The sequence below is a fragment of the Dama dama genome, chromosome 11 (assembly GCF_033118175.1).
Source record: "Dama dama isolate Ldn47 chromosome 11, ASM3311817v1, whole genome shotgun sequence".
In the NCBI taxonomy this organism is placed as follows: Eukaryota; Metazoa; Chordata; class Mammalia; order Artiodactyla; family Cervidae; genus Dama; species Dama dama.
Window position 1 is genome coordinate 38,663,942 of NC_083691.1, and position 72,089 is coordinate 38,736,030.

Below are 72,089 nucleotides of genomic sequence, written 5' to 3' on the forward strand. Positions count from 1 at the left end.
CAACCAAGTCTTCAAAACATCTATTCCAAACCACTCTCCAGAAGCTCCCCAAGAATTCCTCTCACTCAAACCCCCCTTTGCAGTGACTTCCTCTCTTGCTTTAGAGAGATGTCAAGGGCAATCAGAATAACCTCTTCCCTCTTTCTTCCTCTCAACTTTTAAAGAAATCTATTTCTACATCTGTTTCTATTTCCTTGTTCACGTTAGTGGTATCACTCCTGCTTTCCATGAAAATGTACTGTCTGGCCCCATGATACAACCCTTCATCACCACCTCCAAAACCTTCCTTCCTCATTTCATCCTTTCTTATCGTCTCCAACATATTCCTACCCTCAGCCTACAATTTACAAAGATTCAGTGTTCCACTTAGAAAAAAAATCTTTCATTTGGTTTTAACCAATCCTTTGGACCCCAGTTCTACCTGGATGACTCAGAACAGGCCACTGTGAGCAAAACAAAACCCCTGATGCTAACATCCTACCACACCCCACGTCTGTACTTCCTCCAGCTCCTCATATCAGCAAATGCTCTACCATTGTCCGGTCACTCAGGTCAGAAACCTAGGAGTCATCCTTCATTTGTCTTTTCCCTTGTTTAGCAGATCCTAATTGATCATTCTACCACCAAAACATATCCTTATTCTGACTCTTTCTCTCCGTATTCAGAGCTACCATTCTGGATTAACCAACCCTACCCCTTGCCTGAATGAGTCAGCAACTTCTCACATTCCCAAGATTTAATTTTTTCCTTCCATAGTCTATTCTTGAGGAAGCCAATGAGAATTTGAAAGCTGTCAATCTGAACATGTCACTTCCTTAAAATCCATCAATGATGTCCTCTTGCACTGAGAATATAAGCCAAGTTTCTTCCTTGTCTCTCTGTTTGTCAAGCATCAGATACAATGGCCCTTATTTTGTTCCTTGTTCATGCAACACTCAATCCTGCCTCCAGATATATGCACTTTCTCTTTCCACAGACTAGTATGTGGAACTTCTTGCTTTGTTTTATTTTCATCAGTAGCACTTTTAGTATCTGAAGTTGTCTTGACTGTTTACGTACTCTTCCTCCACACTAGGAGAACTCCCTAATCCTGGGGATCTTACCTGCCTTACTCACCTAGCAGTGAACAAGCACTCATAGACTCTAATTAATGTGGGCTCATTGAACAAATAATGAATGAGTTACTGTGAGTTAGTATACTTCTGGAAGCTACAGCCCAACTCTCTTCCTTATAACGCAATGTAACAAAGTTCTAGAATGAATCATCTGCAACCACTGCTTCCCTTTTTTATTAATACTACCTACCCTATTTTCACTGTGTTGTGACTTTTCCCCTCACCATCCTTTTGAAACTTCACCACTGTGTGCTTTCATGACCACACCCAGCTGCCTTCTAGAGGCCTCAGCCTTCTTACCCACCAGGCACCCGCCATGTCTTTGCCACTGTTGACCACTTCCGTTTTCTTGCAGAATCATGCTTCTCCCAAGGCGTCTGAAAGCCTTCTTCTGTTAACCACATCTTGTCCAACCTCTTTGCTGGATGCTCTTCCTGCTCCTGAACTCCATCCATAGGTAGTCCCAGTTCTTCAACATAAAGCTGTGTTCATATCTTAATTCTATACATTCTCCTTGAGGAACCCATCTCCTAGGACTGCAACCCTTCTTTGCCTATAAGTCTAAGTAGACCCCTACATCTCCACTCTCCTTACAACAAATTTATGTCCCAAACCCACCCTCATGCTATGATTTTCCTTTTTCTGCTAAAGAGCTGCTCTTCTCAGAGGATCAAAACACTACAGTTCTCTCTAAGACCTCTCAACTCTCACCACCTTATTCAGTCTGTACTATCTGTGGATTCTTCCTCTGAAATGGTTATCTTCATCCTTATTTCTACTGCCTACACTCTTAATACCAGCAATTCAAATAAACAAAAGTTCACTACCTAATTTCCTAGTCTATGAGTCACCTTCTCCCAAGTTACTTCCATCCAGGACCCCTTGAACAAATGGCTACACATTGCCTCCAAAGAAAAAGGGAAAGCTCAAATTCCTTAGTTACTAATTCAGTATAAACAGAGCCACAAGCCAATTTTCTAGATTTTTCTTGATATGTCCGCTTTCTTACTTTTTATGATATTAAGTACAACTGTGGCCTCATCACAGGGATCATCTATACAATTCATTCATGTTAAGCTTTATAAACAGACGCTTTGCCCCAGAGGGCATGATTGGGTCTTGACTTTTGTGCCCCTGCGTGAGACCTAGCTCAGGAGTTGGTCAGTTAAAGTTGGTCCAGCCAATTTCTTTTGAAGCAGAAGCCTTCTGTGTCCATGTGCAAAACAGAAGAACCAGACAATACATAAATGTAAATGAATTAATTACAATCATTAATAAAGATTATTGAAATCTCTGCAAATTTAACAATATTAACAACTATGTGTACAATCAATTGAAATTTTTAAGTTATATTCTCTCACTGGCAAAAAATTTTTTCAAGTGTAGACTATATTCAACTTTTCAACTCCATAAAGCCTATCTCATCCTTAAAGAGTGTTCTCTTGTTTTCTATCCCATTTCTAATTATCAGCTGTTTATCTTTTTCTCTGCACTATCAAGAGTCTTGAAAGAAGAGTCTACACTCTTGTTTGTGATTAAAACACTGACACAGATTGATCTCACAGTTCTTCAGTTATGACACAGTGGGCACACAGTAAATGTCGAATATGTGAGTGAATGAATACATGGGCTCATGTTCTCCCTCATTACTACAGCTTCAAATGCCCCCAGACAAGTTCATGACTCCAAAACCTCAAACTCCATTTTGATTCTTCTTTGTTCCAGTCCTGTAGATTCCTAATTCCTACTGAGCAATCACTCCTAGATTCCTAACTAGGACTTTAAATTCAATATTCTTCCATTTAAATGCATTATCCTTTCCACTAACTGGGCTGCAGATTTTTGTATTTCTTACACTCATCAACAAAATGGTCATTGGAATTCCAGGTTGCTATGTCAGAAACTGGAAATCATCTTCGATTTCTTAATGAAAAGATTGAGTCTTTCTCCTAAAAGTATCTGTCAAATCTGTCTCCTACACTCTCTGCCTTGGTAAATCCTACCCATCTTTCAAGGTTTCACTCAGTTATCACCACCTCCAGGAAGTCTACCCTAAACAGCCCATTTTCCCTTCTTAATCTGCCCATCAGAACACTCAGCAGTCACAGGGTATTGAAATCATCAGCTTACAAGCTCTCTGAGGGCAGAAAGTAAGGTGTAGTTACTTCTCATTTTAGCAGATTCAGACATATGATGCACCTTCTATAGATATTTCTTCAACTGTTGACTGAAATGGACTCTCACCTGCCTCACCTTGACGGCTGTGATTCTGTTACCTCTCGCCTGGATTACAGTAATGAGCTTTACTGCCACTATTCTCCCAAATATGCTCTGTCAGCTCCAAATACCCACACTGTGGTCAGAATGAGCTTGTAAAATGCTAATGCAAACCATTCACAGAGAGGCCTAGAGAGCCAGAGGAACAGGAAGGAAGGCGTAACAGAAAGAGCAATTGTTTATCCAACTGGATCACTCACTGTGGCAGGAAACAAGTGACCAAACTGGGTCACTGAGTCTTCTGTTTTTATGTTGACTCATTTACTAATCCAAAGACGACTGGAAAGTTATCTTCCCATGTGTCAGGTTACTGCCAAAAAAGAAAAATCCACAGTGATGTTGGATCTGCTATTCTCCTTCTGAATGACTACTAAAACAAAATTCTTTTCAGAAGACAAAGAAAAGCCTTAAAGATTTTGATATCTTTGGTTGTTGGCCATAGAGACGTGGAGTCCGAAGAAGAAAAATAGACATTCATGGAGATTTGGGAGGATAGGAAATTCACTTCTTCTGCTTTTTCTCTTCCATGTTGAACCAATCAGAATAGCTATGTTATTAATGCTGCCGTAACAAACAACCCCAAACCCCAATGGTTTAAAACAGCAAACATTTATTTCTTGCTCACACGACACTTTCATTGTAGGTTGACTGTAGGATCTTCATATTTCTGATATCCTCACTTTGGAAACCCTCGAGACTGATATAGGAAACATACTATCCAATGAAAACATAATGCAGTTTTCTGACAGCAGAAATTAACACAACACTGTAAATCAACTATTCTTCAATAAAATAAATTTTTAAAAAAACATAAAGCAAGTCATATGTACATTTAAAATTTTCTGATAGTCATATTTTAAATAGTAAAAAGAAACAGATGAAATTAAGACTGTTTTCATTCAACCCACTGTATTCAAAATAGTATCTTTTAAACAAGTAATAAATGGAAGAATTATTAGTGAGATATTGACAAGCTCCGGGGAGTACTAAGTCCTTGAAATCTGATATGTCTTTTACACTTACATCTCAGTTTGGCCTCGCCACTTTCGAGTGCTCAGGGGCTCTATGTGACTACACAGAGGCTACAGGGTGGATCTGGACACTGATAAGAGAAAAGAGAACCCCAAAGGGCTCACACCACATCGAACCTGCCACATGACAACACCCAACCCTGAGGGGCTGAGAAGTGAGGTCCTTCCAGGTTTCCAGAAGAGAGAGAGCTGAGCTGATAGAGTGAGCAGCCTTCAGGACTGCCACATATGCCTTCCAGAAATAACGTCTTCCTGTCATAATCATAGCTACTGTAACCATTATGTTGGAAAGCTGGTCTCCTAGGAGGCAGTCATGATAAGCCCCACTCCCATAACCCATTTGAATCAGTTCTCTGGGACTACATCTTTCTCCACTCTTGATGGACGATCAGGCAGGTTCCATCATATTTTCAGTCTCCAGGGTAATGAAAAATCCTCCAGTTACTTCAAGTCACAAAACCATCTCAACTGGGTAATTAAAATGCAGTACATTACTCCGTACAGTACTTCAAAACTCATCTAGAGGTAAGGAGGCTGCCTTCACAGATCAGTCCTGGGGGACTTGAGAGCTCTGCAGGAGAAAGGGTGACGGTGGGTAAAGTCCTCTCCCTTTCCTTGCCCTGTAGCCCTGCCCCTGCTTCCTCCAGCTCCTCCAGAAGTAAAAGGCGTTGGGGGAAGTAGGAGGCAAGGGAAGGAAAGGTTTTGCCTTCTGGTTACCAATCTTATCTTGCATTACTCTCCTCTCAACTTGTACAAGTTCAAAGCTGCCTCTTCAGGGGGGTTTTGGTGGGCTCCCAAAGACACTGCCCTCACAGACACCTCCAGCAACATTAAGATGAGCTTCTCATGAGGCCTGCCATGTGTGTTCCCATGGCTGGCTGCCTACATTTCTCCTTTTGCCCATGAGAATCCGATGGTCTATTCTATTTGTTGAGGTCATGTTCCTTCCGTTCAGGCAGTCCCCTCTGGCAGAATTTTTTAAAGCCCCACGTGGCCTTCTGCCTGTGGCCCACACTGGGACACACTCATTCAAATAGCCATTGCCCTAGCGATCCAGGAGCAGAGCCCAATTCCAGTATAACCTTTGCTCCTTGCTCTTGCCACCAGGACACACCAGTCATAGCCTCTGGCCTTAGGCTATATTTCCAGGTGTGATCTGCCATCAACTTCTGGGCTACACAGATTCCACCAGATTCAGGTCAAGGTGAGAGTCTTCTTAAAGGCCTTCACGGTCTACTTGGGGTGAAGGGAAGTACCCTCATGGAGTGAAAAGGAAAAATTCCACTGCACTGCAAGTGCTTTCCCCAAAGAAACAGTCTTCCTGATTTCCAAATGATATTTCTAAATTCTTCCTATTTAGATCTCCTAGACAGGAGAAGAACAAAGAGTCCTACATCTGGCTTTTGTCTACCTTTTGCAAGTCTAGCGTTGTTCTGACGTGGGAGTACAGTACCAGGACATTTTAAGGGCATCACCCAAATAGAAAAAAAGGATCCCATTTTAACTGTTGCTAAACTACTGTATATTGACCATTCATGCCCACCTCAGTCATTTCACTTCCATGATTTTATTTAATTGTCATGTGAATGGTACAATGTCAATGTCAACCTCTCCACAATTCAGATGTACATCCAAGGCTCAGAGAGGTTAGGATTTGGTAAAGGAAGTCTGGCATTTGATCTGCCTACTCAGCTCAGTTCAGTTCAGTCGCCCAGTCATATCCAACTCTTTGCGACCCCATGAACCGCAGCATATCAGGCCTCCCTGTCCATTACCAACTCCTGGAGTCTACCCAAACCCATGTCCATTGAGTCAGTGATGCCATACAACCATCTCATCCTCTGTCATTCCCTTCTCCTCCTGCCCTCAACCTTTCCTAGCATCAGGGTCTTTTCAAATGAGTCAGCTCTTTGCATCAGGTGGCCAAAGTATTGGAGTTTCACCATCAAAATCAGTCCTTCCAATGAACACCCAGGACTGATCTCCTTTAGGATGGACTGATCTCCTGGCAGTCCAAGGGACTCTCAGGAGTCTTCTCCAACACCACAGTTCAAAAGCATCAATTCTTCAGCACTCAGTTTTCTTTATAGTCCAACTCTCACATCCATACATGATCACTGGAAAAACCATAGCCTTGACTAGATGGTCCGTTGTTGACAAAGTAATGTCTCTGCTTTTTAATATGCTGTCTAGTTTGGTCATAACTTTCCTTCCAAGGAGTAAGTGTCTGTTAATTCCATGGCTTCAATCACCATCTGCAGTGATTTTGGAGCCCCCAAAAATAAAGTCAGCCACTGCTTCCAATGTTTCCACATGTATTTGCCATGAAGTGATGGGACTGGATGCCATGATGTTAGTTTTCTGAATGTTGAGCTTTAAGCCAACTTTTTCATTCTCCTCTTTCACTTTCATCAAGAGGTTCTTTTGTTCTTCTTCACTTTCTGCCATAAGGGTGGTATCATCTGCATATCTGAGGTTATTGATATTTCTCCCAGCAATCTTGATTCCAGCTTGTGTTTCTTCCAGCCCAGCGTTTCTCATGATGTACTCTGCATAGAAGTTAAATAAGCAGGGTGACAATATACAGCCTTGATGTACTCCTTTTCCTATTTGGAACCAGTCTGTTGTTCCATGTCCATTTCTAACTGTTGCTTCCTGACCTGCATACAGATTTCTCAAGAGGCAAGTCAGGTGGTCTGGTATTCCCATCTCTTTCAGAATTTTCCACAGTTTACTGTGATCCACACAGTAAAGGCTTTGGCATAGTCACTAAAACAGAAATAGATGTTTTTCTGGAACTCTCTTGCTTTTTCGATGATCCAGCTGATGTTGGCAATTTGATCTCTTGTCCCTCTGCCTACTGACTATGGATAAAATCCCTTTTTGTAGTAGGGGTAGAAAAATTCACCATTATTTAAAATTATTCAACTTCAGTGGGTTGATCATTAGACGTGTGCTGCTGGGAGGAACTTCAGGCTTCCTTGTCTGATCATGAAGCCAAACACACTTCAATTTTAATGTGGGCTCACCAGCTAACTCAACATTTCTCTCTCATTCTGACCTTTCTTGGAAGTGTGTTCAGCTTCAAGATTTGTGCATATCAGACAATCTATTTCCTCTGAACCACCATTCAAAGGGAACTTGATTATTGAAATTACAGGAAACATTTGACTGAACAAAACCCAACTGACCAGAACTTCAAAATAACAGGAACTCTCTTTTATATTCCAGTCTAAAATAAAGCAGCAAGTCACAAGATAGCAGGTCAACGTGAGAGACTGGGTGCGAAGCAGGGGCATAGGGTATTTAAGAGAAAGTTTCCTAGTAGTTGCAGTGTGCGGGCTTTTCATTGCCGTGGCTCCTACTGGTGCAGAGCACAGGCTGTAAGTCCACAGGTTTCAATGGTTGTAGCTCGCGAGCTCAGAAGTAGTAGCTCATGGGCCCTAAAGTGTGCGGACTTCAGTAGTTGCATCACAAGGGCTCAGTAGTTGTGGCTCATGGGCTTAGTTGCTCCATAGCATGTGGCAAGTTCCCAGACCAGGGGTTGAGCCTGTGTCCCCTGCATTGGAAGGTGGGTTCCTAACCACTAGATCACCAGAGGAGTCCAGTAGGTACACTTTTTTGTCTGGCTTTTTTCACTCACCACAATTTATTTTGACATTCATCCCATGTTGAATGTCATGACTTCCCTCGTAGCTCAGTCAGTAAAGAATCTGCCTGCAATGCAGGAGACCCAGGTTCAATTCCTGGGCCAGGAAGATCCCCTGGAGAAGGAAATGGCAACCCACTCCAGCATTCTTGCCTGGAGAATCCCATGGACAGAGGAGTCTGGCAGGCTACACAGTCTTTGGGGTCATAAGAGTCAGACACGACTTAGCGACTAAACCAACACCACCATGTTGAATATTCATTTCTTTTTATTGCTGAGTAATATTCCCTGGTATAAGTATACATAATTTGTCTCTCTATTAACCTTTTATTGTGTATTTGGGTTGTTTCCAGTTTTCGATTACTACAAGTAAAGCTGTTTTGAACATTCATATATAAATTTTGTATAGTCATATGCTTTCATTTCTCTTGAAATATATCCAGGAGTGGACTGGCTGGTGTATGTTCAACTTTTTTTAGGAGCTCTCAAACTGTTGTCCAGAGTGGTTGTAATAATTTTACTTTCCCACCAGCAGCATACAAGAGTTTCAGTTCCTCTGCACTTAGCCCACACTTGGAGTGGTCAGTCTTTGTAATTCTAGACTTTCTACTAGAAATGCCTTAGCATCTCATTGCAGTTTTCATTTGCATTTCCCTCATGATGCTGAGCATCTTTTCATGTGCTTACTTGCCAACCATATGTCTTCAGCACAATGTCCCCCCTTTTATTATGTTTTGAAAGTTAAAGTCACTCACTTTCGTGTCCAACTCTTTCCGACCCCATGGACTATACAGTCCATGGAATTCTCTAGGCCAGAATGTTGGAGTCGTAGCCTTTCCCTTCTCCAGGGGATCTTCCCAACCCAGAGATCGAACCCAGGTCTCCCACACTGCGGATGGATTCTTTACCCGCTGAGCCACAAGGGAAGCCCAAGCCTATTCCTTCTTCAGTGGATCTTCCGGACCCAGGAATCAAACTGGGGCCTCCTGCACTGCAGGCGGATTCTTTACCAACTGAGTTATGTTTTAGTTTCTTATTATTGACAAAGCATGGCTTTTGAGCACATAGTAATTTTTCCTGTGCATCCACCCAGTGATCTCAGTAGTTAGGTTTAAAAAGTTTAAATACTCACATAAGCATACAAATAAATATATATACTGCATATGTGTCCATATATAGACACATACACAGTAGTCAACTCAGGAAATGTTTTGCCACATGTAACATTAAGAATACAATCCTCAAAAGCCTCAAAACCAGTATCAGGAGGGCAGAGCTATTTGCCTAGCTGTATCTAACCTTAGAGGTTTTCCTTACGAAAAGCCTAGAAGGTAGCCGTGGCCTGACAGGAAACGGCTGCAATTGACAGGGCAGGCGGGTGGGTGGAGTAAGCCAGGTGTTGCCTTAGCAACAAGATAAAGAGCAGAAAGGCAGTGAGAGCAAGATCTACCCACTACAGAACAGAACACTCAAGCCCGGGGATTCAGAAGCCAGGCTGATCTGTGTTTGAATCTCCTTGGGCGACCACCTTGGGGCCCTTCCCCAATATGACTAAACACATTTCCTTCATTTGCAAACTGGGGACACAACCCAATAAATAACCCATTTCCAATCATTCCTCCACTCTGTGCCACAGGGAACACTTCTAGACTGTGCAACTTCTCTCTTCTTTCCAATCAAAGTAAGGTCTTCCATTACTTGTAGATTGAGTATAAGGAAGCTAATTTTTTTTGAGGACTTATCAGATCAATTTGAAAAAGACGATGCAAAATAACATTCACTTAGAAAAAGGCAGACATGGAGTCACAGCATGGTTGGGTTAATTCAAAGTGTGGCCATTCTACTATAAACTGCTATTAACTATAGTGAAATGATGCAAGTTCAAATCAAAACCTGGACTCAAATATATCCAAATTTTAGAAAAAAGTGAATTGCACAAATCAAGTGGAAAACTCGTGTGGTATGTAGCCAAGTTCCTAGCATTCATAGTCAGCACTAATTAAACTCCAGCTCTTATGAAGGGGAAATTGAAAGTAGGGGTTAAAAGCATGAACTCTGGGGTCAGCCCGACCTGGCTAGAATTTCAACTTGGACAATTCCTAGCTGTGTGTCCTTGGACAAGTCTTATCACCATTTCAGGCACAATTTTCTCATCTATAAAATGGGAATAATATGAGATAAACCTCCTAGATTTATTATCAACATTAGCTGAGTTCATATCTGCAGAGTCTTTAGAACGGTGGTAGCAGAGAGGAAATGTTTGCTGTTACAGCTGCAGTGATCTCTCTAAGCTCAAGACAGTGTATCTGGAGCCTCCTGTTGTGACTAGTAACTAATTCGTTCACATTACTTACTAACAGCTATTTATAGTGCACCTGCTACACAAGTGTTAGGAAGGATTGAAAGAGTTGTAAGACACAGACACTTCTCTGACCCCAAAGAACACAAACCCTAAAACAGGAAGCAGAGTTGGTAACTTCAGCCAACACAGTAAGCAACTGTTCATAAATGCCTGATGCAAGAAGATAATGGAGAAGTTCAGAGGTGTAAGGTCGACCACAGCCGTGGAGAGAGGAATATGAGAGAAGGGTGAGGCGCTAAGGAATCCAGCTGGACCCTGAAGGATGAAGAAGAATGAGGGGGCCAAAGAGAAAAGGAGCAGAGAGTGTTCTGGGCCTCGGGGGTCCCTTGGTGGTGCTGGTCTCTCAGGATCAGAGAGAGGGCAGGTGTCCAGAGATGGGGGCAAATGAGCAGTTACTTAGGAAAGGTACAGGGGGCCAGCTCTTGAAAAGTCTTTAAAACTAAGTTTTAATGTCTACACTAGAAGTAGTGGGGATTCAAGCACTTTATTGGTAGTTTTTAACTTTAATGTTGATTAAAATTACCAATCTTGTTTTTGTTAAAAAGTAGATAGGCAAAACTTTAGATCCCACTGCACACTTAGGAAATCAGAATTCCTGATGTGGAGGCTCAGGGAAAGAATTCCACAGGCTGTTCTGATATAAACCAGAAGTTGAAATCCATTGCTACAAAGCCTTAAAAACTTGGATTACCACGACAACTTCCCTGGTAGAGGGGTCAGGAGGAAGAAAACTAGGATTTGCTGAGCTCCCACGCATGCCAGGGGACTCACACGTATTTTTCCATTGAGTCCTAACAACAGTCCAGTGAAGGGGTACTTTCTGATTCTCATTTCAGGGATAAAGAAGTCAATACTCAGATGTGTAAGTCACAGAAGTGAAGTGAAAGTCTCTCAATCGTGTCTGACTCTTTGCGAACCCATGAACTATACAGTCCATGGAGTTCTCCAGGCCAGAATACTGGGGTGGGTAGCTGTTCCCTTCTCCAGGGGATCTTCCCAACCCAGTGACGGAACCCAGGTTTCCCACATTGCAGGCAGATTCTTTACCAGCTGAGCCACAAGGGAAGCCTATAAATCACAGTGGGGGTTTTCAAAGCCAAGTCCCAGGAGTTAGAATGACTGTACTCTGTACTGTATCACCTGATTGCCCCAGAAACACCCGTACATCTTTCCCCTGTACCTTAGTGCAGTTCAAAGTCCAGTAGCAAAAGTGGCACCGGAAACACTCTCCCCCATCCCCATTTCTCTCTTCCAGTGAAATCTGAGTTTACCTTCCCTTTGCCCTGAAGCTGAGCCAAAATCACTGAGGGCCATCATTTCAAATGGAGTTTATTCTTATAATCAAGCTTATTCCAACTTCCTTTTCCTTCCACTCTTTTCTCTGTGACATCTCCTAATCTATTCTAAGCAGTTTTGTTTTGTAAAGTTTCTGGTGTACAGCGTTATAGTTCAACATCTATATACACTACAGAATAATCACCATGAATCTAGTTGCCATCCATTACCATCCAGCTGACTCTCCTCACCCGTTTTATCCAACCCATAACCCACTTCCCCTGTGGTGACCACTAATCTGATCTCTGTATGTAAGAGATTTTGTTGTATTTTGCTTTTTTAACTTTAGATTCTGCATATGAGTAAAATCAGACTGTATTTGTCTTTCTCTGACTTATTTCAAGCAGTGTAATACCCTTAATGTCTATCCATGTTATTGCAAATGACAAGATTTCACTCCTTTTTATGACAGAGTAGCATTTCATTATATATATACATCATATCCTCTTTATCTATTCATCAATTGGTGGGCACTGAGGTTGCTTTCAGATCTTGGTTTTTGTAAATAATACTGCAGTGTACATGGGGAAGAACCCTATGCAGTCATGAAACTTCTTATTCGGAGCAGGACATGAAATGGAACATGAAATCTTAAATAATTCTTTCTGTGGTTTTATTTTTACCCTGAGGGTAACATAGGTGGTAGCCGGGGATGGGAGGGGGTTTGTCTATAGGGGACTTCACCTGAAATCCACAGGAAATGATATGGATGCACTGTTTAGCTCTCTCACCAGCAAGCATTGGGAAACTGGTTGTTCTTTTAATCTAAGCCTGTTCTTCATTCTGGTTTTGAAAGACATCTCCCATTGGTAGGATTTTAGCCACTCTGTGTGTACCTATGTGTCTGCAAGAGACACCTAACATCTTTCCTTAAATTAGTCTTGGGATTTCCACCTGTAAGATTCTCACCTCACGAACTAAAATTCTCTCAGTTGTGTCAGACTCTTTGTGACCCCATGGACTGTAGCCTGCCAGGCTCCCCTGTCCATGGAATTCTCCAGGCAAGAATACTGGAGTGGGTAAGCTGTTCCCTTCTCCAGGGGACCTTCCCAACCCAGGGATTGAACCCAGGTATCCTGCATTGCTGGCAGAGTCTTCACCATCTGAGCCACCAGGGAAGTCCAAGAATACTGGAGTGGGTAGCCTATCCCTTCTCCAGGGAATCTTCCTGACCCAGGTTTTGAACCAGGGTCTCCTGAATTGCAGACAAATTCTTTACCAGCTGAGCCACTAGGGAAGCCCTCATCTTACAAGTCCTCCTTCCAGTTTTTGTTTTCCAGAAGGGTGTTAGATTTAGCAGAATTAATGCTTTATTTTTCTGACTTGCTGTCAGTTACATGATGTAAGAATCCATATTCCCCCTTTACATATATTCTTCTAATTATCTTATAAATTATTCTTTTCCAATTTTTTTCTCCCCACTCTAAATTGGAATCTTGGGTGAATGCTGAGCAGCCCTTTTCCCAGCTTCTTATGTTCTTCAAACGGAAAGACAGGTAGTACATTCCTTCACCCTCATCACTGAGGCCAATATTCATCACTCTGGGGCTCTGCCCTGTGTGGTTTGCTTATTTATGCACTGAAAGGCTGATTATTTACTAGTAGTAAAGAATATGACTGCCAATGCAAGAGATGCAAGAGACTCAGGTTGGATCCCTGGGTCTCTACTCTAGGGTTTGGGAAGATTCCCTGGAGTAGGAAATGGCAACTCTCTCCAGTATTCTTGTCTGGAAAGTTCTATGGACAGAGGAGCCTGACAGGCTACAGTTTATGGGATTGCAAAGAGTCAGACACAACTGAACCATTAAGCATGCTCACACAGATGATTTCTGAGCCAAAGCAATTCAGACATAATATCTATGCATGCTCAGTCACTCAGTTGTGTCTGACTCTTTGCAACTCCATGGGCTATAGCCCACCAGGCTCCTCTGTCCATGGGATTTCCCAGTCAAGGATACTGGAGTGGATTGCCATTTCCTACTCCGGGATAATATCTATACCTATACCCTACATATCTACTTTGGCAAGTGATAACCTTCATTCCAATTGCCCCCATTAGGAAGCCATAATGATGTTTTTAATTCTTTGCAGACCACAATATTCAAATGTGTAATGCAAATTGTGTAATGAAAATTCCAGGGGATGACAATCACTTAGACTACAGAGTGAATAAGGCCCCCTGAAGTTGAGCAGTGCACATCCTGCCCAACAATACTGAGCAGCCTTTCAGTGAGAAACTTCTTTCCCCCTAATGTAAATAGTTTTCAGCATTCTTAATAGGTAATGACTATGTATGGACCCTTTTGCTTGCCTAAACATTATAATCAAGTTCTCATAAGTTAAAAATTACTGGGACTTCACTAGTGGTCCTGTGGTTAAGAATATGCCTTGCAATGCAGGGGACATTTATTTGATCCCTGGTTGGGGAACTAAAATCCTACATGCTGAGCAGCAACTAAGGCCACAACTAGAGTCTGAGTGCTACAATGAAAGATCCTGTATGATGCAATGAAGATCCCACATGCCACAACTAAGACCCGATGCAGCCAAATAAATAAGAAAAGAAAAAAGTGTATAATGCAAGTAATTTATTTTTTTAATCACTGATAAAGGTTTAGGGACTAGAAAGATGTCCATATATCTTTCTAGTCCCTAAGCCTTATCTTTATTTTCCCTATCGTCTTGCTCCCTAGAATACACTGACTTTGTTTTTTAAACAATTTTAAATTCATAGGGATGACTTGATAGATGACAGACGGTGTGGAAATCAGTAAGGGAAAGTAGGTGGTAGAAAAGAAGAGTCACAACAGGCAAAACGTCAGAGTCATCACACCAAGATGACACTCAACATGATAAAATTTATTTCAAAACTTAAAATTGACTACACATTAATAAATACTTCTAACATGAATGTAGAAAAACTACTGTGCATGTTCTAATACAGTTTACTAAAGAATCACAGAAAAGGTAGTCTTTTACCTCTTGGCCAATGAGAAAACAATCCGAGGGTAAGAATAGCCTCAAGGATATTGTGTGGAATTGGGGGAGGGAAAAAGGAGCTGATAAAATCAAGAAGAACTTTCTACTCTTCTTTCCTCACTAGGGCCTTAAAATTAAAAATCTAAACAAACATATTTAATTTCTTTCTCAATTTTGGTTTAGAATCATTAGTTGGCAGACAGGATAAAAAAAACTGGAAACAGGTACACAATCTGAATCTAGATCAGATCCCTCTGAATGATGGTGGGCCCATGAGGCCCCTTGTTGGCCAAGCAGGAGATGGGACAGCTTGTGCTTAAAGCACATGCTTTAAGGCATGACCACAATCTCAACAACTTGAGAACTGAAGGCACAGTGTGATGTGACACCCGCCTCCATGTGCAAGCTAAGTCCTTCCAGAGCTGTCTTTGTATAAACTCATCATCCTGTCAGCTGGCCTGTGATCTAGACCCTCCACCTTCTGGAGCTGGAGTGGGGGTGAGGGTGGGGAGGGGTTGGGGGAGGGGACATTTCAATCAGGCAGCTGTCCAGCCCCCTCACTCAAGCAGAGACCCCACAGAGAAAACCCCTCTGGCCACTTTTTTCTGTAAACACTCAAATGAAGCAGAATCTCACAGTTTTGGAGTTCCTGCTCCTAATTAGAAATGCTCTCTGGAAAGAGGCAAAGATAGCTTCTTGTCTGACCAACCCCCAGTAGAGTGCAAACGCCTGCTCTGGGAGGCCTCAGGAAGAGGAGAGGACCCTCAGCTACCCCTGGCTTCCTCGGGTCTTTTTCTCAGAAGACAAAACTTTCCAGACTGAAGTCACAAGGCTTCAAGCTAAAAACCACCACTGCAGTGTGGGCTGTCAGGAAGTTTCCGGGTAAGGCAAAGAAGGAAGAAGAGGGTTCTCCTTGGTGTTGATACATGAACTTGTGCCAAGAGCAGGAGAAGGCAGCAAAAGGGAACAAAAGAGGCTTGTGCTACTGCTTAGTACAGATGAGCAATGGCTTTAAAGGGAACAGTTGTTTCAGGTTCTGAAGGCCAGGACTTGGTCATGGAGGGACTCCTGCTGCCCTGCCATGGGTATTAGTTTGGCAGGCTTTTGAAGCTAGGGAGGACAGGACTCCCCTAGTTCAACTCCTTCATTTTCCAGAGGAGGAACCTGAGGCCTGAGAGGGTAGGTAGCATCCCCAGGCTACACAGCTTGGCATGTCTGCCCAGGGGACACAGAGAGTGGCAGAGAGGCTTCAGCGAGTGGTGTGGTCAGTGTGGGCAAACATCACGCGGCATGTGGTTAGTTACATTCAGGACCCCCGAGGATGACAATATCCCACCCCTGGGCCTTCTGTTGCAGAAGTGGCCAGGCCCTGGACTGAGCTTATCCATGTGGTTCCCTCAGGAGGGAGTGTCTTCACTTCCCCGTCCGGGAGGCCACCTGGATGGCTTTGATCCACTCGATGCGCTCCTTGGGGGTGGCTGCTTGCAGGAAATAGTGAACTTCATCAGCCGTGATGATCTCAAAGAGGTTCTCTTCTTCACTCTTCTTGCCTGGTGAGAGAGAAAGTGATGACAGTGAGCATGGGTACCAGAAAGGCCACCGAGCTCACCCTCCTTCTGCAAGCAATGAAATCCCCATTTTCCAAGTGTTCTAAGGAAATTAAATGTGATTTTCAAACTTACCAATATTGTATGCTTATACATTTATATATGTATGATTTATATATATATATATATATAGTATAGACAGGTATGTAGTATGATTGTGTTTGTGTGTTTAAGAAGTAAGTATAACACTCAAGGAGAAACATTTTCTTTCATAAGCAAACTAAATTTCTCATTTGTGCACTCAGTGTATAATGAGTAACCTATAATAGTGTCCGTGAGTACCTTTCCTCCACTCACAATATAAACCAACAGCTGGACCTCAATATCAGCTTTCTTAAAAAATAAATTAAAAAAAAAAAAAAGATATGCCACCAGTACCATCAGTGTAGTCTAAACTAATTTTTTATCAAGCCCTAAGTGAGCATCTCTACTGAAAGATTAGAAGGCAGAAAACTGGCCAATACTGTAACAAGACTCAAAACACATCCATCTCAGATCAAAAAGGAGCACACTCCCCACCCTGACAGTGAAGGATGACTCTAAGGGGAGAGGGGAGGGAGCAGATCCAGGAATAGTTAAAATCTAGGCATTTGCAGCTGCAGCATTTCCAGTCCACCTCTATAGTATCACTAGCCCAAAATGACAAAGAGAAACCAGGCTCTGGGGGTCTGAACTGCATCTCCTGCTGACACTACTCACTCATTCCTACACCCGAGAAGACAGTCATTTCATCACCAAATCATAGACTTGTGATCAGCTGGTAGGACTCCATCATTCTCAGAGAAGGAGCCAAGACCCAGATTAGTTAGGCAACTCACTCAAAATTGTGCCCCTAACTAAGTAACCTAGACCTAACATAACCCCAGAGCACTTCCCGTTCCCCACACTGCCTCCCGGCACAAATGTTCCTCTTGTTGTGGGACATTTCCTGGTCTGTAAAGGTGCACTTTGAGGAAGGTTGGGCTCCATCACAGGCATCAGGAGGTAAAAAGTCTCCCCACCCAAGCCGGTTCTGAGGTGACGGGTTTTTCTCAGCATTGTGTTAGGATTTATTCAAGGCATCCACAAAACCACTACAGCTCCCCAAGACCCAGAGAGCCAGGGCAGCAGTTGAGAGAGAACAGCTTTGGTTCTCTCTGAAGTTTTCAGACAGTGAACTCATTCATGCCTGAGTAAGGGAGTGAGTGAGGGACTGGCTGCTGTTGGCTCAGGGTGCACAGGTGTGGGAAGGGAGCCCAGAGAGACACACCTGTCTCTCCCCAAAATTCATTCTTACCATCTGGGTTGCTCTCCACTGAGGTCACCACACAGCCTCTCAAGTGAATTGCTCCCAAGGGATCGTCCCCCTGAAGGAGAAAGAAGTCCTTCATTATGTTTCCAAAGTAAAATATAGGCTTATACTTGATCCTCTTGGTGCAAAAGCCACACAGGTTCACTGTGGTTTAGAGAAGAGTGGAAGGAGATTAAAGGGAACCCGTTCTGGATCCTCCACCCCTCTTCCCACTTCACACAGCGGGGAGGCGGGGAGGACGAGGAGACGCAAGTCAACCTGAGCTTCACGTCTGGAGGAAAGTGGCAGCCGGGGCAGGTAGGGAGGCAGAACCATCACACCCCCTGGGAGAATGGCCAGGTGTTTCCAGAGTCCTTTGGCCCCAAGCAACAGACATAGTAGTAGAACCCGCAGAGGAGGGAGTCAAGAAAGCCCTGCAGAAGCTGAGGACCCAACCCAGATAGACATGACTCAACTTATTAAGGAAAAAGCCCTCTTCTGAATAGTCAACAGCCTACACGATTGGGCTCAAAAGATGCTCTCATCGAAATAGGCCTCGAAGAGGAATCATCACTTTTTTGCACATTAAACCAAGAGCACAGTGTTGGGTTGGTTGAGTTCCTCTGAAAATATCAGCTTGGGATAAATAATAAAAAATTATGTTGTGTTGATCAAATAAATGACCATATAATGATATTTTCTTCCATCCCCTGAGATTCTACTGGCCTCAAAGCCTAAGGTCTCAGATCTTTGCAATAAGAAGGGGTTGGAAAAGGTAGAGGAGGGTGAAGACAGAGGGTGCAAAGCAGGAAGGGCCTGGGCAGCCCCGTGATTAGGAGCAGCGCAAGCTTTTCGTGGGAGGGTTTATGGAGCACCATTTCTCACCCCAGCAGGGTCGTAGTAGTGCAAATAGGCAGGGTCTTCTCTCAGGATGAACTTCCTCACTTTCCAGTTCTTCCGCCTATGGCCCTATATCCAGGGTCAACATAGGAAACAGAAGGATGAGTTTTTAGCCTCACTCAATACACATCCCACAGGATAAGTCTTGTTGAATTGAAAGAAGAAAAAAATAAAGACATTCTATCTCCAGGAAAATCCAGGCCACAACCCAGGCCTTGTCAGAGATAGCACTAGAACCTATGAACAATTTAGATGTTATTAAATTGTGGGTTAAATTATTTCTAAGATCATCTCACAGCTTTAGCATCATATAAGACAGCACCATGTATAACATGCTATGTTAGGTAATGTGGGGCTATCAAGAGATCTAAGACATGGCCCTGCTCTTCAAAGAGTTTATAATCTATGTGGAAATATAAAATAGCAAATGTCCAAATCAAATAATCTCTATAGATAAGAGTTTTTCAAAGGATTTTTCATTTTATTTTACGTATGATAATGTAAATGTCCATGGTACCCTCTGCATACATCTCACCCTCTCCTCCCCTCTCCTCATGTCCATAAGTCTATTCTCTATGTCTGTTTCTCCATTGCTGCCCTGCAAATAAATTCTTTGGTACCATTTGTTTAGATTCCATATATATGGATTCAAAGGATTTTTTCTTAATTTACTATTTATTTATTTGGAAACTTCATTTGTTTTTTTTTAAATTTTCATTGAAATATAGTTATTTGCAGTGTTGTGTTAGTTTCCGGTATACAGCAAAGTGATTCAGTTATACACACACATGTATATTATTCTTTTTTAGATACCTTTCCATTATAGCTTATTACAAGATATTGAGTATAGTTCCCTGTGCTGTTCAGGAGGTCCTAGTTTCAAAGGATTTAAATGAAGGATATATAATTGTGGGTTTGGCACATCAAAGAGAGCCTCATAAAAATCTTCACTTATCCATGTGGGACACATAGACAGGTGAGAAAGAGGTGGGTGGGAAGACTGTTGACAACAAAAAAAGCAGTGGTGGGAATATGGACGAGTAAGACCATCAGGCTAGAAGTCAGGGTTCATGAGGTATAGTAGAGGCAAGTTTGGAAAAGTGGAAGGAGACAGTAAAAATAAGACACAGGGTTTGTTGTCACTGATAGCTTTTGAGTTGGAAGCAAAAAGATTACTGTAACATTTTAGAAGATTAATATGGTGACAAAATATAGGATGGATCAGCTAGGGGTTAAAGATAAAGCCAGGGGAAATATAATAAGGTAGAAAGAAGACCATCAAGAAATGATTACAATAATTCCAACATAAAATTAGTAGAGACTAACAACAGGGAGCAGCAATGGAAATTGGAAGCAGTAGTTGTGACAGAAACAATGAGGAAGAACAGGACTTGGCCCTTCGCTAGAGAACCAATGACTCTTCCAATGTCAAACACTGACATTCTAAAATTCTTTTTATGTGTCCCTGCTCTTTGCCTTAATTGATGTTACCCATAGGCTAAGAACACTAAGGTTACGCCCCACACCATTTTTGCCAGATCTATAGGCACACAAATCATGTTCTCTTACACAATCACTGGGTGAGTATCAAGTACTCAGGAGTCAGTGGAAGAGGAAGGTACAGGAGGATGTGAAATCAGCCAACCCTGGCCAACTACCACATTGTCTTGAGGTCCTCACTGGCACACGGTGTGAGGCGCTGAAGAGTTATCTTTCATTGACTGAGTGTTACCTGAGGCACTTTAAGGAATACAAGCACAGCTGGGGTTTCCAAGAATTGTTGCTGCTCTATCAACATCTTTTATGTGCGACACAATTTTATATAAGGGACTTGAGCATCCACAGATTTCGGTATCCATGGCGGGTACTAGAACCAGTCCTCTGTGGGTACTGAGGAACGGGTGTACTTACATTCAACTTAGTTCACTCTAAAAATGTTTGCTGTCTATTACAGACTAAGGATGCTGAACTCAGCAGCAGATATAAGAAAAGTACGTGTAACACATTGTCCTTTCTCATCAAAGAATCTACATGTGGTTGAGAAATGAGGTATTTTATTCATCATAGTCACAGAATGAATTATATAAAAAGGATTATGTTTAATATAATCCAGTATCATTCATCTTCAAACTGGCTATGTCCCCCAAACAGAATTAATGCCTCTGGAACCAGTGAAGGGGGTAGAATGAGGGTAGGGACTGACCCCCAAGTGGATGCATCTCCTTCCCACCTATGAAGTATGGAGCACAGGTGCCCTTTTTTGAGATAAGGCTTCTACCAGATAACCCGGGCTAACTCACAACAGAAGACACAGGGTTAATTAGTTTTTTTGGTATTTAAAAAGATTTTCAAAAATCTCTCAGATGATCCTGCTATGAGCTAGGATCATAAACCACTGAGATAAGGGACAAGAAACATTAAAGGGGGACTAAGGCTCAGACAGTAAAGCGTCTGTCTGCAATGCTGGAGACCCAGGTTCGATCCCTGGGTCAGGAAGATCCCCTGGAGAAGGAAATGGCAACCCACTCCAGTACTCTTGCCTGGAAAATCCCATGGACAGAGGAGCCTGGTAGGCTACAGTCCATGGGGTCGCAAAGAGTTGGACACAACTGAGCAAATTTACTTATCAATTCAAGTAGAAGAGGTTTTTCTTCCCTCTCCCTCCCCTAAAAATTAGAGGCGGGGGGAATATTGAAAAAAAACAAAATTCCTGAATGAAAAAAAAATTGTTTTTTTCATGTTAAAAGGTGGTTTATGACTATTTAAACAGTGACATTTTGATAATAGGATAAACTAACTTTTAAGAAAATGGTGAACTCTATAATTTTTTATATTGGCCACACACCAGAATCTCTTGGGGACCTGTAACATACAGAGACACTGATTTAACTGGCCTGGGGTGCAATTTTAACAGATCCCTGAAGGATTCAAATGTACGCCACCTGAGCTATTGAAGGCTGACCTGTACCTATCAACGGCCACATAAAGAAGATGAAGAAAAATGGAAGAGTAAGCCTACATCTAGTCCCACTACTTTCAACACACACTCACACCACAACCCTCAGCTGACTTTTGACCATCCAGCATCTCCATTGCATCCTTTGCCCAGACCTCACTCCAGTCCAGGCTGGACTTCATCTATCCCTATTCAACCTTCATGTTCAGTTTTCTCAGGGTTCCACTCTAAATTAAGGCTTGTCAGATCAATTAATTCAAGAAAAGTCATCCATGGCTGATAATAACATAGAATTATAGAAGATATCATAAGGAAATAATGAAACTCCTTTCCAAGTGACTCCTGCCTTAACAGCCTATGATCAGAGCCATATACATACAAACATTCGCCAGAACCAGTGAGGAAGCAGGTGATGGGCAAACTCTGCCTATGGGCAACCTCTAGAACCTACCCTGTGTAAGGCTGACCCTGCTCCTTTGTTCATTCTTTAATCTAGTCAGTGGGCATACAAGTTATTAGAATAGTCTGGAATTTTTTCTAAGCTATGGCTTTTTTTATTTCTTAGGACCCTGTTCTCTCAAAATATAATGTGAAGGTAAGTTTTCCACATTAATGCTCTACTTCTAGTGAAACTCAAAAATCTCTATCTATACTTAGTCAACCCAAAGTTCTCCTTTTTAAATGTAAATAAATATATGCTCAACTTTGGTTCCTCCCTCTTCACCCAGAAGTTCAGGCTTCTATCATGAGATAGATCGAATCTCTCAGTCCCGTGAGATCTATAGACAATGCACAGAAATCGTGCAGCAGCCAGATTCTCTCTTTTATTAACATATACGGAGCGGTGCCTTTGAGACAGCTCATGGCACAATCACAAGGGGCAAGACCTTGGCCTCATAAAGCAGCTTAGGCTTTTATGATAACATATACTAGCATCAGTTGTTTCACTCTTAATATTCCTGTTTTTCAATTGCTTCTTGTCTACCAGGTGCTGACCCTGGCTTCCTCACTCAGCTCCAGCCATCGGGTTCTCCTTCCTCTTGGTGTCCCAGGCCTTTGCACTTGGTAACTGACCAGAGTTCTTCAGCTCACCCCAGCCCCTGTCTCCCAGACTGACAGTGGCCGGTATCTGTTGATACCTGATAATGACTGAGTCTATGCCCTCTGACCGGATTTGACCTTCATCTGTTGCTGCTCCTGCAGAGCTGGCCTGGGTATGGGCTCACCGTGACCTCCCCACAGTCTGTAATGGTACTTTTTGGTCTCAATTGTTTATGATGTTCCTCTTCTGGGTGCGGCTTCTCTCTATTTCCTGCTTACTTTGTAGGGCGGAAGGATAGACCAATGGAAGAACTTTCATTGTGAAACATCTGTCTTTTGGATGGCATCTCTTTGCCAACTGATATCCTCCAACTAATGAAAAGGTCAGTATTTTCCTGAAACATTGATAGAAACTTCCCTATTTTTAGGTGCTTCTGCCCTGCCTGCCTCAGTCCTCCTGACGTAATGCCACTTTGATCATCTACTTAACTATTTGTCTGTCTTTCACCAGGTCAGTTTCATTCTCTAGTTGACTATTCACCAAACAAATTACCATTTGATTCTATAGAATACAAAATACCGTTTGATCCTACAGAATACAAAGGGCCCGGTTAGGGAGAAAGCCTAGGGTAGAATATAGTGACCACTCACCTGCTTCAGTAAACATCCCTGCTTGATAATGACTCCTCTGAATTCTTCTTTCAAAATCACATCATCATCACTGGAATTCTCTTCACAGAAGAACCCACTGTCTGGCTGTTGGGGAACCAAAGAGCCAGTTTATTTTTCCAGTCTTAGGCATAGTGCTAATTATACCACCTTCATCTCCCCCTTCCCTCTAGCCACTCCTTCTCCCTGTGATTCACATCCCAACCTGAACGTTAAAGGCTATTCCTTGGTTAGCTTGTTTCCCCTCCCAACTTTTCTTGTTTCTAGATGCCTATTTCTTCTTTTTTTGTTTTGTTTTGTTTTGACTGCACCATGCGGCATGTGGGATCTTAGTTTCCCAACAAGGAATCAAACCAGAACCCCCTGAAGTGGAAGCACAGAGTCTTGACCACTGGACCACCAGGGAAGTCCCACCTAGATGCTTATTTCTTGTTGCTAGATGCTCCCTTGTCTCCGTGCAAGTATGATCTTGTCAATATACTTTCATTTCCTGGGTTCCCCAAGCTGTATTGGAAGTCTAGCTCAGCACATCTCTCCCTTCAAAGCCGTCCTTCTCTGGGGACCTCATGGCCACACTGCTGAAAGTGAGCTGGCTGGTTTATAAGACACTGTGCATACAACATAACCTCCACATGCCCCCTGCCACTTGGCTCCCCTACTTTAAGAGACCAACAGCCCAGGTCCAGCCACATCCTCTGAGTTCAGGCAGGAACTGGGCCTTGCTCAGCTACACGAGACCAATGAATCACACAAGCCACTGTGCTCGGTATTTTTAGACCTACATTTTTTTTAGAGTCCTACATTTAAATAGCTATAAACAACCAGGTTGAAATTCTGAAAAGAAAAAAAAATTCTGACAGAGGAACTTCCCCAAAGTGAAATGAAACTCTCTTTGGTGCATTCACTTCATTTTTATAAGTAGCTTCCTTACTTTTGTGCTCTGACCCCAAATAGAAATAAAATTGCCAGAATCCCCCTAGAAATCCACTGCTGCCAGATGGCTCATGTGACCCAAGATTAAGTCCATGTTGTACCGTACAGTGTTTCCCAGTCTGTGGGAAAGCATGCCACTGGAGGTATCCATGATGACAGGGGGAAGGAATAAGGATGAACATATTTTGTATTGAGTCATGTATTTCAATGTATATTTGGACTCCCAGGGGCCATAATTTTGCCAGTTACTTTTCCTTCTGCTACTGGATCTACTTTGACTAAGTGGGTGCCTGGCATGTGCTCAGTCCCTAAGTCACATCCAACTCTTCATGACCCCATGGACTGTAGCCTGCCAGGCTCTTCTGTCCTTGGGATTTCCCAGGCAAGAATACTGGAGTGGGTCGCCATTTCCTTCTCCAGGGTATCTTCTCGACCCAGGTATCGACCCCTCATCTCCTGCATTGGCAGGCAGATTCTTTACCACTGAGCCACCAGGGAAGGCTCACCTGGCATGTTCTAGGGCCTAATAAGCTTTTACAAAAGAAAGTCTTGCTTAAAATAAAAATAAATATAGCAAATTTTTAAACAAAAATAAAACTATTCAAGTAAACAGTATTTTCCTTTAGACTAATTCACTGGATGTGACAGGCATTTGGGAGAGGGACAGCTGTGAAGTCAAGGACATGGACCAAAACTGTAGGGCTAGGTACTTTCTTTCACATCAGCAGATATGAACTGAAATCAACCTAGAACCCACCCAGGCCAACCCCCATGCTCAGAGGAGTAGATGGGTAGCTCCCTCACTCACAAAGTAGTAGAAGGCATCAGGGTTGTCCAGGAAAGGGTTTTCAGCAGTTCCATCCACCGCGTTCTTGGAGAGGTCTCCAGCGGGCTGCAGGTAGCCTTCGTTGAGCAAGGAGGAGGCGATCACGAGGCCTTCCTGGCGGTTCCGAACAGACTTATTGGAAACCAGCCAGTCAATGACACAGTTACCTGGATGGGACCATCACAAAGAAGGTTAACGCTCTTAAAGAACAAGGCACTGACAGTTGCCCCTAGAGAGCTGCAGAGCACCCGGGTGTCTTACTTATTTCATCGTCCCTGTTACTCCAAAAAGGAAAAATGAAATTAGTGAGATGGATACCTGGAAACAAGAGGAACCATGTAACTGGTTTTAAAAAAAACATCTACATGCTCCTTAATGAGCAATGCATGCGTAAAGAAATCGTTTTTTACTAACCCACTCATTTCTTCCATTGATGACCCAGAACTTCTGCTGAGAGCTAAGTTCAGTAATGGCTATTGGGGAGGCTCCCCTGGGGGAGTCTAAAAGGGAGATCTGGGTAATGAGTAAGTGTTGTAACAAGTGCCTTGCCGTGGGGTCAGTGCAGTGGAGCTGCTGGGTCAAATCTGCAGGAAGGCATGGAGGGGTGGGTGGGGCAATAGGTACTGTTTCACAGAGGAAGTGACAATGTTTGTCAAGCATTTGCTTAGGCAGGGGCCAGAGGAACCAGCAGGAGCTGAGGGAGCAGCAGTGTGAACAGACTCAAACAGGCATGAGGGATCCCTGCTGGGGGATGGTGGGAGAGGGGCTGGTGGACAGAGGACAAAAGAAGACAAGAGAGAGAGGAAGACACAGGGTGGGTGGGGAGAGCTTTGATGGTACATTAAGAATTTGACAATGAGGAGCTGTTGCAAGTTTTTTTTTTTTTTTTTTTTTTTTTTTTTTTTTTCCAGTGGGTTTTGTCATACATTGATATGAATCAGCCATGGATTTACATGTATTCCCAATCCCGATCCCCCCTCCCACCTCCCTCTCCACCCGATTCCTCTGGGTCTTCCCAGTGCACCAGGCCCGAGCACTTGTCTCGTGCATCCCACCTGGGCTGGTGATCTGTTTCACCATAGATAGTATACATGCTGTTCTTTTGAAATATCCCACCCTCACATTCTCCCACAAAGTTCAAAAGTCTGTTCTGTATTTCTGTGTCTCTTTTTCTGTTCTGCATATAGGGTTATCGTTATCACCTTTCTAAATTCCATATACATGTGTCAGTATGCTGTAATGTTCTTTATCTTTCTGGCTTACTTCACTCTGTATAAGGGGCTGTTGCAAGTTTTTAAGCAGAAAACAACATGTGCTAATATGTGTATGTCCTAATTTAGAATTTGATGTCATCCCTTACTTCGAATGTCACACCTTTGCAGGGTCTAGCAGGGACCTTGAGAAGTCATTCAGTCAGCCTTCTGAATCAAGGGAGGACTGTGAGAAGAATAAAATGACATTGACCCACCAACTGGATTCTTAGCAGGCTACAATGAAGCTCTGTATTAAAAATATTTTGTACAACCAACAAGGACCTATTGTATAGTACAGGGAACTATACTCAGTATTTTGTAATAATGTATAAGGGAAAAGAATCTGAAAAAGAATATGTATGTGTGTGTGCACGTATAACTGAATCACTGTGCTGTACACCTAAAACTAACACAATATTGTAAAGTAACCATACTTCAATAAAAGTAAATAAATAAAACAAATTTCTTTCAAACATTTATATATACTATATATATATATATATATATAAATTTATGTTATTAAATATACTTATACATTATTACAAAATACTGAGTATAGTTCCCTGTGCTCTACTATATATACTGTACAAATATAGCCAACCAAAGAGCCAACTTAACAGGACCCAGGTCATCAAACCAGTAAGGTATATCATCTTTGAAACAAGAGTGCAAGCAGTTAGTTGATAAGTGCACCTTTCATGAATTTCATATACAAAAGGCTTTGCCCAGTTTTCTTTCTCCGGAAGGAAAAACTAATTAATAGTGCATTTCTGCTTTTAATCCTTGCAGTGACCCTGTAAAAGAGGTAGGGAGGTAATTACAGACCTCTTTTAAGAATGACTCAATGGACATGAATTTGAGTGAACTCTGGGAGATAGTGAAGGACAGGGGAGCCTGGCATGTTACAGTCCATGGGGTCACAGAGAGTCGGACACAGCTTAGCGACTGAACAATAAAACATTATGCAGCCTCAGACATCCCTAATATTGTCACTTAAATCTAACATTCAGTGTCTTGATTCTTATTTATCATCTTGCTCAACTCTGTGTCTATTTCAACATCCTGCCATTTTCTGGGGAAAAGTGACCCTTTGACTGATATAGCTGGAACTTCTAAGATTTTACCTTGAACCACAAAGTATAGGCCTACCTTTCTTTCTTTCCATGCTGGGGAAGTCCAATGATCAGGTCCACCGGTCTGTGTTCCATGACACCAAACCCCCCACCTCACTCCACATCCCCCCCCAACACACTCAAGGCTGAGCAAGACCTCCATATTTCCCACCCCAGAAGCCCCACATCAGACCCACAAGACCTTTTACCTGTGAAGCAGTGATTGAAAATCTTCTTGTCCTTCTCTAGGTTCAGTTCTTTTACTCCTTTTTCAGTGTCTTTCATGGACAAATACAAGGCACTGCACAGATGAAAACACGTGGATGAGCAGGAGCAGTTCAGTATAGCCCGTCCTCTTGGACTCGCCAGCTTGGAGGGGCTGGTCCTGAGCACAAGCTTCCCCTTTCCCAGGTGAAACCTGAGCCTAATCTCTCCACTGGATCATAAGTAGGTCATTAGAAGGCAGAGCTCATACTTGCATGAACTCTGTGGTCTGCACAGCATTCGGCAAAATGTACTGGGAAGGTATTTAATAGCTCTTAAATTCACTCAATTCTGTTGATTTAGCTTTTAGTATCTGAGATGGAGAGTTGTCCCCAGTTAGATGTCAAAGATTAAAGGTTCTCAGGCCTCAATATTCATGTCCCAGTTCTTTGTACCCTTTAAGAGACCAGCTAGTGTAGACATTTGACTCCAAGAAAGTGGATGTGTTTTGGTGGGGTGTAGGGGTGAGTGACTTCACTTTCACTTTTCACTTTCATGCATTGGAGAAGGAAATGGCAACCCATTCCTGTGTTCTTGCCTGGAGAATCCCAGGGACCGGGTGGGCTGCCGTCTATGGGGTCGCACAGAGTAGAACACGACTGAAGTGACTTAGCAGCAGCAGCAGCAAGGGGGAGTGACAAGGGGTTAAAGTTTCTTTTTTTTTTAATGTGGACCATTTTTAAAGTCTTTATTGAATTTGTTACAATATTGCTTCTTTTTTTAATGTTTTGGTTTTTTGGCTGCAAGTATATGGTATCTTGGCTCTACAACCAAGGATTGAACTCGCACTCCTGGCATTAGAAGAAGTCTTAACCACCAGACCATCAGGGAAGTCCCAAGAAAGTGAATGTTTTGACTAAACTTATCCTTTATCCTAAAATTTATAAGAGATAAAACAAAATAGTGAGATGTTCTCATTTTTGTCCTTGAATAATAAAGATAACCTTATCAGAAAAATTGCAAGCAACAATTTTGTGTGTCTTGTGGCTCCATGTAGCACAAACATCATTCCCACTTAGCTCTGACAGTTGTGGCCAGAAATGCAGTCACAGGGACCACCCACCCAGCAGCTACAGCTGGACTAGGCAACTCCTCTTGGGTCTTTACCAGAAAGCTTTCTTGGTGAGAAAAAGTGCTCATTCTCTCTAAGCTCAATGTGCAAACTTGATCAAACTCCTATGACCTGCCAAATCCTGCATTAGGTGTGCATGGGGCTTTTTCCATTCTCCTCCTAGGGACTCCTTGCATTTGGTAAACAGAATCCTGGATGGATGCTGTAAGTAGTCAATATGAAATTCTTCCTGGCAGAGCTCCTGTTACAGGGTACGTGCCACATAAAAGCAAAAACCAATAAAAAATAAAGACACTCCTAAAGAAAGGGACGTAAGTGATATCAATCTTTAGGCAACAACTATCACCTGTCAACTATCACCAGTCAACATCAGAGGTCACTAAGTTAGGTCGGGGCACAAATGATTTCTGCCTAGGAGAGAGATTCACGCCTGCTGAACATGTGAACTTGAACTTGAAAAACCTTACTTGCTTGGACACATAGCTCCTATCTTTTCCTACCTATGTATAGATCCTGAAGCTTTCTTTTAAGAGTAATTTACTATAGCTATTTTATAAATGTAATGATGTATTATCTCTTTCTCTCCTCCCTCCTTTTGCTCTATCTCTCCTTCTCCCTGTCCCTCCCTCTGCAAAGATTACACAGACATGAGGGAATTCCCATGCCTCCTCTCCTCAGCTTTTAGGCTTTGGAGACACCATGATCACTCCTTCAGAGCCAGGTAAACATCTTAGTACATCAAGTGCAAGTAGTAAGGACTGGTAAGGGTGTGCACAGCCTTTAAAGGTGCCCAAAGCAGACCTTGGAGTAGGGTCTGCTGTGAGATTGCCTCAAGGAGTGGGGTGGAAGGAAGGAAGGGTGAAGGAAAGTAAACATAGAAAGTCACCCTAAGTCAATCGTTTCCGGCAGTCGAATGGACCTCCTGGTGGATTTTCTCGCAAACTTCTGGCCTCCTTCAATGCATTTAGTGGCCTTCTTGATGTCCCGAACCCAGCCATCTCTCTCCTCCAGGAAGGCTGCCTGGAAGAAGTGGTCCTGCTGTTTGGTCGTAGTGATCTTAAACACAAACTGAAATCAAAACACATCCCATTAGGAATGACTCCTTTCAAGGGTGTGAGGGCGTTTATGAAGCACAGGAGTTGAGCAATCCCTGTTCTGGAAATGCTTAGCCAAGAAAGACCCAAATGCCCAGGGTGCAGGGTGAGTGGTGGGGAGAGGGACTGGCCCACGGAGCTCCATTCACATTAGTAGGCTATGCAAAGGTCAGCGCCTGACAAGGTGTTCATCACAGTTAACGACGTCAACTCACCATCCTTTTTCCAAAGTCCTGACAAGGGCTAGTCAGATTGCTTCCTTTCAAGGGAATCATTCCTTTGGGGCTGTTGTCACTCTTCTTCTTATAGAATTCAATTCCATCTTCTAACAATACAACCCACATGGCTTTCCAAGAGTTGAACATGCTCCCCTGTGATGCCAACAGAAAGATCCGGGTAAGGATGTTTTCTAAAGCTCTTCTGTAGATGCCACAGGGCTTGGTAAACAGCCTAACTTTGGCCAGTGTGGATGCAGGCGACCCACATTTGTGTGACCAGGGGAGAAGGGGAATGCCATTCTTCTGGAACTTCTTTAAAATTTTTAATATAAAATGTATACACATCTATCATTAGCCCATAAGCCTCTCCTGGGCCATTATCAAGGGAATATGGTATGGATCTCAACTCTCCTTCTCGTGCATTTCAGACTGACTTTCTGCAGCGTATTTTCTGCTCCTAACCCTGCCCATTGTTTTCAGTTCAACTTAAGGATGGCAAAAGAATCTACCTCAAGTGCCGACTCAGACTGCATAGCAGCTGGTGCTTGAAGCTGGACTTGAAGCTGGACTCACTGGAAAAGCGCCAGCATCAGTAGCATGTGCCATTAATGGCAGCATGGAAGCTCCACTTACTTCCATCCTTTGGTCTAATCAGATTTTATCTGGGTATGAATGTCAAGAAGAGACTCAGAGCACAGCCTTGTGTACAGGCATGGATAGGAGGGATGAAAATCACTTTCAGAATGGTCTCTGATGCCAGCATGATGCTATCATGTCAATCCTTACTTTAAAAGTTTTCCGTTTGGGTTGATGCCAACTGTGCCTTGAGTAATAGATAACCATTCTGACTAGGAAGTCTCTCTTTCTTGGCTGTATTTTAGGAGGACTTTGGAAAAAGAAGAGAATAGTGTTCTTCGCCTCTCATCTTTGAACTCCTGATTGTCACCCTGTCATGACTACCACAAAAATGGAATTATCAACCAGTTCCCAGAAGATCCTGCTGCTTATCTTAAAATAACAAGAGCCTCTATATAAAGGTCCAGTTGCCCAAAAGGAAGACTACTTATGCAAAGAAGATAAATACTCATGGAACTATCATTTTGCTGGTCCAAGTGTTTCCTTTGTTTTAGTTACTAAAAAAAAAGTTTCTAATTAAAACACACGCTCTCTTTTCTGTACAGGCAGAATAACTATTCATGCTAACACTGTATTATTTCCCTTTTTTTTAAAAATGGGCAAGGTCAGACACTATGCCAACACATGAAATAATTTCAATCAAATGTCTTTCTGTTTTACATCTACTGGAGAGAAACTCAGAATATAAAACACTCCTGCAAATCAATAAGAAAAAATACAAACTATCTATTTTTTAATGGGCAAAAAACTGGAAGAGGCATTTCATTAGAGATGGTATCCAAAAAGACTCTGAAAATATGTTCAATATCACAATCCATCAGGGAAACTCAGATTAAAACCACAATGAAATACCTCTGCACACACACTAGAGCAGATAAAATTCTGAAAGATTGAGAAAAGCAAGGTTTCACAAAGATGGTAACTGGAACTCCCATACATGGCTGGCAGGAGAGCAATATGGTACATTCAATTAGGAAAACTGTGGAGAATGTTCTAATTCTTAGAATATATATGTTGATACACTTAGGCACAAGGGAGCAAGATGTCTGAAACTTATTGCCAAATATCTCAGCAAAAAAAATATGTGTACATATTTATATAGGAATATGGAGTGATAAGGCAAATGTAGCCATGCATTAACAATTAATAAATCTAGGGAAAATAGCTATAGTATATAGCTAATTGCACTATTTTTTCCAGTTCTCTGTGACTTTGAAATTTTTCAAAATAATTGAGGAAAAGTAACAAATTAACAATATGACACTACTAATTATTAAAATTTGGGATGTGCTTTTAGGGAAATATATAGACAAGTCTAAAAAAATCAAGTATCTGAAACTAGTAAAAGACCTACTTACAGAGCTAGGAGTAGAAGTTGGACCAGATGACTGCTGAAATGCCTTTCAAGGCTCAAATTTTAGATTCTACTTCACACCTATCAAAGATTTATAAATGCCAGAGTCACTCAGGGCTTTTGACCTTGGAACTGGCATAAAATGAGAAGTCAGCCAACACTGCATTCCTTCTGTAGACAGTTTAAATAAAACTACTATGCAGCCAACTGTTCAAAATGAGTTTGTGCTCTCCTAATTCAAATGTAGCCTCAAGGTCTGTCTGCTCACTCGGAGGAGGGTGTCATTTGGGATTCAGGGCGGTTGTGCTCATTGAGGAGGCTGATATTGGTAAAAACAAGAGAAATCCGGAGAGCTTATAAAGTGGGGACTTTCTTCCAGGCTTGGCAGTGGTTAGTTAGGTTAGGATGATGGAACTCTGGGCCATCTCTCTCTGCATCTGCCAGCTTCTCCCTGGAGTAACCTGACAGCCCCTCCCCTCCACGATCCCTGTATTTCCCCTTCTCTATCCTTAACTCTCTTGGTGCTCACACAACAGCAAACCCAGAAGTGTGATCACAGAGTGTCCATGCTAGAAAGACATTTAGTATCATCTACCATCACCCTCATCACACAAGTAAGAAAGGTGAAGCTCGTTTAAGTAACTGAGCCTAGTATACTCGACCAGTTAACGTGAGACCAAAATAAGAATCCAGGTCTCATGATACCCAACTTTATCTTCTTTCCACTTCCTCTTAGATGCCATCTTCATTCTGGTTCTCACATAAATTTCAGTCATACTGGAATCTAAATCAATTTTTAGGTCACTTAGCCAGCTATATATATAACCTCATATATATGTGTGTGTATGTGTATAAAATCATGTGTGTGTGTTTCTGTACTTAGTTACTCAGTCATGTCTGACTCTTTGTGACTCCATCAATCATAAAACATATCTAAATCATAAATCACATCATAGCATGATCATATATAAAAGATATGCTTTACGACACTGTACATATATAAGGTTTATCCATATAAATAAATATATATGTGGCACATGCCTGTTTTCTTCCATTATAGGCCAAAATCTATACAATTATGTGTCAGAATCGGCAGGTTTTAGGTGCTGAATCAAATTTAAAGTTTCCCAGTGAGTCACTGTACATCATCATGGAAATGGCTAGTTTCGTGCATAAAAGTCTGACACTACATGACACCGAAAAAAGAAAACTTAAAGGTCAAGATATTTGACCATATAAAAAAATTGAATTTTTGTATAGTAAGAAAACAAATGAACAAACAGCAACAATAACAATAAAATCCCTGAACAACTGAAAAACAAATTAAAAGGTGTAGATATTTATAACAAATTATCATATAATTAAAGATTAATATCCTTAATATATGTTCAACCCTTTAGAATCAATAAGAAATATACAAACCCTATCAATTTTTTTAGATGGACAAACAATATAAGCAGTCCATTTTTTTTTTTTTTTAAGCAGTCAATTTTTAAGAGAAAAACATCTGGGTCCAATAAACGTAAAAATACACTGCTTCAACAGCATTCAAACGCAAATTAAATAAAATATAATCTTGTTCTTTAATATGTTTTCTTAAAAGATTTATAAAATATATGAAGATTTGGGGAAATTGGCATGTGGAGGACAAAAAGCAGCTCTATGAGTCAGCACTTTGATGTGGGATGTCAAAATGACTGAAGTCAATTGTGGGCTATATAAATAGAAGCATAGGAAAGTAAGAAAGGGTCTAACTTTAAATGGAGTCTAACCAGTAGTGACCATGGAGATAGGTGGCCCAAACTCAAACCCCAGCTCTGCCTCATTCTAGGAATGTGAACTTGAGGAATGTTTAAACCTCATTTGCTACATCTGGCAAATGGGAATAATGCTACTACATATTTCTTAGGATGACTGGCAGATTAACTGAAATAATCTATGTAAATTGCTAAGGGCAATATCCAGAACATAGTAAGCATCCAATAAAACCTACCTAGTCTCTGTAATTCTGTGTTTATAGATACACACCAGGGCTTTCCTGATGGCTCAGTAGGTAAAGAATTCGCCTGCAGTGCAGGAGACACTAGAGGCACTAGTTTGAACCCTGAGTCAGGAAGATCTCCTGGAGAAGGAAATAGCAACTCACTCCAGTATTCTTGCCTAGGAAATCCCGTGGACGGAGAAGCCTGGAGAGCTACAGTCCACGGGGTCACAAAAGAGTCAGACACGACTGATTGGCTAACCATATAGATATACCTGGAGGATGAAACTGAGCTCCGGAAACCTTGAAGTGGCAGATCAAGTGAAGCCTGTTCTATACGCCAATGAATTTTTTTTTTTTTTAAAATAGAGAAAATGGCATCTCTCTCGGGGAATTATTGGAACTCACAAGTTTGGGCTCAAAAGGGGACAGACAGAGTACATGAGGGCTGTCTTCAGAGGTATGAAACACTGACTTGTTTTGAAGTCCCAGCAGGTGAAAGTTTCAGGAAAAAAAACAGTTTGAAGCTGGAGCCCCTTATACAGAGTGAAGTAAGCCAGAAAGATAAAGAACATTACAGCATACTAACACATATATATGGAATTTAGAAAGATGGTAACGATAACCCTATATGCAAAACAGAAAAAGAGACACAGAAATACAAAACAGACTTTTGAACTCTGTGGGAGAATGTGAGGGTGGGATATTTCAAAAGAACAGCATGTATACTATCTATGGTGAAACAGATCACCAGCCCAGGTGGGATGCATGAGACAAGTGCTCGGGCCTGGTGCACTGGGAAGACCCAGAGGAATCGGGTGGAGAGGGAGGTGGGAGTGGGGATCGGGATGGGGAATAAGTGTAAATCCATGGCTGATTCATATCAATGTATGACAAAACCCACTGAAATGTTGTGAAGTGATTGGCCTCCAACTAATAAAAAAAAAAAAAAAAAAAACAGTTTGCTGCATAACTTACCGAAGAAAGTCAAATTAGTGAGTTCCCTGGCACAAGAGGTCTTCTAGCATGTTTGTGAACAGATTAGTAAAAGAAGTGCAGGACACAGATGAGAAGTTCAATTAAATACTTATCAAAATACTTCACATTCCTTTCAATCCTCAGATTCTACACATCTGTTCCAAAAAACCTGTTGTCCCTATTATGCCTTTAGTCTTCTAATTCCTTATCCTCATCTGAACCCTTGGGCCTCGTCTGCAAGAAAAACAATAAAAAAACAACCCCCACAAAACCCTCAAAAACACGTTTAACATGAATGTCTAAAAATGACTCCATTAGAAATTTTTTTAAGTTACTATAATACGAACCCCTGACATTTTGGTTTCTCTACAGTTTAGTTCAGTTCAGTCACTCAGTCATGTCCTATTCTTTGTGACCCCATGGACTGCAGCACACCAGCCTTCCCTGTCCATCACCAACTCCTGGAGCCTATTCAAACTCATGTCTATTGAGTTGGTGATGCCATCCAACCATCTCATCCTCTGTCATCCCCTTCTCCTGCCTTCAATCTTTCCCAGCATCAGGGTCTTTTCAAACGAGTCAGCTCTTCACATTAGGTGACCAAAGTATTGGAGTTTCAGCTTCAGCCATCAGTCCCTCCAATGAATACTCAGGATTGATTTCCTTTAGGATGGACTGGTTGGATCTCCTTGCTGTCCAAGAGACTCCCAAGAGTCCTTTCCAACACCACAGTTCAAAAGCATCAATTCTTCGGGGCTCAGCTTTCCTTATAGTCCAGCTCTCACATCCATACATGACTATTGAAAAAATCATAGCTCTGACTAGACTGACCTTTGTTGGCAAAGTAATGTCTCTGCTTTTTAACATGCTTTCTAGGTTGGTCATAACTTTTCTTCCAAGGAGCAAGCGTCTTTTAATTTCATGGCTGCAGGCACCATCTGCAGTGATTTTGGAATCCAAAAAAATAAAGTCTCTCATTGTTTCCATTGTTTCCCCATCTATTTGCCATGAAGTGATGGGACCAGATGCCATGATCTCAGTTTTCTGAATGTTGAATTTTAAGCCAGCTTTTTCGCTCTCCTCTTTCACTTTCATCAAGAGGCTCTTTAGTTCTTCTTTGCTTTCTGCCCCAATTCCTAGTCTCAATTATTTTTCTCTGGATGTTGGTGGATGTTGGCAATCTATCTCTGGTTTCTCTGTCTTTTCTAAATCCAGCTTGAACTTCTGGAAGTTCATGGTTCATGTACTGTTGAAACCTAACTTGGAGAATTTTGAGCATAACTGCTAGCGTGTGAGATGAGTGCAGTTGTGCAGTAGTTTGAGCATTCTTTGACATTGCCTTTCTTAAGGGTTGGAATGAAAACTGATCTTTTCCAGTCCTGTGTCCACTGCTGAGTTTTCCAAATTTGCTGGCATATTGAGTGCAGCACTTTCACAGCATCATCTTTTAGGATTTGAAATAGCTCAACTGGAATTCCATCACCTCCACTAGCTTTGTTCATAGTGATGCTTCCTAGGGCCCACTTGACTTCGCATTCCAGGATGTCTGGCTCTAGGTGAGTGATCACACCATTGTAATTATCTGGGTCATGAAGATCTTTTTCATAAAGTTCTTCTGTGTGTTCTTGCCACCTCTTCTCAGTATCTTCTGCTTCTGTTAGGTCCATACAATTTCTGTCCCTTATTGAGCCCATCTTTGCATGAAATGTTCCCTTGGTATCTCTAATTTTCTTGAAGAGATCTCTAGTCTTTCCCATTCTGTTGTTTCCCTCTATTTCTTTGCATTGATCACTGAGGAAGACTTTCTCATCTCTCCTTGCTATTCTTTGGAACTCTGCATTCAAATGGGTTTATCTTTCATTTTCTCCTTTGCCTTTCCCTTCTCTTCTATTCATAGCCATTTGTAAGGCCGTCTCAAACAACCATTTTGTCTTTTGCATTTCTTTTTCTTGGGCGTGGTCTTGATCCCTACCTCCTATACAATGTCAGGAACCTCTGTCCATAGTTCTTCAGGTACTCTGTCTATCAGATCTAGTCCCTTAAATCTATTTGTTACTTCCACTATATAATCGTAAGGGATTTGATTTAGGTCATACCTGAATGGTCTAGAGGTTTTCCCTACTTCCTTCACTTTAAGTCAATTTGGCAAGAAGGAGTTCATGATCTGAGCCACAGTCAGCTCCCGGTCTTGTTTTTGCTGACTGTATAAAGCTTCTCCATCTTTGGCTGCAAAGAATATAATCAATCTGATTTCAGTATTGACCATCTGGGGATGTCCATGTGTAGAGTCTTTTCTTGTGTTGTTGGAAGAGGATGTTTGCTATGACCAGTGTATTCTCTTGGCAAAACTCTATTAGCCTTTGCCCTGCTAACTGGTTTCTCTACAAATGATGATAAAGCAGCCCCCACATTTCAGACATTTGCCTTTGTATTGTGGTAAGAAAGTGAACAAAATGCTATCTTTACTCTCAAATGCTCACAGTCTAACTGGGGAGAGAGTGAACTTGACCTGCAACTCCAGGTCAGTGTGATAAGGCACAAACTGAGACAGGTCTTCCTACACATGGACAATTTCACAGAAAGAAGTCATGACTCATTGCTGAAGGTGGAGAAGCTTGATTTTGTGTGGAACCCCCTCCCAGACACCTCCCTTCACTTCTCCTTTTCCTCAAACTTCTCTTTTCCCATGTTGACATACAACTAGAATTCAAAGGAAAACTATTTGATGGTCAAAACTACGTATTGAACTAAAGCAGAACTGTGAGTCAGTATCATCTATTCTCCCATGCTCGTGGGAAACGTTATTTTACGTTTGGTGTTACAGTCAATGAAGTTCTTATTTCTGCTACATTATAGATGGCATCATTTAGTCATCCAGTCTGATCTATGACATCACGGGTATAACATCTCAGATCAGTGGTCATTTTGTTCATGTTTGAATACTTTGAAGGCAAGGAAACTAATTTGTTCAGCAGTATATTTTTTTATATAAATAAACTTTTCCAGGTTGGACAATTTCTCAATGAAAACATATTAGGTTAGCAATAGAGAGATGTCACAAATGTTTAACAGCATGGTTTCTGGGGTCTTAGGGGTTTAGGTTCAAATTTCCACTTTGTCTCTTCCAGGTTACATAGCCTTAGGCAAGTTACTTCATTTTTTCCAAACCTTAGTCTCCTGGCTTGTAAAATGAAAATAATATAGTACTAATTTCCCATTGCTACAAAGATTAAATGAGATAATACACTTAAAGGGCTGATAACTTACACCTAGCTTGTAGTAGATGCTCAAAAAATGGTTACCATATAGGCAGATAAGATAACACAGTTTTGTAGGCAATACTGTGAAGTCATTCTAGCCTAAGGTTCTCCTGGGTACCACCCATCACAACAACGGCGCTTTGGAAAAAAGAAAATCACTGCAATCTGAGCCCATGAGGGCCACATAAAACATGGTTAGGCATGGCTTTCTGTGACACTGGGATCACACTGCTGGGTTCCAGTCCAGCTCTGCCACTTAATAGCTGCGTGACTTTAGGCAAGGCCCTTTACCTCTCTGTACCTCACCTTCCGGTGGCTCAGTGGTAATGAATCTGCCTGCTAATGCAGAAAACGTGGGTTCAATTCCTGGATCAGGAATATCCCCTGGAGAAGGAAATAGCAACCCACTCCAGTATTCTTGCTTGGGAAATCTCATGAACAGAGGAGCCTAGTGGGTTTCAGTCCATGAAAGTCAGATCTTACTTTCCTCTTCCATAAAGTATACGTAGTAGTTGTACCCATTAAATGTACATAAAGTGCATTAAGTGGTTAGATCTATCCCTGCTACAAGGTAAGGGCCACATATGCTGGCTACTCTGACAATGATAATTCAGTGGGTGCAGATCATAGGGGATTATTTCATGGCATCTGGAAGACAAGGTTTGGAAGAACTGCTGGGCAGAGACCACTGAGTCCTGCTCTCTGTTTTGCCCCAGGCTTTCCTCCTTCTGCTTCCGTCTCTTGCAGCCACTTTCTTTCCTAAAAAAGTCCCTTGTCCTCTCTCTAACCACTCCTATTCCTGTGCTTTCCCCAGCCTCACAGGCCACCTAAATTCCTAATACACTCTTTGGACCAGTCCTGCCACTCAACATGATGCCTGGATTGGTTGTCATAGAAACAATAGTTCATTCTATAAATTGTGTAGAAATGAGGTTAGTTTTGGAGGTGACTTGGTGGAGTCTAAGTTATTGGTTGCATATAACCTGCTCCTCTCTCTTCTTTTAAGCTATGATTACAAACATATTCAAATCAGTGATATGCTCTCAAGGACCTCCAAAATATGTTTATGCTTATTGTCTGGAGTAACCCCCTAATCAGAGACAAAGAGAGGTTGAGGTCACTGCACACACTCTTGCCCACAGTCCAATTTGTCCAGGCCCCACTCTGGCTCTGCAAAGTTCATCTCACCCCCCTTTAGCTGACTGGGGAAACCTGCCTTTCAGAAGGCTTCCTGGGATCAACAAGATGGTGGTAGGCTTTGCAGTTAGGCAAGCCTGGGTTTGAATCCCAGATTGTCCTCTTATCAGTTGCTGGATATGGGCAGGTCACTTATTCTCTCTGAGAAACTAATTTATAGAGTTAAAAATACAAGTATACAATATAAAAGCAATTTAATTACAAGATGCTTAAATTGTTTTTAAAACAAACAGAAAACCTTTGCAGAAAATATTTCCATTCACCTGCTCCTGTCAGGATACTAGCCTAAGCAAGCAGGAAAGAAATAGCAACATTAATTATTACTGGTTCTCAAAGAGATTATTAGAGCCTACTGAAAGTATCTACATACACCTCTGTGTATATATGTACATCTTTTCCAAAGGATGTTTCAAAATATGGCTGATGAGACAGAATACCAGCTGAGGGCTCATTTATTCTCTGGCACCTACTTGTAACTCTCACAACCACAGACACATTACAAACCCTAATTTAGGCTGAATTTACTCTGAAGATCCCAGTGTACTGGAGACAGGCTCAGTGCCAGGAGACAGGGAGTAAGTTTCTGATCCCAACACTGTCACAGCCATGCGACTTTGAGCAGTCACCAGCTTCTGGGTCTCAGCTTACTCTTGTGGAAATGAGGGAATGAGGTCAGATGGTCTAAGGTCCCTTCTAGATTTAAATCAAAACAGAATCAGGCAGCAATATGAGCAGTTTGACCCCCTCTTAGTACAACACTTCAGGCTAAAATTCAGGTTAAACCATGAATGGCCTAAACAGAGTCCCACTATGCACTCCATCAATTAAAAAACTGGACCTCTGAAGGAATGTACTGAATTTGGTTCACTTCTAACACCCTGAGCTCACGTGGGTCAGTGTGAGTTACTTGCTCATAAAGGTGTTGTCCACAGGATGCCAACAAACCTATGTGAGAACTCACCCTCCTGGGAAGATTCACAGTGACCAGTGACGCGGCACACACCCACCATCAGAAGACAAACCAGCAGTGCTAATGAAGTTCAGTTTCCTGATGCCTAACCATTGAAACTAAGCTTTTTTGAGTAAACTCCTGTCTCTATTTTCTAACCTTTAAAATGGTGTATCTACCTACCATCTTAACAGCATGTTATACAAATTCCCTAAGAACTGCGAATAAAGAGATATCAGTCCAATAAAAAAAGATAAATAAGCTACCATTACTGTATTACTATATCAGCTCATCTTTAATCATTCGCTTCTTCTTCCTTTCCAAAAAAAAAGGGGGAGGAAGAATTTAACTAACAAATGAGTAGTTTCTCCTAGTAATAACCTCTATAGCAGAAGAGTTTGAGTCTTCTGGCATAACACACAGGCATGACTCTTGAAAAGGATGCTCTAAATCATGAAGGATTTCCAGACCCTGCATTCTGGAATTCTCAGTCCTACATAATCAAGCTATGCTGACACCTGGGGTGGAAACTTCCACCTTTAAGAACCAGAAGGCAGTAGAATGCATACTGCTTCTCCCCACAACCTTCCACAACCTGCAGCACTCTCCTATTTCAGCGGTAGAAAGTTCAAAGCTGGACCCCAATCCTCCCCCACCCTATGCCCAGGGTCACCGTCACAGGTGACGCTTTGCTTACCCTCTTCACAAGATAGCCCTCCCTGATCCGCTTTGGTTCCATGTCGGATGGACAGACAGCCGGGTGCCCTCACAGATGAGTCGTCTCAGAAGCTCACCCTCCTCTGAGAGCTGTGGCAGTTGTGGGCTGCTTTTCTAGAGCAAGATCCTTTTCACAATTTCCCCTCTGCGGGCGATCTCGTGATCACATCCTCTTCTCCTCACTGGGGTGGAAGATCGGAATAAGGAACTGCAGCTTGAAACAACCCATTCTTTGCTAATGTTGGAGACTTACCATAAGTACAGTTGGGTTGACTATTTACCTGAGGGTCAATTTTTATTACCAAAAAGGAAAACATTCTCCTAAAGGGAGAAAAATGGCGAAAGTGAAAAAGAAAGCCCTACTCATGGAAATTGTCCTGGCTTAGGAATTATTCCTGAGAGCCTCAAAATGCTTAATAAAAATGCCAAGAAATTTGAAACTGTCTGGTGAACATAAAGGCAAATACTATTAAGTAAACGTCTGTCCCAGGTATTCTCCGAGGTGTGTTTCAGCCGATCTCATTTAATGTAGCTGTTACAAGAACCACATAGGGGACAGTATACTGTTCCTTATGTAAAACTCTCAAGATGTAAGGGCACTTATGCTCAGAGAAGAAAAGAGTTGTCTTGAGGACACACAGCAGGTAAGGGACAGAAGAGTAGGGAGGGTCCTTACCAGGGTGCGGGGGTCTCCTATTCGGCATGAGATGCATATGTCATACAGAATGTTAATCCCACAGTAAAAAGGAGCCAGTATTCAAACATGTCTGAGAAACCGTACAAATTAAAGACCCCCCCCCCCACACACACACACAGACACACCCGCAAGTACTACAGCCAAGAATCCTACTGTCATGGTGTTTAAAATGTGTTTTTCAAATTCATTTGACCACAGAATTCTTTTTTGAGCAATTTCTATCAACATTCTTGTTATAAGTTGAATTGAAAAAAAGCCCTCAAAAACATATTTAACATGAATATCTAAAAATGACCCTCAACCACAAAAAAAAGCCCTAACCCCCAGTACTTTAGAATGTGACCTTATTTGGCAATAGTGTTATTGAAGATGTAATTAGTTAGGATGAGGTCATACTGGAGTACGTTGGCCCTTAATCCAATATGACTGGCTTCCTTGAATAAGAAGAGTAAGGGGACTTCCCAGGTTACCCAATGATTAAGACTTCACCCTCCAATGCAGTGGGTGCAGGTTTGATCTCTGGTCAGGAAGCTAAGATCCCACATGCCTTGTGGCCAAAAAACCAAAACATAAAACAAAATATTGTTACAAATTCAATAAAGATTCTTAAAATGGCCACATCAAAAAAAAAAAAAATGGAAGAGGAGTGAGACACACAGGCAGAAGGCAGTTGTGTGAGAGCAAAGGCAGAATTGGAGTGATATCGCTACATGCCAAAGAATGTCAAGGACTGTCAGCAAATACCAGAAGCTGGAAGAGGCAGGCAAGTTTCTTCTACAGCAGTCATAGAGAACATGGCCCTGCCAGTTGATTTCAGACTTCTAACCTCCAGGATTGTGAAACAATGAATTTCTGATGTTTTGTCTGCTGCGACCAGCACAGCAAGGTAGGGATCAAAAGTGGTCAACGCACAGTTTGGGAAAAAGAAACTAGAGACAGAATTAAGGTTTTAAAGATGGGACTGGGGAACTCAAGACCTCTTGAGTCAACAGCCCCATTCTTCAGAGTTACATCACTTTTACTGAGTGTCTTAGCAAGCAGAAAGTATCTGTTGTGCTATGATGAAATCATTAGCCTCCTGTGTCCCTGATCACATCTCCCATTTTACTGATTACTTTAAACCATCTTTGTTATTTTCTTGTACATAGACCCTCATATGCCTTGGGAAAAAATCTTAGGGTGCGCACAAGCAGTGTTTTGAACTTATGCTGACCTGGCATTCCAAGGTCCTCACTATGTTTTTCCTTAGCTTAGCAGGGCACGACAAACCCAACTGATCAACCCAATGTACTTTTATTTGGGTTATGCTGTATTGCTATATTTTGCTTTTATTCTTTTCCCATGGTGATTTTCTCATGGCTTAGCCAAAATAACAGGTGGCTTGACTATTAACCCCTGAATATACCCTCTTTTGTTTTTGTAGCAGAAAATATGTTGCTCTCACAATTTCTTTCTTCATTAGTTCTCAGAGGGATTTTTGCATGTATCTGAGGACTAAACCGAAAATTATAGCTAAAACAACAAACAGCAAAACATAGCTAGTGTTTCAATGAGACCACCTCTGATTCCTTTGATCCACTCAAGAGGACTCAATGAGTTAAGGCTTTCTGCTATTCCTTGAAGTTTATCTATACCTGTTAATAGTCTAAGAGAACCATGCTGCATGCCAATGATTTTTGCTTGTAGCTTTTTAATATCTAGAGGAAGGTTGTCAGCTGTATAGCCCTGCAAGAGCCATCTAACTTTTTCCCAGGAGTGTTCAGATTGGTTATATTCCTGGGGGTTTACACAGAAAGTAGTAATGTTCCAATCACACTTTAAATGTATTTATAATTTAAGACATTGTACTTCATCTTCCAAGAGTAGCACTGCATTTTTTAAATCCACCAACCTGTTGTTAATCTCCTCATCTATGTGAGTTTGGGCTCCCCAGTATACTCTGAGATTTTTGTATTTGTCTGGAGATACTCTTTTTTACCTTGATGAAGCTGTTCAGAACTCATGTGTATTCAGTTTCTGGAGGGATGAGGCAGAGAGAAAAGAAAAATGTTTTAATTTTACCCACAGGTGTAAATCACTAAATTGTTTTAAACCATCAGTGACTTGAGGAGAAAAGCTTCTTTATATCTGAAAACAAAGATTAGAAGCCAGTAATGTGTCAGACTGGAGAGGGCAATGGCACCCCACTCCAGTACTCTTGCCTGGAGAGTCCCATGGATGGAGGAGCCTGGTAGGCTGCAGTCCCTGGGGTAGCTGGGAGTCGGACACGACTGAGTGACTTCGCTTTCACTTTTCATTTCCATGCATTGGAGAAGGAAATGGCAACCCACTCCAGTGTTCTTGCCTGGAGAGTCCCAGGGACAGGGGAGCCTGGTGGGCTTCCATCTATGGGGTCACAGAGTCAGACATGACTGAAGTGACTTAGCAGCAGCAGCAGCAGCAGCAGCAATGTGTCAGACAAAAAGTCATGAAAATTGTATTCATACTTAGCAGTCTGTTTAATCTCATGTAAGCAGTTCCTTTGTTCTGTGGTCCTTGCCTGACCACAAAGGACATCAGTGAAAGTGATGGTCTCCAAGAAGCTCATGAAATTTTTGCCAGTGTCTCTATGACCTGTCCAGTAAATTGGGTGCCCTGATCACTGGAGATTGCAGAAAATGTATTTTAACCCTTTTTTTTTTTCCATTGTGAGATTATTAACCCCACAGCCAGGAAAGGCTTTATCCTATCAAATAAAAGTAAGGTTTGTCAGGGAGCCGGGAAAAGCCAAGCGGCCATCTTGGATTTCCCATAGCCCCAACTGTTTGGTTTATAGACATTGTTTATCCATTTTAAATTTCCTGATGAGGGGTTAATTTTGTAGAAGCAGAATGAGCTTTGTCTATGTGTGTCATAGTCTCCATAGATCATTGTGAAATAACACTCATTCATTTTATCAAAGTAACAAAAGATTTTAAAAGCAAATATGAATCACTTAAAGACAAAGAAATTTACATAGTCTGTTATCAAAGCCATATTCCAAGAAGACTTTGGTTTTTTTAACAGGAAAAGAAAATCAAATTCCAGATTGGTACCAGCTTAAATTCATTGTGAAACAGTAGTTATTCATTTAGTCAAAGTAACAGTGAAAGATTTCAAAGGCAATTTAATGTCTTATGAAACTTGTATCATGCACAAAACTCTCTTCTACTTGCCACAAACCTTTTTTACACTTCTGTATTCATCACTCTATTTGCCCATTCAGAAAACAGCCACCTGCAAGTTCAGATGTACTTCCTTTTTCCTTAATAGAATCTAATTCCATTCCTTATACCTTTTTATTAAAAACACAGCTTACCTCCCTTTAGCAAACATGAACTGTACCTTATATCATCATTCTGTAGATTGGTAAATATAAACCACTCAAAGCTATGTCATTTGCAAAAGTATCTTCACAAAGTCAATAAATAAACATTAATACCAGGTATCAATTCAATAGTGAATATTTCCCAGTTTACACAAGTCTGAAATTCATTTTAGTTTAATTTTTTTGAATTTAGAATTGATTCATAAGCACTTATTTCTCTTTAGGCCAATTAAATAGAGCTCATTGACCAATCAGCCTTTAGCAATTTTGTCCAAGGACAAAGATACACACTGGGATACATAAATTTTGATAGCCATATAGACAGAGATCTCATAGTTTTCTGCTTGATATTTAAATTTTTTTCTTTTTTCTGCTTGACATTTAAAATGTCTCTTTGCCCCTTCTCTTTTTCTTGGTTTGAGTTCTACCAATTTGTTCATGGCTGGAGTCCCAGATAGAGTGGGCTGTGCATCCCAAGGACATAATAAGACTTAACTTTAGTTTTTTTCCTAGGCCTGTTTTTGTTTCTTAGGCAGAAGTGGAACTCCAAAAAAGTATTTTAACAAGCCAACATTTTTTTTTTAATCACACGTGCAAGAAGAACCAGTTTTGCAATTTCAAAAAGAATTCATTTTAACCAGTTTTCTCTGGAGTCTAAAGATTATCATGGCCATTCAGTATCAAAAATGTCATCTCTCTTTTTGTAGTCATAGTTTCATAGTTAAAAATTACACCAGAGGATGTTCAAATTGGCTCTGATGACAGGAGTGGACAGACTGATAAGAAGTTGTTCCAGCAGAGATTGTCTCTCTGGGCAGATGAGGTCTTCTCTTAAAGTAAAGAAAGCCTGTCCTTTAACCTCTGTTTTTTCCCAGGCTCTTATGCAGTATCACCTCACCTGTTCTATAGCATGATCTTCCATAAGCACTTGATGAGTTTTTCCCCAATTTCCACTGCCTATCAATTGATCTAAAGAGATGGGGATTAGCAAGGAAACACAAACTTTAAATGATACAATGGACCAGTTAGACCTAATTGATATCTACAGGACATTTCACCCCAAAACAATGAATTTCACCTTTTTCTCAAGTGCACATGGAACATTCTCCAGGATAGATCACATCCTGGGCCATAAATCCAGACTTGGTAAATTAAAAAAAATTGAAATCATTTCAAGCATCTTTTCTGATCACACTGTGGTAAGATTAGATGTCAACTACAGGGGGAAAAAAACTATTAAAAATACAAACATATGGAGGCTAAGCAACACGCTTCTGAATAATCAAGAAACCACAGAAGAAATAAAAAAAGAAATCAAAATATGCATAGAAACAAATGCAAATGAAAACACGACAACCCAAAACCTATGGGATTTGTAAAAGCAGTGCTAAGGGGGAGGTTCCTAGCAATACAAGCTTACCTCAAGAAACAAGAGAAAAATCAAATAAATAACCTAATTCTACACCTAAAGCAACTAGAAAAAGAAGAAGTGAAGAAGCCCAGGGTTAGTAGAAGGAAAGAAATCATAAAAATGAGGGCAGAAATAAATGAAAAAGAAACAAAGGAGACTATAGCAAAAATCAACAAAACTAAAAGCTGGTTCATTGAGACGATAAATAAAATAGGCAAACCATTAGCCAGACTCATCAAGGAAAAAAGGGAGAAGAATCAAATCAACAAAATTAGAAATGAAAATGGAGAAATCACAACAGACAACACAGAAATACAAAGAATCATAAGAGACTATTATCAGCAACTGTATGACAATAAAATGGACAACTTGGAAGAAATGGATGAATTCTTAGAAATGTATAACCTTCCAAAACTGAGCCAGGAAGAAATAGAAAATCTTTAGCCTCCATATGTTTGAAGTTTTAACAATTTTTTTCCTGTAATTGAGATCTAATCTTACTGCACTGTGGTCAGAAAAGATGACTGGAATGATTTCAATTTTTTTGAATTTTCCAAGACCAGATTTATGGCCCAGGATGTGATCTATTCTGGAGAAGCTTCCGTGTGCACTTGAGAAAAAGGTGAAGTTGATTGTTTTGGGGTGAAGAAATAGAAAATCTTAACAGACCCATCACAAGCACAGAAATCGAAACTGTAATAAAAAATCTTTCAACAAACAAAAGCCCAGGACCAGATGGCTTCACAGCTGAATTCGACCAAAAATTTAGAGAAGAGCTAACGCCTATCCTACTCAAACTCTTCCAGAAAATTGCAGAGGAAGGTAAACTGCCAAACTCATTCTATGAGGCCACCATCATCCTAATACCAAAACCAGATAAAGATGCCACAAAAAAAGAAAACTACAGACCAATATCACTGATGAACATAGATGCAAAAATCCTCAACAAAATTCTAGCAAACAGAATTCAACAACATATTAAAAAGATCATACATCATGATCAAGTGTGCTTTATCCCAGGGATACAAGGATTCTTCAATATTTGCAAATCAATCAATGTGATATACCACATTAACAAATTGAGAGATAAAAACCATATGATTATCTCAGTAGATGCAGAGAAAGCCATTGACAAAATTCAACATCCATTTATGATAAAAACCCTCCATAAAGCAGGCATAGAAGGAACATACCTCAACATAATAAAAGCCACATATGATAAACCCGCATATGATAAACCCACAGCAAATATTATCCTCAATGGTGAAAAACTGAAAGCATTTCACCTAAAGTCAGGAACAAGACAAGGGTGCCCACTCTCACCACTACTATTTAACATAGTTTTGGAAGTTTTACCCACAGCAATCAGAGCAGAAAAAGAAATAAAAGGAATCCAGATTAGAAAAGAAGTAAAACTGTCACTGTTTGCAGATGACATGATCCTCTACACAGAAAACCCTAAAGACACCACCAGAAAATTACTAGAGCTAATCAATGAATATAGTAAAGTTGCAGGATATAAAATTAACACACATAAATCCCTTGCATTCCTATACACTAACAATGAGAAAAAAGAAAGAGAAATTAAGGAAATAATTCCATTCACCATTGCAACGAAAAGAATAAAATACTTAGGAATAAATCTACCTAAAGAAACAAAAGACCTATATATAGAAAACTATAAAACATTGATGAAAGAAATCAAAGAGGACACAAATAGATGGAGAAATATACCATGTTCATGGATTGGAAGAATCAATATAGTGAAAATGAATATACTATCCAAGCCACCAACAGTCTTTTTCACAGAACTAGAACAAATAATTTCACAATTTGTTTGGAAAATCAAAAAACCTTGAATAGCTAAAGCAATCTTGAGAAAGAAGAATGGAACTGGAGAAATCAATCTGCCTGACTTCAGACTTTACTACAAAGCTACAGTCATCAAAACAGTATGATACTGGCACAAAGACAGAAATGTAGATAAATGGAACAAGCCCAGAGATAAATCCACACACCTATGGGCACCTTATCTTTGACAAAGTAGGCAAGAATATACAATGGAGAAAAGACAATCTCTTTAACAAGTGGTGCTGGGAAAACTGGTCAACCACTTGTAAAAGAATAAAACTAGAACACTTTCTAACGCCATACACAGAAATAAACTTTAAATGGATTAAAGATCTAAATGTAAGACCAGAAACTATAAAACTCCTAGAGGAAAACACAGGCAAAACACTCTCTGACATAAATCACAGCAGGATCCCCAATGACCCACCTCCCAGAGTAATGGAAATAAAAGCAAAAATAAACAAATGGGACCTAATTAAACTTAAAAGCTTTTGCACAACGAAGGAAACTATAAGCAAGGTGAAAAGACAGCCTTCAGAATGGGAGAAAATAATAGCAAATGAAGCAACTGACAAAGAATTAATCTCAAAAAAATACAAGCAGATCATGCAGCTCAGTACCAGAAAAATGAATGACCCAATCAAAAAATGGGCCAAAGAACTAAACAGACATTTCTCCAAAGAAGAAGTACAGATGGCTAACAAACACATGAAAAGATGCTCAACATCACTCATTACGAGAAAAATGCAAACCAAAATTACAATGAGGTACCATCTCATGCCGGTCAGAATGGCTGCTATCAAAAAGTCTACAAACAATAAATGCTGGAGAGGGTGCGGAGAAAAGGGAATACTTTTACACTGTTGGTGGGGATGCAAACCAGTATAGCCACTGTGGAGAACAGTGTGGAGATTCCTTTAAAAACTGGAAATAGAACTGCCATACGTCTCAGCAATCCCACTGCTGGGCATACACACCAAGAAAACCAGAATTGAAAGAGACATGTGTACCCCAGTGTTCATCACAGCACTCTATACAATAGCTAGGACATGGAAGTGACCTAGATGTCCATCGGCAGATGAATGGATAAGAAAGTTGTGGTACATATACACAATGGAATTCAGATCAGTTTAGTCGCTCAGTCGTGTCCGACTCTTTGTGACCCCCATGAACCACAGCACGCCAGGCCTCCCTATCCATCACCAACTGCCAGAGTCCACCCAAACCCATGTCCATCAAGTCACTGATGCCATCCAACCATCTCATCCTCTGTCATCCCCTTCTCCTCCTGCCCTCAATCTTTCCCAGCATCAGGATCTTTTACTCAGCTATTAAAAAGAATGCATTTGAATCAGTTCTAAAGAGGTGGATGAAACTGGAGCCTATTATAGAGTGAAGTAAGTCAGAAAGAAAAACACCAATAAAGTATATTAACGCTTATACATGGAATTTAGAAAGATGGTAACAATGACCCTATATACAAGATAGCAAAAGAGACACAGAGATAAAGAACAGACTTTTGGACTCTGTGGGAGAAGGTGAGGGTGGGATGATAATATGAGAGAATAGCATTGAAACATGTATATTACCATATGTGAAATAGATCGCCAGTACACGTTCAACGCATGAGACAGGGCGCTCAGGGCCAGTGCACTGGGATGACACTGAAGGATGGGATCCAGAAGGAGGTGGGAAGTGGGTTCAGGATGGGGGACACGTGTACATCCATGGCTGATTCACTTCGATGTATGGCAAAAGCCACTACAATATTGTAAAGTAATTAGCCTCCAATTAAAATAAATTAATTTTTTTAAAAAATGAAGAGATGGGAATCTGAGTGACTTGGTCATGAGCCACCATAATCAAATGGGAGCCCTCAGCTAGTCCCTGCACTATTTCCAAGGTCAAAGGAGAATTTACTCCATAATTTTGAACAGCTTGCTTAAGTTCCTTTAGTATTTTGAAGGGAATCTGTTTGTGTACAGCCTCATACACCCCATTAGGATTATTAGGATCTTTCCCAGGAGCTATCTGTTCATGTATTGTCACTAGAAATGCCATAGTCATAGAGTCCAAGTCACCCTCATGTCGAGCCCACCAAATACCTTTCTGGAGGGGTGACAGAAAGAGGGGTCCGCAGCAAGGAAAGAAAAGCTTGAGTCACTCCAGTGGTTAAGACAGGAGGGGGAGGAAGAGGAGGTAAAGGAAATTCATCCTCCCCAAACAAATGTGCAGAAGGAACGCCTCCTGCATTTTTTGTTCTATCCCCTCGGGCTTTGCACTTTCAGGTTCTCCCTTTGATGGGGTTTCACCTTCATCCTCCCTTCCTTCTGAGCTTTCTGGGGTCTGAAGAGGTTCTAAAATACATTTTATCAGTGTCCAAATTGACCAGATAGATATACAGGCAAGGGCACTCCCTTGTAAAGAAGTTTCTCTAATTCGTTATCTACCTTCTCCTACACTCCTAAATCTAAAGTACTGAGAGAAGGGAACCGTGAGCAATACTTCTCAATGGTGTCTAAAAGCTCCAATAGCCGGTGCTCACTTATTTTTGTTCCCCCTGCTTTCACTGCCTTAAGAGGCATATATACGCCCAGTATTATTCTGAGCTTTCTGAATTGCCCATATTTAACCCCGGTTTCAATGCCTGAGAGAGCGTGATTTACCGCAAAGGGGGATTTTCAGAGGCCTCACCCGACTCTTCCTCAGGGTTGTGCGCCGATATTTCAACTTCAGTTTCGCTCTCCGCGATCCTTCACTTATTCTTCACTTTCAAGCCCCACGTTGGGTACCACAAGCTGCAGCCAGCATAGCAGGTAGGGATCGAATGTGGTCAACACACAGTTTGGGAAAAATAAACTAGAGACAGAATTAAAGTTTTAAAGATGGGACCGGAGGACTCAAGACCTCTTGGGTCAAGAGCCCGGTTCCTCGGAACCACATCACTTTTATTAAGTGTCTTGGCAAGCAGAAAGTATCTGTTGTGTTACGATGAAGTCAGCCTCCTGTGTCCCCAGTCACGTCTCCCATTTTATTGATTACTTTAAACTAATCTTTGTTATTTTCTTGTACAAAGGCTATCACCTAACTGGAGGTCATAGACCCGCATATGCCTTGGGAAAACATCTTAAGGTGTGCACAAGCAGTGTTCTGAACTTGCGCTGACCCGGTGTTCCATGGTCTACACTATGTTTTTCCTTAGCTTAGCATGATTCAACTGATCAACCCAATGTACTTTTATTTGGGTTATGCTGTATTACTATATTTTGCTTTTATTCTTTTCCCATGATGATTTTCTCATGGCTTAGCCAGAGCAACAGGCAGCTGACTGTTAATCCCTGCATATGTCTCCTTGTTTCTGGTGTTTTGTTTCAGCAGCCCTAGGAAACTAATACACTCTGGAAAACTAGTATTCTATAAAACAAACTTTGAGAATGTTAATCTTGCCATGTGAAAATGAACACATTGGATTAATCACCTATACCTCAGTTTTCTCATCTGTAAGATGGGAATAATAACATTTATTCAGTGGGATCATTCTTATGTAAGCATTCTTTTTTATCTAAGTATTCTTAACTAAGAATACAGGCAACACATCATAGATTTACCAAGTCTAATTTCATGGCTAAATGTATATATTTTTGATTAACTAACCCACTGATTTCTAGTTTATAATGTTTTCTCTCTTTGTCCTAATATCACCAGAGGTCTTAACGAATCCTTTCTCCAAAATCTATCTCTTGAATGTCTACAGTATAAAAACATTCCCTGTGCTCCAAGTAATTCCTTTAAAGGACTATGTATTGAATGCTTACCATGTGTGCCAGGGCCTGGACTAGGTAAAAATGTCTTGCCACCAAGAAGCATCCCAAGCTTGTTCATCAACTGAAAAATACATCACCAGGGGTGTATTAGATACCACCATCCTGCCTTCTCCTCCTGCCAGGGGTCTTTGTGCTTGCTTAGCTACCCCTAGTGGTCAATAGGGTGAACTGTCTGGATCAATGACATCTAGGACTTCTCTTAGCAGAATATTTAGCAAATCTTCTACTCTGGTAGTTCTTGCCTAGAGAATCCCATGGACAGAGGAACCTGGCGGGCTACAGTCCATGGGGTCACAAAGAATCGGACACGACTGAAGTGACTTAGCATGCACATGCCCGCTACTCTGTAGATGCCATTCCCAGATCACACAATTAGAACCTTTTCTATTAATATCTTTCTTATGTGTATGCGTCTAGACTTACTTTTAAGTCTCTTTCTGTATTCTTTTTGGACTTCCCCTGTCACAAAGTGGTAAAAAAAAAAAAAAAAAAAATCTGCCTGCAATGCAGGAGATGTGGGTTCAATCCCTGGGTTGGGACGTTCCCCTGGAGGCGGGTATAGCAACCCACTCCAGTATTCTTGTCTGGAGAATCCCAAGGACAGAGGAGCCTGGCAGGCTACAGTCCATAGGGTCACACAGAGTTGGACATGAGTGAACCATATTCCTTTTAATTCTCCCACACTGGATCAGTACCTTGGAAACAATTCTTCTAGTATATTTTAATGGTGTAAGGAAATTTTAAGACTTTGGAATTAAAAAAAAAAATTATTGTGTGTCTCCAGTGGAAAGTTAGGCATCATTTATGGCACAACTTTGCAGGTTCTCTAATTCTATGAAGTTTGTGCTTTTCCTTGTATTTGAATTATTTCACAACTCTATAAATTGTGGATAACTGATACCAATGCAAACAATTCTTGTCTATGAACATGCAAATGAATTGTGATGGAGTTGCAACCCCGCTCCACTCCCCAGGGAAAAAGCCAACTTTCTGTCCATTTGTAAATTGATTTACCCACTCCTTTCCTCCATATGAATTTGTCTCTGACTTCCTCTTTGAACCAGTTGTGATATCTGGCTGGTTCCCACTTTAATACATGAGCTAAATAAAGTTTTCACTTTATTACATGTGAGTCATGATTTCACCTTGATGTCTTAATTTTTTTAATTTAAACTTCTAAAAACTTATTCTTCAGCATGGGTAACTCCAAAAAAGCCTTACATGTGGCTGAGAAGTATCAGAATACTGCTAGTACTCACCCTAAATGGAGGTGCCAAAATCAGAGAAGAGCCTGAGGTTCACCTATGTGCGATTTTACAAGTTTGTCTCCATGATTTCGTGGAAGCTGACATCAGATACCAGACTTTCAGACCTTAGGACGGGACAAAGGATGTTGTTAATCACAGCACAGCACGCAGGATAAGCTTCATGTCTGTGTTGTTGCTCTCACCCCTGTGAGGACTGTGTGGGGTGAGGCAAGGACTGTGAGGCAAGATGGAGTAGCTCAAATGGATGCTGCACATGCAGGAGGTTTGCATCACAGCTGAGAAATCTCAAGCTTAGGGAACCTGAATATTTGATCACAGGCTGCAAGCAAACCTGCCCAAACATTGCCTCAGAGGGAGACATTATCTTTATTATTGTTGTTGTTTTTCAGCTGCTACGTCAGGTCTGACTCTTTGCAACCCCATGAACTGCAGCGCGCCAGGCTTCCCTGTCCTTTACTATCAACTGGAGTTTTGCTCAAATTCAAGTCCATTGAGTCTGTGATGCCATCCAATGATCTCAACCTCTGTCGCCCCCTTCTCCCCCTGCCTTCAATCTTTCCCAGCTTCAGGGTCTTTTCCATGAGTCGGCTCTTTACATCAGGTGGTCAGAGTATTGGTGCTTCAACTTCAAAATCAGTCCTTCCAAGGAATATTCAGGGTCTATTTCCTTTAGGATTGATTGGTTTGATCTCCTTGGTGTCCAAGGGACCCTCAAGAGTCTTCTCCAGCACCACAGTTTGAAAGCATCAATTCTTCAGTGCTCAGTCTTCTTCATGGGCCAACTCTCACATCTATATATGACTACCAGAAAAACAAGAATTTTGACTAGACAGATCTTTGTTGGAAAAGTGATGTCTCTGCTTTTTAAATACACTATCTAGGTTTGTCATAGCCTTTCTTCCAAGGAGCAGCATCTTTTAATTTCATTTCTTTAGTCACCATCCACAGTGATTTTAGAGCCCAAGCAAATAAAACCTGTCACTGTTTCCATTTTCCCCCCATCTACTTGCTATGAAGTGATGGGACCAGATGCCATGATCTTTGTTTTTTGAATGTTGAGTTTTAAGCCATCTTTCTCACTTTCTTCTTTCACCTTCATCAAGAGGTTCTTTAGTTCCTCTTTGCTCTCTGCCATTAGAATGGTATCATCTGCATATCTGGGGTTGTTGATATTTCTCCCACCAATCTTAATTCCAGCTTGTGCTTCATCCAACCTGGCATTCACATGAGGTACTCTGTATATAAGCTAAATAAGCAGAATGACAATATACAGCCTTGATGTAATCCTTTCCCAATTTTGAACCAGTCCGTTGTTCCAAGACCGGTTCTAACTGTTGTTTCTTGACCTGCAGACAGTCTTCTCAGGAGGCAGGCAAAGTGGTCTGATCTCTTTAAGAATTTTCCACAGTTTTTGCGATCCACACTGTCAAAGGCTTTAGCGTTGTCAATGAAGCAGAAGTAGATGTTTTTCTGGAATTCCTTCACTTTTTCTATGATCCAGCAGATGTTGGCAGTTTGATCTCTGGTTCCTCTGTGTTTTCTAAATCCAGCTTGTATATCTGGAAGTTCTTGGTTCACATACTGTTGAAACGTAGCTTGAAGGATAAGAGCATTACCTTGCTAGCATGTGAAATGATATTGGACAGTAAGCAAATCTGCCCTTGCTCTGGAGAGACACCCTCTCTCTACCTTCCAAGGTTGTTTTTCACTATAGAAACATCCATGAAAAGACAGTGCCTCTGCTTGCAAATTGTAGAAAAACACAAGAGATCCATGGAGAAGTATCTTCCAACAAAAGGAAAGCATTAAATTATTAATTTATTTAAACCCATTAGAGAATATCTAGTCTCTGCCCAGTGGGCCTCCAGTGCAAAGTATGTAACCAAGCACCCATCAGTTCAGTCGCTCAGTCACATCTGACTCTTTGTGACCCCATGGACTGCAGCACGCCAGGCTTCCCTGTCCATCACCAACTCCTGGAGCTTGCTCAAACTCATGTCCATCAAGCTGGTGATGCCATCCAACCATCTTATCCTCTGTCATCCCCTTCTCCTCCTGCCTTCAATCTTTTCCAGCATCAGGGTCTTTTCCAATGAGTTGGTTCCAATGAACCAAGTACACATATTAAACAGCAATTCCTCCAACAGGAGTTGGTGATGGACAGGGAAGCCTGGCGTGCTGCAGTCCATGGGGTCGCAAAGAGTCAGACATGACTGAGCAACTGAACTGAACCTCCCAACAGACACAGAGACACAAAATTCATGTGGAAATGATCAAAGAAATATAAAAGTTTATCTATGCATATACTCATTTGCTTCAGTGAAAGCATTTCCACACATATATCTTCTAGCTTTGTTAGCTGAGGGCCAAGAGGCAACAACACCCTGGTAGCAATAGCCACAATACTATGGACTTTATGTTTATGTCCCTCCAAAATTCATATGTCAAAATTCTAACCCCCAGTGTGATGGTATTAGAAGATGGAGCCTTTGGAAGGTAACTAGGCCATGAGAGTGGAGCCCACATGAATGGGATTAGAGCCCTAATAGAAAGACATAAGAGAGCTTGCTTTCTCTCTCTCTGCTTTTCTGCTACATGTGGATACCACAAGAAGACAGCAGTCTGCAATGGAGAAGAAAGCCCTTACCAGAACCCAACTGTACTGGCACCCTGATCTTGGATGTCTAGTTTCCAGAACTGTAAGAAATAAATTTCTGTTGTTTATCAGACAGTCTGTGGTATTTGTCACAGCAACCTTCCCAGGGGCTTACCTGGTGGCTCAGACAGTAAAGAATCAGCCTGTAATGCAGGAGACCCAGGCTTGAACCCTGGTTTCAGGAAGATCCCCTGGAGAAGGGAATGGTTACCCACTCCAGTATTCTTGCCTAGAGAATTCCATGGACAGAGGAGCCTGGCAGGCTACCGTCTATGGGGTTGCGAAGAGTTGGAAACAACTGAGCGACTAACACAGACGCACTGTGGTAGTTTGTCGAAGCAGCCTAGACTGACTAAGACACACGCACACCTACTGCCCAGATCTTGATGTACTATCGCCAATAAAATAAATTACGGCTCCATGGAGAAACAGATGATTCTAGGACTAGGACACGAAATACACAAGATGAGCCTGGAACATCTTGTAGTGTCAGAAAGTAAGGAAGTGCTAAAAAATTGTTAAAATAAGTAAAACCGCAAGGATGGGTTATGTCAAAGAGACACAGGAGCCAACTGAATGAAACCCCAATGGCCAGAGCTGGAACAATTTGAACTACAAAGTACATAAAGCCGTACTGGACTACAGTCCAAAGAATAAGATAGATAAACAAATGATTGAATTAAATTATTAAATAAATGAGAGAACAGGCAAATCTATTCCAAGAATTCCAACTAATTTGGGTAAATACTCCACCCTCAAGAACATGGAGCAGAAATCCCACTCCTTAGTCATGGGTTGTTTGTAGTAACTTTCTTTAAAAGAGTATATAGTATAGGAAGGAAAAAAGATTATGCTTATGGTGGAGAAAACTGACAAACCTTAGCCTGGTGATCAAGGTCAATACCAACAGTGAGAGCTCAGGCTGAAAGTATGTACTCTTGATGCCTGATCATGAGAAAAATGTTAAACAAGTCTCAACTGAAGAATATTCTACCAAATACTTGACTGGGACTCAAAGTCATCAAAAACAAAGAAGTTCCGAGAAACCACCACAGCTAAGAGGAGCCTAAGGGGATGTGATGACTGTAACATGGGACAGGATCCAGGATAAAGGACATTAAGGGAAATCTAAGTAAATCTGAAGAAGGTATCAACTTTATTTAATAATAATGTATCAATATCAGTGAACTAATAATGACAAATAGGTCGTACTAATGTAAAAATCTGTACACAGATCAAGAAACAACAGTTAGAACTGGACATGGAACAACAGACTGGTCCCACATTGGGAAAGAAGTTAGTCAAGGCTGCATGTTGTCACCCTGCTTATTTAACTTCTATGCAGAGTATATCATGCGAAATGCCAGGCTGGATGAAGCACAAACTGGAATCAAGATTACAGGGAGAAATATCAATAACCTCAGATACACAGATGACACCTTCCTTATGGCAGAAAGTGAAGAGGAATTGAGGAACCTCTTGACGAAAGTGAAAGAGGAGAGTGAAAAAGCTGGCTTAAAACTCAACTTTCAGAAAACTAAGATCATGGCATCTGGTCCCATCACTTCATGGCAAATAGATGGGGAAACAATGGAAACAGTGACTAACTTTATATTCTTGGGCTCCAAAATCACTGTAGATGGTGACTGCAGCCATGAAATTAAAAGATGCTTGCTCCTTGGAAAAAAGCTATGACCAGCCTAGACAGCATATTAAAAAGCAGAGACATTAGTTTGCCAACAAATGTCCATCTAGTCAGAGCTATGGTTTTTCCAGTAGTCATGTATGGATGTGAGAATTGGACTACAAAGAAAGCTGAGCAGTGAAAAGTTGATGCTTTTGTACTGAGATGTTGGAGAAGACTCTTGAGAGTCCCTTGGACTGCAGTGAGAGAGATCCAACCAGTCAATCCTAAAGGAAATCAGTCCTGAATATTCACTGGAAGAACTGATGCTGAAGCTGAAACTCCAATACTTTGGCCACCTGATGGGAAGAACTGACTCATTGGAAAAGACCCTGATGCTGGTAAAGATTGCAGGCAGGAGGAGAAGGGAACAAGAGAAGATGAGATGGTTAGACGGCATCACCAACTTGATGGACATGAGTCTGAGCAACCTCCAAGAGTTGGTGATGGACAGGGAAGCCTGGCGTGCTGCAGTCCATGGGGTCGCAAAGAGTTGGACACGACTGAGCAACTGAACTGGACTGAATGTAAAAATAGAGGAAACTGAGTAGAGGGCATATAGTACCTCTCCCTATTATATAAATTCTTTTAATCTAGAACTATTCTAAAATATAGTCAATATTTAGTTTAAAAAAAAAAAAGCATTTCCATCTTCATCTTCTTAACTTCTGTCCTGTGCAGATGGAGATTCTGATGTAATCATTTCCATATTGCTATGTTCACATTCTATTTGTTCAGAGAGGCTTTAAATTAAATCAGGACTCTTTTGCAATGGAAAATTTGTTTCATCAGTTCTTCCTCTCCCTCTAAACATTTTGAAGGTAGAGAGCATTGCTTTTTAAAAGAGTGCACCTTTGTTAAATTCAAGATTTTAATGCAGTCGTAAAGTCTCCAGGTGTCTAAAGATGTGTTTAGTTGCTAAGTCGCGTCTGACTCTTTGTGACCCCCATGGACTACAGCATGCCAGGCTCCTCAGTCCTCCAATGTCTCCTGGAGTTTGCTCAAATTCATGTCCACTGAGTCAGAGAAATTTCAGATTTTTAAAAATGCTATTTTTTAAAAAGGCCTTACATCATCACCACCAACAAGCAAAAACTAAGAGGATGGATAACCAGAAGAATCCCACTAACAAGGACAAATTGAAAGGACTAACTTTCGGAAGTATATTCTGCTGAAGGTTGATGCCAATCAAATTCTAGTCTTGTTAGAACATTTGCAGAAGTGCAGCAAACCAAGCACCATGGAACAGTGCTGCTCGGCACTTACTGTCAGCCCACTCTTGGAGAAGTGAGTGCACCTGAAGGAGGAGAAGTGCAGTTCTACTACAGACCATGGGGACTGTTGGATGAAAGGGTGGGGCTAGCGGGAGCTTCAGGCTCACAGAACACATGCGCAGTTTGCCATGGCCACAATCGAGGCTGAGATCCAAGCTGTGTCTGACAAGACCCCCAGCGATACTGCTCTGGGGAAGAGGTGCTTTTTTCTTGTATGCAACAGTACCCTCCTCCAGTTAAACACTGTGGTCATGAGGTTGTTCTGCCCAGAGTAAGTGCCTTTGGCAGTGAAAAGACCTTCACAGGCTAGCTGCAGCCCAGGGGAGTTTCCCAAACAACTGCCAAGCTGCAACTCAAACAGAACCTTGGAGAAGCTCCTCACTTCCATAGCCTGGCCACCATCCCAAACAATTAAGTTTCTGGTTTTTTTTTTTTTTTAAATAAAACAATAGTTAGTCTAAAATTTTCTCTACTTCCTTGAGTAGAGATGTTCTATCCTCGCTTAAAAGATATGAGCCAGGATAGAATTAGTTTCAACTCTGACACTGAAATATATAGATCCTTCTCCTAAAGGACAACAAGCAAACCCAAAAATCAGAACATATAAAAAGATTTGACAGTGCCAACTGTACCATGTTCCTGAGGGAGCTGGACCCAGTAAGGTACAATCACAAAGCACCTATTCTTTTCCTTGGTGTTCCTCCCTCTGACAAACAGTTCCTTCCCAGCGCGTTGGATAAGATCTTGGACAGTTTCCACATATTTCCCAAGAACTCTTAGTTTTAAAAACAAACAATCCAAATCAGTCGAACAATCCTATTAGCTATAGTCCAGGATAATAGTAAACACTCCAGACATTTTTGTTTAATACAGCATTTCCTCATCCGCAGTTTGAAACCTGAAGTGAAGAGTGAAGTTTCTTATCAGCTTCTTTACACTGTCCTAGCTCCCTCTCCTGACCTGCCTCTTGAGAAACCTGTATGCAGGTCAGGAAGCAACAGTTAGAACTGGACATGGAACAACAGACTGGTTCCAAATAGGAAAAGGAGTACGTCAAGGCTGTATATTGTCACCCTGCTTATTTAACTTACATGCAGAGTACATCATGAGAAATGCTGGGCTGCAGGAAGCACAAGTTGGAATCAAGATTGCTGGGAGAAATATCAATAACCTCAGATATGCAGATGACCCCACCCTTATGGCAGAAAGTGAAGAAGAACTAAAGAGCCTCTTGATGAAAGTGAAGGAGGAGAGTGAAAAAGTTGGCTTAAAGCTCAACATTCAGAAAACCAAGATCATGGCATCTGGTCCCATCACTTCATGGCAAATAAATGGGGAAACAGTGGAAACAGTGGCTGACTTTATTTTGGGGGGCTCAAAAATCACTGCAGATAGTGATTGCAGCCATGAAATTAGAAAATGCTTACTCCTTGGAAGGAAAGTTATAAGCAACTTAGACAGCATATTAAAAAGCAGAGACATTACTTTGTCAACAAAGGTCCATCTAGTCAAGGTTTTTCCACTAGTCATGTATAGATGTGAGAGTTGGACTATAAAGAAAGCTGAGCATTGAAGAACTGATGCTTTTGAACTGTGGTGTTGGAGAAGACTCTTGAGAGTCACTTGGACTGCAAGGAGATCCAACCAGTCCATCCTAAAGGAGATCAGTCCTGGGTGTTCATTGGAAGCACTGATGTTGAAGCCTATACTCCAATACTTTGGCCACCAGATGTGAAGAGCTGACTCATTTGAGAAGACCCTGATGCTGGGAAAGACTGAGGGCAGGAGGAGAAGGGGACCACAGAGGATGAGATGGTTGGATGGCATCACCGACTCGATGGACATGGATTTGGGTGGACTCTGGGAGTTGGTGATGGAGAGGGAGGCCTGGCGTGCTGCAGTTCATGGGGTCGCAAAGAGTCGGACACAACTGACAGACTGAACTAAACTGAACTGAACTGAAACTACATTTAGTCCCCTACATATGAATGAGTTCTATTCTGAGAATATGTTTTAAGTCCAGTTTGTTCGTAAATCCAACAAAATTAGCCTAGGTACCCAAATAACACAATTGGCTATATACTACTGTACTGTAATAGCATTATAAAACTTTTCACACATAAAAAACAAACACAGAAAAATTAAGAAAACATCTTTAATCTTATGGTACAGTACCTTGAAAAGTACAGTAGAATAGTACACAGCTGGCATACAGGGGCACGTTCCCATCTATGGAAGTTAGCAACTTGAAGGTTCATATGTAGGGGACGTACCCTGCATCTCTTCACTTGGTCCAAGGAGAGGGGAGCATGTCCTCCCTTTCCAAATGGGAGATGGAGAGAAGGAATGGGAATAGAGCACACTGATGATGCCCCAAGGAAATCTCCCCAGCATTTCCAATCTCAGGACTCAGGTAGGAGCCAGGTGGTTGCTGATGGGAGTAGAGCCTGTTTGCCTCTTTTGCAAGTGGTCTGAGAATGGTCTAGCATAGGGGCAGCAGACTACAGCCTGCAAGCCACAGCCCCTCACCACATGTTTTTAGTAGAGCCCATCTGCTGAGCATGGTTTTTCCATTTTTAAATGGTTTTAAAAAAGAAGAGTTTATGACACATGAAAAGTATATGAAATTCATATTTCAGTGTCATAAATAAAGTTTTATTGGAACACAGCCACTTATTCGTCTGTCTTGTATATGGACACTTTTACATTAAAACTGTAGAGTTGGGTAGCTGTGACAGAGATCATGTGACCCAAAATGTCTAAAATATTTACTCTGTTGCCTCTGGCAGAAAAAGTGAGTCAATCCCCTGGTCTACAGCTTCAATCAGAATGCAAAGGTTTTTAACATCAGTTACCTCCTTCCTTTCTGGCTAAACACAAAGATCTGGTTTAACATGTGGTTACAAGTTCATCGGCTCAAAAGAACAGCAGATGGGAGTTGCAGAAAAGTGAATCAATGAAACAGAAAATGAGTTACAAAAATTGTCTACAACACATAACAAATCTGTCATATATGTTCAAATATTCAATATCAACATGATACCTTCATATGTTTAAGGATTTGGAAAAGATATACTCACATACTTTTTCTGAAAAAGAAAAAAATAAATTACTTGATGAAGTATATGACTCAAGTAAAAAATTAATCAAAATAACCCAAACTATTTACAGGAAAGGACATCAGTGAGAAGCTTATCTTTTGAAGCCCAGAGTATGAGCTGTGACCAAAAGATATGTGTGAAAGTCTGTTTATGGAAAGGTTGCATCCTCACTCTCTCCCAGCCAGCACAACCCAAAGACTGGCCCACTTCTGCTCCAGTAGTAAAGGTTTATTTTGCAGAGCAATAGTTCTCAAATATTTTGGTCTGAGAACCCCTTTATATCTTAAGAATTACTAAACCTCAAAAGAGCTTGGCTTAAAGAAATTTTCAATCAACAGATACACACTACTGTATATAAAATAATTAAACAATAAAGACCTAATGTACAGCACAAGGAACTATATTCAGCATCTTGCAATAAGGTATAGTGGAAAACAAACTGAAAAAGAATATATATATATAACTGAATCACTTTGCTGTACACCTAGAACATTGTAAATCAGCTATACTTCAATTTCAGAAATATGACAAAAAATAAATAAAATTATGCTTAAAAACATTTGCTAATTCCATTAAAAATAATGATAATAGCCCCATTACATGTTAACACAAATAACATATTGTGATGAAGTGAAATAAAAATAATTTTACAGTAAAGTGAATAAAATAAAATAGTGATGAGTGGCATTATTTTCTATTTTTTCAAAGTTCTTTAATGATCTACTTAATAAAACAAGACTGGATTCTCAGGACTACTACTGTATTTGAATTTCTGTGATATGCTGTTGTGGTTGAAGTAAATGAAGAAAACATGACATCACATAGATTTGTAGTTGGAAAGGGAGTATTTACTTTTTTATTGAAATGTAGTTACATATATATACATATATACATTCTTTTTTGTATTCTTCTGAAAGGAAATATATTTCAATAGCCCTTCTAGGTAATTATAGATATTCTTCATACAAACTACACCAAAACTTGAGAAGTCTCTTAGAGGTTAGTTCCAATGTAGAATTTAAGCCATATCAATGAACTTTTTGGTACTCTGTTCTATTAAAATTATTTATATACCTTGCACTTTGAATGGAATTTTTTAGTCCCTGCACAATTTTGCAGCAAGACTCACTTATCATTTTAAAAATATTGGTTCAACAATATATGCAGAACTTCCAATTGTTGACAATTTATTCTACCATAATTTTTCAAATCACATTTAAAAACTATCATCATCAATCTCACTAAAATAGCTTTAAAGTATTGGAAAGCTATCAAGATCATGGTAGCAGGTACAAATTTTCCAAATTTCTAATTTTCACTTAGAAGTTTGAATTATATCATTGCAACCAATACCATTTTCTCTAAATTGACAAGTTCACTTTATTCATTTTCAAGAGGATATCTGCCAAATACTCAAGTCTGAATAACCAGCTGGTCATTCATTCTTTTAAGTAAAAATTGTGTTTCTGCAAAAAATAAGCTAGTTCGGCTCACAGCTCCAGGAATCACACAAGCACCTTTCCTTGAGACATTACGATATTTTGCTATGAGATAGAAGTACTTTATGCATACTCCTTATTTTGTCAAACAGAATAGTAAAGACATATGTACTCAAGGGTAAAGAGTTAATAACATTAATAAATTTTACTGCTTCATGAAGGACCTTCCTAAGTAAAACTGGTTTTTCCTTTTTTTTACCTATGGCTATTTCACAGTGAAAAATATAAAGCTACAGTTTGGTGTCCTTTTCATTATAGGGGACTGAAATGCAAAAGTAGGAAGTCAAGAAACACCTGGAGTAACAGGCAAATTTAGCCTTGGAGTACAGAATGAAGCAGGGCAAAGGCTAATAGAGTTTTGCCAAGAGAACGCGCTAGTCATAGCAAACACCCTCTTCCAAAAACACAAGAGAAGACTCTAACATGAACATCACCAGATGGCCAACACCGAAATCAGAATGATTATATTCTTTGCAGCCAAAGATGGAGAAGCTCTATACAGTCAGCAAAAACAAGACCGGGAGCTGACTGTGGCTCAGATCATGAACTCCTTCTTGCCAAATTCAGACTTAAATTGAAGAAAGTAGGGAAAACCACTAGACCATTCAGGTATGACCTAAATCAAATCCCTTATGATTATACAGTGGAAGTGAGAAATAGATTTAAGGGACTAGATCTGATAGACAGAGTGCCTGATTAACTATGGACAGAGGTTCGTGACATTGTACAGGAGATAGGGATCAAGACCATCCCCCCCAAAAAAGTGCAAAAAAAGAAAAATGGCTGTCTGAAGAGTCCTTACAAATAGTTGTGAAAAGAAGAGAAGCAAAAAGCAAAGGAGAAAAAGGAAGATATACCCTTTTGAATGCAGAGTTCCAAAGAATAGCAAGGAGAAATAAGAAAGCCTTCCTCAGCGATCAATGCAAAGAAATAGTGGAAAACAACAGAATGGGAAAGACTAGAGATCTCTTCAGGAAAATTAGAGATAGCAAGGGAAAAATTCATGCAAAGATGGGCTCATTAAAGACAGAAATGGTATAGACCTAACAGAAGCAGAAGATATTAAGAAGAGGTGGCAAGAATACACGGAGGAACTGTACAAAAAAGATCTTCACAATCCAGATAATCATGATGCTGTGATCACTCACCTAGAGCCAGACATCCTGGAATGAGAAGTCAAGTGGGCCCTAGGAAGCATCACTACAAACAAAGCCAGTGGAGGTGATGAAATTCCAGTTGAGCTATTTCAAATCCTAAAAGGTGATGCTGTGAAAGTGCTACACTCAATATGTCAGCAAATTTGGAAAACTCAGCAGTGGCCACAGGACTGGAAATGATCAGTTTTCATTCCAATCCCAAAGAAAGAAAATGCCAAAGAATGCTCAAACTACTGCACAATTGCACTCATCTCACACGCTATAAAGTAATGCTCAAAATTCTCCAAGCCAAGCTTCAGCAATACATGAACAGTGAACTTCCAGATGTTCAAGCTGGCTTTAGAAAAGGCAGAGGAACCAGAGATCAAATTCCCAGCATCTGTTGGATCATCAAAAAAGCAAAGAGTCCCAGAAAAACATCTATTTCTGCTTTATTGACTATGCCAAAGTCTTTGACTGTGTGGAAAATAAACTGTGGAAAATTCTTCAAGAGATGGGAATACCAGACCACCTGACCTGCCTCTTGAGAAACCTGTATGCAGGTCAGGAAGCAACAGTTAGAAATGGACGTGGAACAACAGACTGATTCCAAATAGGAAAAGGAGTACATCAAGGCTGTATGTTGTCACCCTGCTTATTTAACTTATATGCAGAGTACATCATGAGAAACGCTGGGCTGGAAGAAGCACAAGCTGGAATCAAGACTGCTGGGAGAAATATCAATAACCTCAGATATGCAGATGACCCCACCCTTATGGCAGAAAGTGAAGAACTAAAGAGTCTCTTGATGAAAGTGAAGGAGGAGAGTGAAAAAGTTGGCTTAAAACTCAACATTCAGAAAACTAAGATCATGGCATCTGGTCCCATCACTTCATGGCAAGTAGATGGGGAAACAGTGGCTGACTTTATTTTGGGGGGCTCAAAAATCACTGCAGATGGTGACTGCAGCCATGAAATTAAAAGACGCTTCCTCCTTGGAAGGAAAGTTTTGACCAACCTAGACAGCATATCAAAAAGCAGAGACATTACTTTGCCAACAAAGGTCCATCTAGTCAAGGTTATGGTTTTTCCACTAGTCATGTATGGATGTGAGAGTTGGACCATAAAGAAAGCTGAGCGCTGAAGAATTGATGCTTTTGAACTGTGGTGTTGGAGAAGACTCTTGAGAGTCCCTCAGACTGCAAGGAGATCCAACCAGTTCATCCTAAAGATCAGTCCTGGGTGTTCATTGGAAGCACTGATGTTGAAGCCTATACTCCAATACTTTGACCACCTCATGCAGAGTTGACTCATTGGAAAAAACCTTGATGCTGGGAGGGATTGGGGGCAGGAGGAGAAGGGGATGACAGAGGATGAGATGGCTGGATGGCATCACCAACTCGATGGACATGGGTTTGGGTGGACTCCGGGAGTTGGTGATGGAGAGGGAGGCCTGGTGTGCTGTGATTCATGGGGTCAAAAAGAGTCGGACACGACTGAGCGACTGAACTGAACTGAACTGAGCTGCATCACACCAGGCCACCCTGTCCATCACCAACTTCCAGAGCTTACCCAAACTCATGTCCATCGCATCGGTGATGCCATCCAACCATCTCATCCTCTGTCATCTCTTTCTCCTCCTACCCTCAATCTTTCCTAGCATCAGGGTCTTTTCAAATGAGTCCACTCTTCACATCAGGTGGCCAAAGTATTGGAGTATAGGCTTCAACATCAGTCCTTCCAGTGAACACCCAGGACTGATCTCCTTTAGGATGGACCGGTTGGATCTCCTTGCAGTCCAAGGGACTCTCAAGAGTCTTCTCCAACACCACAGTTCAAAGGCATCAATTCTTTGATGCTCAGCTTTCTTCCCAGTCCAACTCTCACATCCATACATGACTACTGGAAAAACCATAACCTTGACTAGATGGACCTTTGTTGGCAAAGTAATGTCTCTGCTTTTTAATATGCTGTCTAAGTTGGTCACAGCTTTTCTTCCAAGGAGAAAGCATCTTTAAATTTCATGACTGCGGTCACCATCTGCAATGATTTTGGAGTCCAAGAAAATAAAGTCTGCCACTGTTTCTACTGTTTCCCCATCTACTTGCCATGAAGTGATGGGACCAGATGCCATGATCTTAGTTTTCTGAATGTTGAGTTTTAAGCCAACTTTTTCACTCTCCTCCTTCACTTTCATCAAGAGACTCTTAAGTTCTTCCTCACTTTCTGCCATAAGGGTGGGGTCATCTGCATATCTGAGGTTATTGATATTTCTCCCGGCAATCTTGATTCCAGCTTATGCTTCTTCCAGTCCAGCATTTCTCATGATGTACTCTGCATGTAAGTTAAATAAGCAGGGTGACAATATACAGCCTTGACGTACTCCTTTTCCTATTTGGTACCAGTCTGTTGTTCCATGTCCAGTTCTAACTGTTGCTTCCTGATCTGCATACAGATTTCTCAAGAGGCAGGTCATATATTTGTATGTATTTCACCTGTTAGTAGACATTTGAGTTATTTCCAATTTGTTATTTTTACAAACAATGATCCTATGAATGCTAGATATTTGTCTTCTGGGTATCTATGTGTACTTGTTTATACTGGGAATATATCAAGGACTGAAGCTACTAGAGCATATTTTCCACAATAACACCAAATTGTTTAGCAAAGGCCAAATTAGAAAAATTGACAAATTCATTCTCTCATAAGTAGAATTTTGGTTTTTCCATATTTTTGCCAACAATCCATAGTAGCAGACATTTAAACTTTTGTCAATCTGGTGGATGTAAAACAATATCTTATGGTTTTATTTGTATTCTATCAATATATTTGAGTGTATTTTTATTTGCTCATTAGCTGTCTTAGCATAAAGGTAAGCTACTTAAAAAATAAACCAGAGGATTCAACAAAATACGTTTATTCCTCTCTCATACAGTGAACTGGATCTAAACAACCCAGTGCCACAATACAGCTCTGAAGTGTCAGGATCTGGACCCTTCTAATCTGGTTGTTCTATCTCCTTGACATGATTTCCATCCCACATCCTAACATGTCTGCTCTGGCTTCCACCACAAGGTGAATGTTCTTGAAGGCTGCTGAAAATACAGACTCTGAAATCTTCTTTCACACAGATGGTATATTCAAGCACCACCACCCCCACTCATGTCAATTTTTGTTTCCAAGGACAAGAGTGGGCAGGAGGCAGGATGTGGTCCAGAGCAAAGAGAAAGGGATATTGGGAGATACAAGTGTCCTACAGACTCAAGGATCCCATTAGAGACCAACCAGCACATTAATGCCATATCCTACTATAATGCACCAGCAAGTTTAGGATGGAGGAAGGGAATTTTCTAAATAAGCACAGTCAGAAAAATGGGCAGGCTTAAAGGAGCAGGCAGGGCAGTGGCCTGAATACAAAGCCCTGTGACTAGCCAGGCCTTCCCAGCCCTTCTGAGCTCAGGCAACCTTTCTGAGAGCTCCCCCTTTTGAGAGAATTCTTCAAAATGGGAAGTGCTGGGGAACTGTAGATGAGAAAAAACATGGACTTTGGAGACAAATTCACAAAGTCTACCTCTCTCTCTCACCTTGGGTAAATGCCTTGACCTCTCTTGACCTCTCTGAGCCTCCATCTTCTCATCTGTAAGATGCAGATAGCTACAGTACCCATCTCTAGGACTGTTGTAAAGATGACAGGAGGTACTAAGTGATGCCTGCAAAGAAGATTATGTGAAAGAGTGGTGAAGATCATGGCACCAGACCAAGCTGCCTGGGTTCTAATCCCAGCTCCACTCTCCTAGCCATGTGATCTTAGACCACTTACTTGGCTTCTCTGTGACTCTGCTTCTTTGTTTGTAACACTAAGGTAATAATAGTCCCCACCTCAACATCTGCAAACTATTATATATAGAGTGGATAAACAACAAGACCCTATTGTATAGCACAGCAAACCACATTCAATATCCTGTGATAAATCACAGTGGAAAAGAATATGAAAAAGAATGTATTTGTCTGTATAAATGGATCACTTTACTGCACAGCAGAAATGAACACAATGTTGTAAATCAACTATTTTCCAATAAAATAAATTTTAAATAAATAAATGATAGTTCATACCTCATAAACTTGCTATGGGATTAAACGAAGTACTGTATGCACAGCTCTTAGGTCAATATCTGCTACGTATAATCATAAGTGCTTAGTAAATTTTTTTTTTAAGTTAAAGCATATATAACAGCCTGGAAAAATATTTGAAATAAGTATGAAATATAGTGGTGCACAGTTCAGTTCAGTTCAGTTCAGTCACTCAGTCGTGTCTGACTCTTTGAGACCCCATGAATCCCAGCACGCCAGGCCTCCCTCTCCATCACCAACTCCCGGAGTTTACTCAAACTCATGTCCATTGAGTCGGTGATGCCATCCAACCATCTCATCCTCTGTCGTCCCCCTCTCCTCCTGCCCCCAACCCCTCCCAGCATCAGGGTGTTTTCCAATGAGTCAACTCTTCGCATGAGGTGACCAAAGTATTGGAGTTTCCTCTTCAGCATCAGTCCTTCCAATGAACACCCAGGACTGATCTCCTTTAGGATGAACTGGTTGGATCTCCTTGCAGTCCAAGGGACCCTAAAGAGTCTTCTCCAACACCACAAATCAAAAGCATCAATTCTTTGGTGCTCAGCTTTCTTTATGGTCCAACTCTCACATCCATACATGACTAGTGGAAAAACCATAGCCTTGACTAGATGGACCTTTGTTGGCAAAGTAATGTCTCTGCTTTTTAAAGAATTCTGCCTGCCAATACATCAGACTCAAGAGATGCATGTTTGATCCCTGGGTCAAAAAGATCCCCTGGAGAAGGAAATGACAACTCACTCCAGTATGCTTGTCTGAAAAATTACGTGGACAGAGGAGCCTAGTGGACTACACTACACTCCGTGGGGTCGCAAAGAGTCAGACGCGACTAAGCACACACACACACACAAGCACAAAAGTTATTCTTCATAATATAAGAAGGTCACCTACCGGTCAGGTAGGAAAAAAGTCCAAGAGAGAAAAATGGGCAAAAGATATTAAGAAAGCATTTCACAAAGTAAATATAAATGGCCACAACAAGAATGAAAAACTAATCACCTCAGTAGTAATTTTTAAAACGCAATTTAAGAAACAACAAAGTTTTGCTATATAGCACAGGGAACTACATTCAATATCTTACAAAACTATACCTGAAAAAAAATCAGAAAAACAAAAAAGAATATAGATACATACCTCGAAACGTATAACCAGTCACTTTGCTGAACACCTCAGGGTGACACGGTGTTGTAACTCAACCATGCTAAGTGCTAAGTCGCTTCGGTCGTGTCCGACTCTCTGCAATGCCGTGGACTGTAGCCCGCCAGGCTCTGCTGTCCATGGGCTTTTCTAGGCAAGAATACTGGAGTGGATTGCCATTTCCTCCTCCAGGAGATCTTCCCCACCCAGGGATCGAACGTGTGTCTCCCGTATTCTCCCGTATTAACAGGTGGGTTCTTTACCACTAGCACCATCTGGGAAGCCCCAAAATCAACTATACTTCAATTAAAAAATAAAATGCAACTTAAAAAAATCAGAATGTGCCATTTTTTGCCCATCAGACTTAAATTTTTTTCATATTGGTGAAATCATGAGTGCACTTTCATATACTGTTAAGTGAAAATATAAATCAGTAGAAATTTCTTTGAAGAACAATGTGGTTGGTATCTCTCAAAATTTAAACACATGCTGTGGGGTAAACTAACTGTTCACCCCCAAAGATTGTATCCTTTTCAACTTGTGTATCCCATAAAGGACCATTGCTCCTTCTAAGAAAAGTATCCTCTACTTGCCAAGATTTCACTTGTGGTCTGCACTGCAGATTCTCTGATTTCTCTCTAAAATCCCTTATCTTTACTTTCTTTTTCTTAATGTTTATACATTTTATTCTTAGACTGAATCCTCCCTGTTTAAATGGAAATACTGTTGATCATTCATCTTTAAATTAATAAACAGATTTGTTCTCTTAGTAGTGAAATTTCATCTATTTTTACATTTGAAAATGTAAATCAGGGCTTGATACACTTTTTCTGTAGAAGGCCAGATAGTAAATATTGGATTCGCCAAAAAGTTCGTTCAAATTTTTATGTAAGATTTTATAAAAAAAAAAAAAAACTGAACGAACTTTTTGGGCAGCCCAATATTTCAGGTGATAAGAGCCGTATGGTCTCTGTTACAACTACTCAACTCTCCTTCATAGCACAAAAGCCACCACTGACAATGCATGAATTAATGAGTGTAGCTGTGTGCCAATAAAATTTTCTTTTTTGAAAAAATAATTTATTTGTGTATTTATTTTTGGCTGTGCTGGGTCTTCCTTGCTGTGAGGGCTTTCACCAGTTGCAGTGAGTGGGGTCTACTCTCTAGTTGCGGTGCAAGGGCTTCTCATTGTGGTGGCTTCTCTTGTTGTGGAGCACAGGCTTTAGGGCACATGGGCTTCAGTAGTTATGGCATGGGCTCAGTAGTTGTGGCTCCCTGAATCTAGAGCACAGGCTCATTAACGGTGGCCCAGGGGCTTAGTTGATCTGCAGCATGTGGGATCTTTCCAGAACAGGGATCAAACCCATGTTTCCTGCATTGGCAAGTGGATTCTTTACCACTGAGTCACCAGGAAAAGTCCTGTGCCAATACAACTTTCTATGTGACTCCGAAATTGAATTTCACATCATGTTCTTGTCTCACTAAATATTACTAGCATGCTAAGTTGCTTCAGTCACATCCGACTCTTTGCAACCCCATGTACTGTAGCCTGCCAGGCTCCTCTGACCATAGGATTCTCCAAGCAAGAATACTGGAGTGGGTTGACATGCCCTCCTCCAGGGGATCTTCCTGACCCAGGGATCCAACCGCTGTCTCAGGCATCTCCTGCATTGGCAGGCAGGTTGTTTTACCACCAGTGCCACCAGGGAAGTCCATCATTAAATTTTAATCTTTTTTTATTTTACTATAAAAAATATAAAAGACATTATTAGCTCGCAGTCCATTTAAAACCAGGTGACAATTTAGCCCATGTGCCATTTGTCCACCCCTAATCTTAGGGATGGAACACCTGCTTTTTGCAGATTAGATAAACAAGCTACAATATGATCTTTTGTCCTTAACTCTAGATAGTAGCAGAAAAATCCTCAACTAAATTTCTAACAGTTTTCTCAGCACTCTGTAATATGCATACATTACAAAAATATAATAAATTTCTTTTTTATAGTTTTGGGTAACAGGTGACATTCCTTAACAGTCATGCT

At 41.0% G+C, this 72,089-nt stretch overlaps 1 protein-coding gene across 1 annotated transcript; it reads right to left on the bottom strand.

Annotated features, from left to right (window-relative positions):
* Positions 1-14,607: 14,607 nt before the first annotated feature.
* PLEK (pleckstrin) lies at positions 14,608-41,162 on the bottom strand. The gene is made up of 9 exons (XM_061155166.1): positions 41,016-41,162; positions 29,961-30,116; positions 29,538-29,719; positions 27,525-27,616; positions 24,933-25,117; positions 23,174-23,278; positions 18,511-18,594; positions 17,632-17,701; positions 14,608-16,298 (listed from the first exon to the last, which is right to left on the bottom strand). The coding sequence occupies exons 1-9, from the start codon at positions 41,055-41,057 to the stop codon at positions 16,162-16,164; spliced, it is 1,053 nt and encodes a 350-aa protein (XP_061011149.1). The 5' UTR covers positions 41,058-41,162; the 3' UTR covers positions 14,608-16,161.
* Positions 41,163-72,089: the final 30,927 nt, after the last annotated feature.

Bases quoted from the DNA above. Each gene is read 5' to 3' on its own strand.
- PLEK (XM_061155166.1), bottom strand. From the start codon at position 41,057: ATGGAACCAAAGCGGATCAGGGAGGGCTATCTTGTGAAGAGG. The intron at 25,118-27,524 runs GTAAAAGGTCTT...GGTCCCATCCAG, and splicing joins TTTCAATCACTGCTTCACAG to GTAACTGTGTCATTGACTGG. The intron at 17,702-18,510 runs GTGAGAAATGGT...TTTCTCCTTCAG, and splicing joins ACTACTACGACCCTGCTGGG to GGGGACGATCCCTTGGGAGC.